Source organism: Bos indicus, chromosome 5 (assembly GCF_029378745.1).
Source record: "Bos indicus isolate NIAB-ARS_2022 breed Sahiwal x Tharparkar chromosome 5, NIAB-ARS_B.indTharparkar_mat_pri_1.0, whole genome shotgun sequence".
NCBI classification, from domain to species: domain Eukaryota; kingdom Metazoa; phylum Chordata; class Mammalia; order Artiodactyla; family Bovidae; genus Bos; species Bos indicus.
Genome location: NC_091764.1, coordinates 20,913,059 through 20,985,147, shown reverse-complemented (window position 1 = coordinate 20,985,147; position 72,089 = coordinate 20,913,059). Strand labels below are relative to the sequence as shown.

At 38.3% G+C, this 72,089-nt stretch overlaps 2 protein-coding genes across 3 annotated transcripts in view; both read left to right on the top strand.

Moving 5' to 3' along the window:
* The first annotated feature begins 16,767 nt into the window (after positions 1-16,767).
* Positions 16,768-59,437, top strand: EPYC (epiphycan). Its single transcript, XM_019960009.2, has 7 exons — positions 16,768-16,873; positions 19,344-19,520; positions 46,058-46,229; positions 52,969-53,127; positions 54,425-54,627; positions 56,049-56,144; positions 58,804-59,437. The coding sequence occupies exons 2-7, from the start codon at positions 19,356-19,358 to the stop codon at positions 58,972-58,974; spliced, it is 966 nt and encodes a 321-aa protein (XP_019815568.2). The 5' UTR covers positions 16,768-16,873; positions 19,344-19,355; the 3' UTR covers positions 58,975-59,437.
* A 5,991-nt stretch (positions 59,438-65,428) lies between these two features.
* The window catches only part of CCER1 (coiled-coil glutamate rich protein 1), a 7,598-nt gene continuing 937 nt past the window's right edge, over positions 65,429-72,089 (top strand). Inside the window, exons 1-2 of one of the 2 annotated variants that reach the window (XR_011566527.1) lie at positions 65,429-65,768; positions 71,011-71,152. Coding sequence is in view for 1 of the 2 variants with exons in the window: in XM_019960008.2 (XP_019815567.1) it covers positions 69,179-70,426 (1,248 nt within the window). In the remaining variant the exon portion in view is untranslated. Of the gene's footprint in view, positions 65,769-68,317; positions 70,510-71,010; positions 71,153-72,089 lie in introns of those variants that run through there. The other variant, XM_019960008.2, reaches the window with a different exon arrangement.

The following is a 72,089-nucleotide window of genomic DNA, read 5'->3' as shown; positions in this document are numbered from 1 at the left end:
TGTCTCCTGCATTGGCAGGCAAATTCTTTACCACTGTGCCACTTGGGAAGCTCAGTTAAGGTTAAACGTGTACTTAATTTCTTACTTCTTGATGTTCCTTGTATGTGGAGCTCCTTTAGAAAATCTACAAGGAAGGGGAATAGTGCTAAAGGATAGTGCCAGCATTCCTCGGATATCTAATTCAATAACTCAGGGAGCAGCATTAATTATAATGACTCATTGAAAGTTAGAGAATAATGGCAATAACTATCAATGTATACAAAAATTACTATTATCAAATGCTCCCTGTGCATTGGAAATAGTTCTAGATACTTTTACATGCGATGTATCATTTTAATATACCACCTTCATGTTAATCCTATAAGGGTATTGTTTTTCCTGTTTTACAGAATGAGTCCATTCTGAAGGAGATCAGCCCTGCGATTTCTTTGGAAGGAATGATGCTAAAGCTGAAACTCCAGTACTTTGGCCATCTCATGCGAAGAGTTGACTCATTGGAAAAGACTCTGATGCTGGGAGGGACTGGGGGCAGGAGGAGAAGGGGACGACAGAGGATGAGATGGCTGGATGGCATCACTGACTCGATGGACATGAGTCTGAGTGAACTGTGGGAGTTGGTGATGGACAGGGAGGCCTGGCGTTCTGTGATTCATGGGGTCGCAAAGAGTCGGACACGACTGAGCGACTGAAATGAACTGAACTGAACTGAACTGAATCTGAAGTAAAGATAGATTAAATGAGTTTGTCAAGGTTACATAGCAAACAGTGATCTCAGGAGCCATCTGACTCCAAAGCCAAAGTTCTTCACCTTGTGTTAGGAATAAAATGCTCTAAAATCTTTAAATAAATAGCAGAAATAACATGGTGTGATAGTTAATTTTACATGTCAACTTGGCTAGGCTAATGTACCCATCATTTGGTCAAGCCCTAGTCTAGATGTTGCTGTGAAAGTATTTTATATTAACAGATGTGATGAACATGTATAGTCAGTTGACTTTAAGTCAAAGAGATCACCCTTGAGTATATGGATGGGGCTTACCCAATCAGTTTACGGCCTATAGAGAAAAAAACTAAGGTTTTGAAGGGAAGAAGAAATTCATCCTCAAGACTGTAATATAGAAATCCTGCCTCAGTATTCAACTTGCATTCTACCCTGTGCATTTCAGATTCAAGGCTACCTCAACTGTTGCCTAAATTCCCAGCTTGCTGGCCTGCCCTTAGAATTTCAGGCTTGCCAACCCCCACAATTGTTTCAGCTAATCCCTTAAAATGAATCTCTATAGAATACACACACACACACACACACACACAGATATATATATATATACATATATATAGAAGAGAATTATATATATATAATATAAATATATATAAATAAACTTGTATATAATATATATAATATAAATAAATATATAAAATAATTTACATATATATACATTCTTTGGGTTCTGTTTCTCTGGAGAATCCTGACTGATGTAGGGGGCATTCATTCACACCTACTCTAACACACTCCATGTACATCACTGACACTTAAGGAAAGATGCTGGTTAAAAACCTCCTTGCTTAAATTAGACTGCTATAACAGAACTCATAAATGGCACCATCTTATGGCACATGCTGACTCATGCTGGCCATTAAAAATCAAAGGAATTTTTTCATGCATACTTTCAGAAATCTTACGTGCTGCTTTGAAACTATACATGCCTTTAAGATTTCAGGGAACTTCAAGGATCTCACCTTAGATTTCAAAGGATGAATAAACCTGCCCTGGCCCATTCCCACTGCCCCCAGGCTCCACACACTTGCCCCCAAATTCTTTTTGCTCGTGGTAGTTTTAGTTGCCTTCAATGAAACCTCATTGAATACCCAGTGAGAGTTATGTACATATTGTACATTTTAGTTCCTAGAACACCTTTAATTCCTTGTCCTTTTAGAGATTTTTGAGGTTCTATGAGGGATCTTTGCAATGACTTTTTGGGTTTAAAAATATCCACTCTTACTTTTTCTTGTTCAAGTTCTGAACTCATTAGAGTTGACCATAAAATACAGGACACTCAGTTACTTTAAATTTCAGGTAAATAATAAATAACTTATTTAGTATAAATATGTCTCAAATATTGCACGAGACATAATTACACCTTTCAAATACTTCACTCCCTTGAAATTCAAATTTCACTGTGTTTGCTGCGTTTTTATTTCTTCGATCTGGCAACACTTACGAGTAGCTGAGATATATAATTACAAAATACCTAAACAGGAGAGTAAAACATAATATTTTCTATTGATATTATAACTGGGAATATTGGAAAAATAATTAATAATTGCTTTCACTTTAATTTTTATAAGACCTATAAGTTACTGGCATATCAGAACTGAAAAAAAAGGCTTCTTGAATGAAAGAAGGGTTCTTATGAGATGCTCAACAGAAGGAAAGTTAGGAAAACCCAACAACATTTACTTACTGAGTAGCTAGGTGGTGTGTCACTTAACCAAGTGTCAGTAAGCTATATCAGCTCAAAGACTGACACAAGATGAACTGAATAATCACCAGTACCCAGTACTGTTTCCAAAGTTGACAGAGGGTTATTTTAGTAATTACAATGTAAAACAATGCACTGTAGACAATTTAAAGAAACTCAAACCAATGCATTAAGTAGAAATAGAAATTTTATAGTCCTTCAAATGGAAAATTTCCTTAGTTGTCTTAAACAGACTGTTTATATTTCCTTTTGTAAAGAGAAGCATTTCTGATTCTTTGAGATGTTTACTTGGTATTTTAAATCATAAAAAAAGATAAAATAAAATTAAATCTCTAAGTTTGGTGCCATTCTATGTAATATACTATATAAAAGTGAAAGTCATTCAGTCATCCCATTCTCTGTGACCCCATGGACTACAGAGTTCACGGAATTCTCCAGGCCACAATACTGGAATGGGTAGCCGTTCCCTTCTCCAGGGGATCTTCCCAACCCATAGACTGAACCCAGGTCTCCCGCATTGAGGGTGGATTCTTTACCAGCTGAGCCACAAGGGAAGCCCAAGAGTACTGGAGTGGGTAGCCTATCCATTTTCCAGTGGATCTTCCCAACCCAGGAATCGAACCTAGGTCTCCTGCATTGCAGGTGGATTCTATACCAACTGAGCTATCAGGGAAGCCCTAATATACTATACAGTTGCTTTTAAAATTTTTTATCAATTATTGATAAACTTACTGAAACCCCATTCTAGCTCTTTCTTTGGTATATTTTTCTTTTTTATTATCTACTTTATTTTTGTTAATGATTTTGGCAACTAAATAATAAAATATAAAGCCTAAAAATGATTATAACTGGGAAACCTACAGGACAAGGGAGAGGGGGGTGGAAATCTTAGTAGCAACTTATAAATGCTCATTGAGTGCTATCTGAAGTGGCAAACACCAGAGTCAAATTAATGTCTGAAACACAGAAAGAGTGAAAGTTGGATGATATTTTGGAATCAGAATCAACCTTGGAGCAAAAGCCTATTCACTTACACCAACTGTGAAAGCCAAGAAGAAAAACATATCATCTTGTAAACAAGTACATGAATTAACTTATTCAATCCAGAACAAGTGATTTAACCAAGTTAGACAACATAAAGTAACTTCAGCCAAGAAAGACTAGATATTAATTGTAACAGAGCCAAAAACATCAGAGTTAGAAAATTTAGGAGTGAAGTGTTAAGACTGTTGGCATTTATATGCCTGTGTAGACCTTAAAAGTTGGACGTCAGAAAATAATCTCTAGGAAGAACATCATAAATGGACTGTGTGATCCAGTTTCCTGTTCTGATAAAAGCCTCTTTTGATTTCAAATGTTTTCCTTCAGCAAATATTTGCTAAAGGAGACAAAATTTCTGGAATTGGTATATAATGTACACAGTGTGTGGGTTTTCCCTGAAGATTAATGTAGGAACCTATCTGTAATTAAAGTAGTAACTGTGGGAGAGGTAGTACCCATAATCATATTTACCTCATTCTAAAATGTAGTTTATCTTTGAATGAGTGATATTTGCTCAGTTGTGTCTGACTCTTTGCGACCCCATGGACTATAGCCCGCCAGGCTCCTCTGTCCATGGAATTCTCCAGGCAAGAATACTGGAGTGGGTTGCCATTTCCTTCTCCAAGTTGATCTTTAATCCAGTATAATACTGAATATTTAGTCTAAGTTTTTCCTACATCAGGAGAATTCTGTAAAGTCATATACCCCAAATACAGTGCCTGATATGTAATAGGCACATAGAAAATAAGGCAAATTTGGGAGTAAAATAATATATTAATCTTTTTATTGGTGTGAAATGGAGACTGGATATCTAATTTTTTAGAACAGTTTTAGATTTACAAAAACATTTAACAGATGGTGCAGAGATTTTCATGTAACACTCTCCCATCCCCCATGCACATTTCCTATTTTATTAATATCTTGCATTAGCATGGTACATTTGTTACGATAAATGAAGCAATATTAATACCTTATTATTAACTATAGTCCATCATTTATATTAAAGTTCACCACTAGTGATGTACGGTGCTATAGATTTTGGCAAATGCATAATGTCATATAGGGCTTCCTTGTTGGCTCAGATAGTAAAGAATCTGCCTGCAATGCAAGAGACCCAGGTTCAATCTCTGGGTCAGGAAGGTCCCCTGGAGAAGGGAATGGCAACTCCAGTATTCCTGCCTGGAAGATTCTGTGGACAGAGGAGCCTGGTGGGCTACAGTCTATGGGGTAGCAAAGAGTCAGACATGACTGAGTGACTTAACATTAACACATAATGCCATATATTTACCATCACAATATTACACAGATGAGTTTACTTGCCTTAATAATCCCCCCTGCCTCACCTCTTAACCCCTACTCACTCCCTCTATAACCCTAACCATCACAGATCTTTTCACTGTCTCCACAGTTTTCCCTTTTGCAGACTGCCATATGGTTGGAATCATACAATATGTAGATTGAGAGTCCCCAGTCTCTGGGATCAAATGCCTGACAATCTGAGGTGGAGGTGATGTAATAACAGAAATAACATGCACAATACAGGTAGTGCACTTGAATCATCTCAAAACCACCCCCTCACCTGGTCCATGAAAAAGCCATCTTCCATGAAACCAGTCCCTTATGCCAAAAAAAGTTGGGGACCACTGTTGTAAACTTCTAAGGTTGTCGTCTTTCCTTTAGCAATGTGTATTCAAATTTTTACAAGTTACTTTATTGTTTGATCTCTCATTTAAAAAATTATTTTAAAAATGCTTCATTGTATGGATATAGCACTGTATATTTATTCACCTTTGAAAGACATCTTGATTCCTTCCAGTTTGGGGTGATTATAAATAAAACTGCTGTAAACAGATATTCCCAACTCCTTCCTTCCATCCTTTACAATATTGTTGTCATTTATTTTATTTGTCCATATGCTATAATCACCTAAAACATTATTGCTATGATTATTTAAACAATTATGTATTAAATTAAGAATAAGATAAATAAAGTATTTAATTTCATCTTTATTTATCCCTCCCCTTATGCTCTTCCTTTATTTATTTAGGTCCAAGTTTCTGACCTATATCATTCTTCTCTTTAGACTTCTTTTAATATTTCTTGCAAGGCAGATCTACTGGTAACAGATTTCTTCAGTATATGTTTGTCTAAGAGTCTTTATTTCTCTTTCACTTTTGAAAGATAGGTTGCATGTGTGTGTGCTAAGTTGTTTCAGTTATGTCTGACTTGTTGTGACCCTATGGACTGCAGCCCACCAGGCTCCTCTATCTATGGGATTCTCCAGGCAAGAATACTGGAGTGGGTTGCTATGTCCTCCTTTAGGGAATCTTCCCAATTCAGGGATCAAACCCGCATCTCTTATGTCTCCTGCATTGGCAGGTGGGTTCTTTACTACCAGGGGCTTCCCTGGTAGCTCTGAGGGTAAAGCATCTGCCTGCAATGCAGGAGACCTGGGTTTGATCCCTGGGTCAGGAAGATCCCCTGGAGAAGGAAATGGCAACCCACTCCAGTACTCTTGCCTGGAAAATCCCATGGAGAGAAAAGCCTGGTAGACTACAAGCCATGGGATCACAAAGAGTCGGACACGACTGAGCAACTTCACTTCACTTTCACTTTCTTTACCACTAGTGTCATCTGGGAAACCTGAAAGATAGGTTAAACAAATACATAACTCAAGAATTTAGGGTTTTTTTTTTTTCCCCTCAACACTTTGAATATTTCACTTCATTCTCTTCTTGCTTGCATCCAATGTAATTCTTATTCTTACTCCTCTAGAGATGGTTTCTTCTACTGTTTAATACTTTTTTCTAGATTTCCTCTTTGTCTTTGTTTTTTTTTTTTTTGGTATTTAACTATAATATGCTTAGGTGTAGATTTCTTGGTATTTATTTTCTGCTTGTTGAATCTGTAGTCTGGTTCTGTAAATAACTTTAGAAAATTCTATTATTAGTATTTCAAATATTTCTGCTGCTCCTTCCTGTCATTTTTGTCCTTCTCATGTTTTTTATTATACATATTTTATACCTTTTAAAATTCTCCCACATGCCTTGGTTATTCTGTTTTTTTTATTTATTTTTTTTATTCTTTGTGTTTCACTTTTGGCATTTGTATTAGCATATCTTGAGAGTCACCAATTCTTTCCTTTGCCATGTTTAGTCTACTTATGAGACCATCAAAAGAATTCTTCATGTCTATTATAGTATCTGTGACTTTTATACTTTCCTTTTGGGAATTCCCTGGTAGTTCAGTGCTTTAACTGCTGGGGCCCTAAAGTTTGATCCCTGGTTAGGATCTAAGATCCCCTAAGCCATGCAGTGTGGTGGGAAAAAAAAAAAAATTGTCTGATACTCTTTCTTGGGAGTTTCTGTCCCTCCATTTATATCACCCATTTGTTCTTGAAAGTTGTGTATGCTTTCCAACGAAGTCTTTAAAATACTAAACATAATAGTTTTAAATTCTCTGATAATTTCAATATTCATGTCATATCTGAGTTGGGTTGTTTTGTCTCTTTATCTCAAAACTTGTTTTGTTTTGTCTCTTCAGATTGTTTCTTTGTTTTTTATCTTTTAGAATACCTTGTAATTTTTTGCTGAAAGCTGGACATGATGTATTGAGTAATAGTCATCAGAGTAATTAAGCTTTTACTGTGACGTTTTATGTTAATCTGACTAGGAGTTGGGTTGTGTTCAGTGTTTGCCATAATTGTAATTGCCAGAAGCCTAGATTTTCTCTAGTTTCCTTGTCAGACTTTTTTTATTCCTGTTGCTTTTGGGTTTCCCTAGGGACTCCTTCTTAAATAGAATCTGTGATTCTCATTTATAGTCTGTGACTCACTTATGATCTGTTTTAATATTGAAGCCCTGTTGAGGTGGCAATAAGATGTTGGGAAGGGTAAGAAGTCTATATTCTTATAATAAATCTCAGATTTTTAATAGACCATAGTCCCTGAAATGTGGTTTTCAAAACATTCCTTAGCCCCTATTTTCTCATTGTTTATGACAAACAAGTCTAGCACGGTCTGGAATTGTCCGATTGTTTTTGCTTAAGTAAGATAGGGTAGAGTAGTTCCCCATGGAGGACACTGTTAAGTTTCCTTTGGGCATACTTTAAAATATTTACTAAAATCTGTGGAAGAGTGGCAGAGTTAAGAAAATATACAGAAAATATTGAGATAATAAAAAAATGATTAGAGCAAAAACTGATGGTGATGGAACAAAGCAAAATGAGTTTCAATATAACACAATTATTATTCCAGAAAATGATTACAAGGAATTAAACAGAAACAAAATTTCAAAGGTATATTAGATGAGATTTGTCCTGAAATTAAGAATACTAATTAACCTGCAAGTGAAAAATGAACCTTCTTCTTTTGTAAAGATTGACAAAACTGTAAAGGTCAAGCCATCTTTTGTGATGTTACCAATATTCAAAGTCTAGAAAACATCTTGAGTGTGCACAGAGGAAAAGTAAGTAACCTAAACAGTGGAAAATAACTAGGTTGGCTTCAGACTTTTCCACTGCAACTTTTAGTGCCAGAAGACAATGAAGCAATGTCTCAATATTCTAAGAAAGATGTGACCTAAGAATATTCTACCAATTTGTCCTTAGAGTAAAATATTCACAGATATAAAAAAAAAGAAAGAAAAAAAAAAGCAAGTACTCAGGGAACATAGCACATATGAGAAAGAAGTGAATATACTTTCAAAAGAGTTCTATCAAAATCGTACATTCAACACTGAAGCAGATGTGAATAAAAAAGAATGAGTCATTCATATTAAATACTATTGTGCATATATCTAAAGTCAAACACAAGACATACAATTTATAATGTGACAAATAAATGGTCTGGATCTACATTCTTATAGTTTCAACTCTGACAAGTCTTAGGTCTATAACCTTGGGCAAATTAATAATACAAACTATTTCATGAGGTCATTTTGAAGATTTGAAGATTAAATGTGCTATAATCTGCAAATAAAAATGCAGGAGACATTAGATGATGTTGGCTAAAGTAAGCAAACATGTATTCAGACAATAAGAAAAATTGCCAGTCTTTGATAAGTAAAATATAACAAAATTGGAAAGTGAAAAGAAGTGCAAATATAAATGAGTACATAAAATTAGAAATATTTTTAAAAGGTTTAACTCAATAATTTCATAATTTTTAATATTTAAATGAATAATTTTGAATTTTTTGGATAAAATGTCTATTAAACTTTTAACAATTCCTTATATAAGTAATATATCATTATTATATCTTATTATCTATACTTATATTTTTCATCCTTTTTTATCTCTAAATATGCAGAGATAATAAGATTTTGTGTGGTAAGCATGTGGATGATTATTGGGTCTTTTTCTCAAAACTTATAGTCCTTGAATTTTCATAATGATGAGTATGTATAAATTCTACCAAAATAATAAGCTTTTTAAAAAATGCAACATAAAAATGACAAGTAAAATGTAATAATTCAGAGTCTAAATTATGATAAAATAAGCATTAACAGTATCTAAAATTGTTATTTTACTGATTAAGCATGAGTAATGCCAGAATGACAAGGAAAATAGAATATATACATATGCTATACATGAAGCAGAGATTTAATGATACTACCATAACATTTTGGTTTTCAATGATTTATGTATATCTTATATCCAATTCGTTAGAAGACAGATAAGAATCAGAAATTGAGCAAAAGAAACAGCCAAAATAGTTTTTACAAAGTCCATGCATAAAAGTTCAAAGACTTTGTGATGCATGACAAATTCACTCTTCTTTCACTCGTTTTTGCTGGGAACTACCATTCACTCTCTTTTCAGTCTGTTACAAGCTCAAGGAGAAAGCATTTGGTCAAAGGTCTAAGTCAACAAATATTTACTGAATGCCTAACCTGTGTAATGGACTAGAAGTACAGCAATAAACAAAACTGATAAGCCATGTTTTGTGGAGATAACATTCTGGTGGAGAAAATAAATAAATAATAATCTATGCATTTATGTCATATAGTTATGAGTGTTATGAAGAAGTTCATTCACTTTTAGATGGAGTGCTCAGGGAAGGAGTAACCGAGGAGGTAACATTAAGCAGAGCCTCAAATGAGGTAGGGATTCAACCAAATAGACACTGTATTCTCCCAACCCCATTGTTTTCTTTTTGCTAGTTTGATTTTTGAGTGGTGAGCCTATGATTTGATCAGAATCAATAGTAGAAAAGAAAATATTTTCTTGGGTTATGAGAACAAAGAATTCTCATCTTCTTCTCTGATATTAACCTAAAATGATACAAGGTATGAAGCAGATGTAGCTACCACCTCTATGTGGAAGATCACTAATTACGGCATCAACAAAAAGAAAGCTCTCTGGAAAGAGAGAAATGTAGTTAAAAAAAAAACTACATTATTTATTATTTATTACTTTGAATTACTATGCATTTGATTTCATACAATCATTAATTGACTGATTCACATAAGAAACACTGGGCACACATTGTGGGCCAGGAACTGTTTTAGACATTAAGGATACAACTGTGACTATGACTAGTAAAGCTGATGCCTCATGAAGCTAGTATTCACCTAAGAGAGATGTATATAAGAAAAGAAAAAATATAATAGCAGGTTGTAACAGGTACGATGAAAATCAACACTTGGAGGAAACAATGATTGGGTGTGACTTGACAACAGAAAGGTCATTCATATGACTGCAGTAGACAGACTGAGGGAGAGGTGCTTGATCTAGGCATGGAGAAGGAGGTGGGCTCCAGCTGATGGGGAACTTTCTGGGACATGGATCAGGAGTTTAGATTTTGTTCAAAGAGAAATATAAAGCTACTGAATGCTTCCAGTGAAAAAGATGTGGAGTTTTATGTATTTATGTTTTAAATGACTCTTGCTGGTGTTTGGCAGAGAAGGCAATGGCACCCCACTCCAGTACTCTTGCCTGGAAAATCCCATGGATGGAGGAGCCTGGTGGGCTGCAGTCCATGGGGTCGCTAAGAGTCGGACAAGACTCAGCGACTTCACGTTCCCTTTTCACTTTCCTGCATTGGAGAAGGCAATGGCAACCCACTCCAGTGTTCTTGCCTGGAGAATCCCAGGGACGGGGGAGCCTCGTGGGCTGCCGTCTATGGGGTCGCACAGAGTCGGACACAACTGAAGTGACTTAGCAGCAGCAGCAGCTGGTGTTTGGAGAATAAACAATAGAAACACAAAACAGGAAGCAAGGAGACCCAGTAGCATGCTTTTTTGGTAGTTCAGATGAGAGAAGATAGTGGAATGAACTATATTTTAAGTAGAACTGAGCTCTTTGATGGATTGGATGGGACACAGTAAAGAATTGGAAGGATTCTACAATAATTGTAAGGCTTTGAGCTGGAGCCAACTAGAGAGATGTATTATCATTTAATAAAGTGTAGAGTAAAGGGACAGAGTTTAGGGTGAGTCCTAAGGCCATTATTTCGGGTATATTATGATTAGACACCCAAGTGGAGACGTCAAGTTCTAAGTAGTCAATGGCATAAAAGAAAAGAAATGGCAGCTCAGACTGAGCTGTGCAGATTGGAGAGGCAGCAGTGGGAGATTTATACATAAGGTGGTGGTTCAAAGTTGTGGTTAAAAACTTGGACTTTGCTGCCAGATGACTTCAGCTTTGATTCTGGCTCTGCCTCTTACTAGCTGAAGTCATTTAATCTTCCTGGACCTTAGATACTTCTCCAGTAAGTGAGGATAATAATGCCAGGCCCATAGTGAGCATTCACAATGGTAGTTATTCTTAAAATTTTGTTTTTGTTGTAATTTTAGAGTGGAAAGAGATGAGGTCACCCAAAGACTAAAAGCTAAGGTACTCCAACATTTATAGGCCGGATAGGGAAAGAGAAAGTTGAGAAAGGAATTGAGAAGGCATAGCCAATGAGATATGGAAAGCACGGTGGGTTGCTAGGACAGCAGTTGGGACGAAGCCAGAGAATTATCCATACAGAACCCCGAACTGCTGTAGAATGAAGAGCGGATGAGAAAAGAGCAAGAAGAAACAGTAAATGCAAACCATTAGTTTGAGAATTCTTTTTTCTGTAAAGGGGACAAAGAAATGGAATATAAGTAGGAGGAAAATGTGGAATCTAAGAGCCATTACTTTTAACGATGAGACATACCATCTGAAGTCATAATTGTAGAATTTATAGGATGACTCAAGTCTGTAGATATACAGTTTTGGACCCTGGAGTGTTTTAAAATAATTTGATTTTGAATTTTATTTTAGAAGTGGCATATGCTCTGATAGTTACTACTGTACCCATGGTATTTTGTACTTTCACTCAGCATAGAATATCTGCCTGACTATGCACAGGCTGTGTGTGTTTCTACATCCAATAATAGAGAGGCGAGCTAGTGGAGCAAGAGGAGACAATTAAAGAAGCACAGACCCACTCCAGTACTCTTGCCTGGAAAATCCCATGGACGGAGGAGCCTGGTAGGCTGCAGTCCATGGGGTCGCTAGGAGTCAGACACGACTGAGCGACTTCACTTTCATTTTTCACTTTCATGCACTGGAGAAGGAAATGGCAACCCACTCCAGTGTTCTTGCCTGGAGAATCCCAGGGATGGGGGAGCCTGGTCAGCTGCCGTCTATGGGGTCACACAGAGTCAGACGCGACTGAAGTGACACAGCAACAGCAGCAGCAGCAGATCTTGAGAAGAGAAACAGGGAATTAGATCCTGTTTGGGGAATTTACTTTACTTCTTTCACTGTCACAGAAAGCAAAACAAAAACACACATACATGCAGGTGGGTTTTATAATGAGTTAATTGAACATTTCTCTAATGACTTTCACTGTTACTCTGCTGATATTTGTCAGGAGAAACAGAATACAGGATGCGTTTAAGGACAATGGAAATGTAATGTAGTCATCTTAGAGTACTGGGAAGGGAATAAACATCAGAAAAATGGTAGATCTGCTGGCTAGGGTTGAAGCTTATTTTTAAGAATTTAAAGTGACATCAATTGCTGTAGGTGATTTTCATTAGTAATATACAGCTGCTCAGATGCAAGAGAGAAGAGGGTTGGGAGTTGTGTTTAACCAAAATTTAAGTTTTCATAAATGAGTTTGATGAAAGAAAAAGAAGAAAGAGAGCAGAAAGTGCTTGAAAGGGAGTAATTATGATAATGGTCCATCAAATCTAAAAGCTAAGGAGGAATCTGAAGATAGGAAATTTAATAAATAGTGAAAAAGAGACAGAGTCTGTGGAATGACATTTTCCTGAGGCCAAGGGAAAAATAACAATACCTCAGTAATAGGATTATGTCATGCCTGGTGATGACAAGCTGGGGTTATGACAATAATAGTGGGTAACTTCACATGAGAAGATAAGGCAACTCCAAGTTATGACCAACCTAGATAGCATATTCAAAAGCAGAGACATTACTTTGCCAACAAAGGTCCGTCTAGTCAAGGCTATGGTTTTTCCAGTGGTCATGTATGGATGTGAGAGTTGGACTGTGAAGAAAGCTGAGCGCCGAAGAATTGATGCTTCTGAACTGTGGTGTTGTAGAAGACTCTTGAGAGTCCCTTGGACTGCAAGGAGATCCAACCAGTCCATTCTGAAGGAGATCAGCCCTGGATGTTCTTTGGAAGGAATGATGCTAAAGCTGAAACTCCAGTACTTTGGCCACCTCATGTGAAGAGTTGACTCATTGGAAAAGACCGTGATGCTGGGAGGGATTGGGGGCAGGAGGAAAAGGGGACGACAGAGGATGAGATGGCTGGGTGCCATCACCGACTCAATGGACATGAGTCTGGGTGAACTCCAGGAGTTGGTGATGGACAGGGAGGCGTGGCTTGCTGCGATTCATGGGGTCGCAAAGAGTCGGACACGACTGAGCGACTGAACTGAACTGAACTGAAGGCCACGGTGGTACATGGATTATGCACATAGAAGCATGTCATTGGACATGATCACGGGGTATCAGTAGAGAGTATGAGGGACCCAGGAGTCAAAGTCATAGACAAGGAGAGGCTTGACTAGGAGGTCCCGCAGTTGATGACAGGAAGAGGTTGCAGATAATTAAACCAAGTGTCATGAGTTTCAGAATGGATAAAGTTATTTTTTTAAGAGTAAAGAGAAGAAATCATTTGGAAGAGACGATGTAGAGCAGGGAACGTCCCTGCATCTTTGCGTCATGTGAGTAAAGAAGAAGCACAGCTTTTACTTTAAGGACTACAGTGGGAAACGTTTCTTGGGAGACAGCCAGATTTTTAAGATTAAGAAAAGCAGAGGGGGATTTTTCAAAAGAAACTGAGGACAAAGGAGAATTTTTGGATCAGAGATCAGGCTTGAAAGAATACTGGAAGAGGAGACTGGCTAGGACTAGGGAACACAGGCAGCCCATTGTTTTAATACATAAGTGTATGGTGATGCTAGAAGACTTACAAGAGCTTTGAGTGTCTGATGATGACTAGGTATTTGAGGCAACAAGGGGATTCTTCAGAGCTAATCATACAGGCAATGGTTTTACTTCTTATACTCAATGGAGTGGGACATCTATACCCTCCTGCTGAGTCTTACTAATGTGGTCTTTGGGAACTGATAACAAGGGCAGAGAGTTGTGGGCTGCCCTCGGAGTGACTGCTCCTGTCCGCTCACCACTGCTACAGAACAGAGAGAAGGGAATCATTAGTACAAGACCATTCTGTTTAAAAATTAATTCTGTCTCAGCAAGAAGGATGGTATTTAATTAACTGTGTAGAGAGTTATAGCCAAAAGGATTTGTATTGATAAAATGTTTGGGGACTTAAAAGGGATAAAGCCTCAGTTACTAGATAATACAAGTGGCCATAATAACTGATCTCCTGAGCATATCTGATGACCAAGTTCAGGCTCTATTAAGAAAATTATCATGAAACTAGAAGATACTTACCAGGGATATGAAAGGCTAGAACTGGTAATTAATCCTCCCTCATTGTTCAGTGCAGATTAGATCCTCAGGAGGCTGTTACAAATTTGAGCTCCCAGAGTTCAAAACAGTTTTGAAATACTGGAGAGGGTCCAGGTAAGAATAAGAGAAAGTTCTTTAAGAATTGTCCCTTAAAAAAAAAATATTGGAGTACAGTTGATTTACAAAGTTGTTTTAGCTTCAGGGGCACAGCAAAATGGCTGAGTTATACATATACATATATTCACCCTGTTTTAGATTATTTTTCCCAGATAGGTTATCACAGAGTGTAGAGTTCCCTGTGTTACACAGTAGGTTCCTATTAGTTATCTATTTTACTTATAGCAGTGTGTATATGGCAATCCCAGTCTATCAATGTATCCCTCTTCCCATTACCCCCAATAACCATAAGCTTGTTTTCTGCATCCGTGACTCTACTTCTGTTTTATAAATAAGTTCACATGTACCCTTTTTTTAGATTCCACATCTAAGTGATATCACATGATATTCGTCTGTGTCTGACTTCACTCAGTATGACAATTTCCATTTTTATAAAGAAAGAGAACTTGGAAGAAGACTCACAAATGATCATTTTTGCTGTCAATTCTATATTAAGACTAGTAATTGTCAACATAATATTAATTCTATATATAATTCTATATATAACACAAGTAATTTGGCTGTGAAATCATCATGAAAAAACTGCATTCGTGGAGAGTGTTCTGGGGCCTATGGAAGACATCACTGAAACATCAGTAACTTAAAGCAGCAGTTCCCAACCTTTTTGACATCAAGGATTGGTTTTTGTGGAAGACAATTTTACAATTTTTCCATGGGAAGAGTCGGGGACAGTTCAGGCAGTAATGCCAGTGATGGGGAGAAGATGAAGCTTGCCTGCGGCTCGCCTCCTACTGTGTAAGTTTCTAACAGGTAAGTTTCTAACAGGTGTGGCCCTGGGGTTGGGGATGCCTGGTTTAAAGGACAGAAATGCCTCTTTCCAGAAATGCTCTGAAAATAGCCTCTAGATGATGTGGTGAAACTGAAAGCGTGCATGGCTGCCAGGAGGAAACCACTGCCTCCAAGATGGCTTCACTACTGTTCCAGAGGTCTGTGTAGATTTCATACTTTACATTTTATCACTGCTTCCATTATCAATAAAGCTGACCCTGAGAACAATAATTCACACTGAGAACAAATTATCTGTAACCAGGTACAGATGATGGGGATAATGACTGAGAGTGCCCTGAAGAGATGGGCAAAGCAGTTTGAAGGACGAAATATCGGAGGGAACCAGAAAGGGGAATGAGTATTCTGAAGACAGACCATCTCCTCCGTCGGTTTGTCCAGGATCAAACCTGCTTTCAAAATCCAGGGAAGCTATTCACCTCTGGTCATGAAGGAAAGATTCCTGGTGTACAGGTGAGAGCCGGATGCCTAGATTTACGTAAGACATACCAGAATACCAGATGGAAGTTTCAGTTTTCTCTAGAACTTTTGCAGTGTGAGTGAAAGCAAAGAAGAGAAATTTAATACAAATATATTTTCTATATATACCTGTAATAAAACTCAGCTTCACAAAACACGTCAGGTACCAAAAGCCTAAAATAAATCTTGTATTCTGGGGCGAAAAAGTTTTTAATGTAATTTGATTTTTGGGGCTCTGATTGATAGATAAAAGAGAAGAAATGGAGCCTTCTTTTCAAAATACTCAGATCAAAAAAAAAAAAAAACACTCAGATCATATTTATGCATTATTTCTGGGCATAATTTTTTAAAAAGATAATAATGCAAGAGGTTATTGTTTGTTCTCAAAGCATTCCAAGCAATCAAAATAATTTGTTTTCTTTTGATTCTTCTCCTTACCCAACATTATATAGGTAAGGTTTTTGCAACATTTACTAAATTTCAGTTAATGTCAATGAAAATTGGAAAAAAAAAAGACAATTCAAGATATGCAAGGTTTGATAAAATTCTTTCTTCTTAGAACATTTCTGAAATATCCATTTACAGCATCACTGTGTACATTAATGTCTTCCCTTAACTGGTGAATGTGTTGTAGAAGAGATATGTTAAAACAAACTTTTTTTTTTAATTTAAATTTATTTATGTTGATGTATGGTAAAACAAACTTTTTCCATTAAATATTTTTAAGGTGACACATGTGCAATCAGAATTCCTTTAACATAATTTCAGGAGCTTTTTGTACTATGTAATTGGCTTCTGCTGCTTAATTTGAGTGATTATAAAATAATTTGGGTTTTTTTAAAGACTGAGAAGCATTTCCCAAGGTGAGCTTTTCCAAACAAAAAACTGAGTGTTATAAATTCCACCTCCAACAGACCAGAATTCACAACCATTGGTCAGGGGCAAATACCACTGGGACGGCATCCTCAGTCCCTGCGTGCCATTTCAACAAGTCGGAGCCAAAGGTAAGTTTTTACACTTGCCTTCTTCTTGGGTTATAGACTTTTTTCCTACTATAACAACCTTTGAAAAAAAATAATTCACCTTGCTTTAGTGTTTCATGGTGAACTTCAATGGATTGGGTTTAGTTTGCTCCTTTTATATTTATATTATTCTTGGAAAATCCAAAATTCTGAATTAGCTTAGGAATTCAAAAATACAGCAAAAGAGTTTATCTTAATAGCCATGACAGATGCCAATAAAATTATAGTTGTTTCCAATATAGTCCTTAAATCAGGTGCCCTGATACAGAACACATTCTTTGCTAGTATTGACAGGTACTATTGGTTGTTACTGATTGAAATATTATGCAAAAGAAGAAAATTATAAGAATCAGGTGTTTAAAATGTACTGATGATCATATTAGGATTGTGCAATTAGAATGCCTTTTTAAGCTATATATTTTAAAGCTTTATATAAGTATATGCTATTAAAATATCATTAGATGGCATAAAGTAGACATTAAGTTCAAAGTTTCAACAAGCCACTACATTAAACACTAATGTAAGTATTTGAAGGAAGAGATATGCTTTTTATCTACACATGGATATGTGTTCTTCATATTTCTAAGGTTCACAGACTGCCTTATTGGTGATAGCTTTAGGGGATATGTCAAATGCAAGTAAATTCTAATATGCAGATCTTTATAGTATGAAGTGAGAAAAAATAAGCAAGTGCATAATTTTTTTGAACAATGAAACTTGCCAGAAATGTACAAGGAAAATGTATACTTCTTAGACTAGTGTTGACCGTTGTTACTGCTTCCCCCCTGAATATGGAGATTGGTTCTTGAGAGATTTGCAAATCACACTGTTTTATTAAGCAGGACTTTGTTGGTGACTGCATAATACAGTTTCAAATCTGAGATTGTGCAAAACCTTCTGCAAAGGCAAGTAAAACAGAGGTTTAGTTTATCCTGCGTGAATAAAATTTATTTGAAAAAAGCATAGGAGGGGATAAAAAAGAGCTCCTTGTACTACTTCTTATTCTCAGAGGAATTCCATATGCTTCTGCCTAAACCTGCTTCATAAAGACTTTCTTTCAAGTAACTGAAGGTCAGTTGGTCTGCCAGTGCATTCAAGTTTAAAGGTAATATTTACCATGAATTCCTTTTTATATGTCTGTGTAGGTACAAAACCACACGTACTGTTCATAAGTAAATCCAAGAAATGTATCTGAAATACAAAACCTTTAAAATTAGACATGCTTGATAAAAAGTTTTACAAATATTTTGTTCCTCAACAAATGATCACAAGGTAACACTTTTGATAGGCTTAATTTAAACATTTAAAATTATGCTAAGAGATTTTTTTCTAAACTACGCTGTATTCAAAGGAGTATACACAGAATTAAAATAATTAAAATTATAAGATATTGACTGATTCTCCCAAATGCGTGATGCTACCATGGAAAATAAAAATTACATTAATTAAAGAATTACAAAACATTGCTCTAATCTTATGTGTGTGCAAATGCTCCTCTAAGGAAATCTTGCTAAACGGTGACTTTTAAACATGTGTTCCCATTGATTCTGAATCTAAACTTTAAATAGCCATTAATAATTGAAATAAAACACCAAGGACTAAAGGAAAAATGGTTTTTCTTATCGCCTCCATTTAGTTAAGAACAAATTTTGAAAATATTGCCATGAAATATTAATTTTATGTATGTACATATTAAATTATGTGTGTATTAATGACACCCAGAGGCAACAAAGAAGGAAAAAAAAAGTCTTCATTATTTTGTCTGGAAAAAGCCTTGGGCTTAAATGAACAAGAAACAGACTTAGTTGTATTACTGGCCAGCTCTGTCTTGGTTTCCTCATTTTTAAAATGGTATGACAGTTATAGTAATTATCATCATTATCAGCTCTGCATCCCAGAGCTGATGAAATAACTTCATGCTTACTAAGTGGTGAAACTTAGATAATGTGAAGGCTTTTGTGAATAAAGTGAAAGTCGCTCAGTCGTGTCCAACAGTTTGTGAATCCCATGGACCGTATAGTCCATGCATTCTCCAGGCCAGAATGCTGGAATGTGTAGCTGTTCCCTTCTCCAGGTGATCTTCCCAAACCAGGGATCGAAGCCAGGTCTCCTGCATTGCGGGTGGATTCTTTACCATCTGATAAACCTAAGTTTATCACAGTCTTTCTGCATCTCTTTTTCTCCATGTTTCTTTGTAAAATAAAATCAGTTTATTGTAATTACAGTATCTACTGCAAAAATGTGGGTAGGTTTGTGAATTAATTTGAATACCTGGCAGCAGTAGTCCTCAGAGTCCACACAGTTACACGTTTTGTTATAAATTATCCATTGAAAGAAAACTACCGGCTTGAGTTTCTCAGTATTGACAGTGATGTATCATTCTTGTTTAGTGCAAACTATTCATAAGTTGTTAGCAATTAAATATTTACGTGTTCCAATGTTTTATGATTAGGAAATTTGAAAAATGAAAGCATTAGCAAGACTCATTGTGGGACTTCTCATCTTGGATGCTGCTGTGACTGCCCCAACTCTAGAATCCATCAACTACAACTCAGAGACATACGATGCCACCTTAGAAGACCTGGATCATCTGTACAACTATGAGAACATTCCAATGGGGCGAGCTGAGGTAACGGATTCCTCCAACTCTTGAGATTTTTTAAGCATCATATAAGGGATTATTGGGGTTTCTTCTCTTCAAATAGATTTTTGTTTACTTAGAAGTAGAGATGGTCCTGGCTTCCCAGGTGACTCAGTGGTAAAGAACGGCCTGCCAATGCAGGAGATGCAGGAGACACAGATTTGGTGCCTAGTTCCAGAAGATCCCCTGGAGGAGGAAATGGCAACCCACTCCAGTATCCTTGCCTGGAAAATCCCACGGACAGAGGAGCCTGGTGGGCTGCAGTTCATGGGGTCACAAAGAGTTAGACACAACTGAGCGACTTAGAACATACACTGAAATGTTCCGACTTAATAATTTCATATTAACATTTTCTCCAGAACATGTTCAGTGTGATGGAGGTTAACATTGGAAGACTCTTTTCTTTTTTATTCTTCATTTCATTTTCTTTACATCTCCTCATAAAGTTGAAAAATAAGAGTTTCTATCAAGTTAGAACAGAGAAAGAGGCAATCAGTGAGAGAAAGGTGAATTCAAATAGTACATCTATAATGATAAAGAAGTTTGGGAAGTTTGAAGTGAAGAAAAAAGATGTGAGAGATTAAAATGTAATAGAAGAAAACTAAAAGAATGCAAAAAAGGGACAATGGTTTGAAACTTTACTGTTTTCCAAGTGAAAATATGCTTCCCTAAATGATCACTCACAGCAGTAATGTAGGCATTGGCAAGGTTACAGACCATTACCTAAATCTAATATGACATGTTCCTAATTAAATGGTAGGCTTTTTATATAACTAAAGGATACAGACTAATTTTTCTGAATCAGAAAACAAGCAGACCTTGAAATGTTGGAGTGTAATGAACACACAACATTGACAAAAACTAATTAAGTACAAATAAACCGAAAGGGAAATTACATCACCTTTACAGAATCAGAACATATTTGGGGCAGTCATTCAAGTGCAAATCTCCTTAGAATAACTTTTGATAAATAGGGACATGAAATATGTAAATAAAAGCATGTATTTAAATTGTATGAGACTTAGATACATCTTTTTTAAGATACTAAATGTTCTCATCTTTCTTTTTATTGCCTTATTAAATAGTTAGATTTTCACTGTACAATATTTTTATATCTTCTCCCCCTACCCTATTCTTTTACTGTCTTTCTCTCATTTGCCCTCTGTCTCTTTATCTTTCTCTTCTTTTTTTTAGTGAAATTTCAGGCTTGATAGCAGGAGACTTCTTCTGAACATTTGGTTATGATTTTTTAAATCTTTATTAATATTCACTGTTGATTCATTTCACTGTGTGCCTTCTATTACATGAAGGGGGCCTTCTGTGGAGAGTTTATAGTTATTAATATCTATCTTGCTATAAATGTGATGTCTATATCTCTATTGCATCAATGCAGAGCATTAGAAGAAAGTTTGCAGCACTTAACTCATCTGCCCGTCTCCTTTTTCCATATTGCATAAAATTTTTTTAAAACCACAGTGCGTGTTTGTGTTGTTATCTACTAAAATAAAGATTTTAAACTTATTTGTCATTCTTCCAAAAGATATTTCATAGGATTGGTGAGTACCATAAGTGAATTCTCTATTTTAAGTAGAGCTGAGGAATTTGGATTCAAGGGGCTATTATTCACTTCAGAAGAACAGATGCACAGTACAGAAAACACCTTTTGAGACTAAGCCTTCCTCGTGGCTCAGAAGATAAAAAAATCTGCCTGCAATGCAGGATACCTGGGTTCGATCTCTGGGTTGAGATGATCCCCTGGAGAAAGAAATGGTTACCCACTTTAGTATTCTTGCTTGGAGAATTCCGTGGACAGAGAAACCTGGTGGGCTACAGTCCATGGGGTCGCGGAAGTGAGTAACACTTTCACGTTTTTCAATGCCCTGGGAAAACTGTGAAGGAAGTGAACTTTATCTGCAGACTGCTTTTAAGTTATTCCTCACTGTCAGGATTTTTTGTTGTTGTTGCCCAAGAGGCCCTACACATTCTCATGAAAGTCTAAAATTCTTCCTGCCATCAAGAAAATTAAGCTAATCAATATATCCATATAGAGATGATTTAGTAGACAACTTTTCCTCAGTGTTTGTTTATTCTAGAATAAGAACCTTTCTGTAAGGTACTGAATAGGTGGCATTATATCCTTACATTCTCTAGCCCTTACTTCAGGCAAACATTTCTAATTTTCATAATGGCCTACGCAAGCTCAGAAACCTAAACAGCAGCGGGTTCCAGAGAGTCACGGACAACACCTTGTAGTTAAATAAAATATACCAATCATCACTGATTTAATAACCCTTTGTGGCAAAGTCATCATCAGAAAACTGGTTTTAGGTAGGTGATAGATATAGACACAGGTATAGATAGAAATATAGATATAAATGTGCTATCAGTTCAGTTCAGTTGCTCAGTCATGTCTGACTCTTTGCAAACCCATGGACTATAGCACACCAGGCTTCCCTGTCCATCACCAACTCCCAGAGCTTACTCAAATTCATGTCCATCACGTTGGTGATGCCATCCAACCATCTCTTCCTTTGTTGTCCCCTTCTCTTCCCGCCTTCAATCTTTCCCAGCATGAGGGTCTTTTCCAGTGGGTCAGTTCTTCGCGTCAGGTGGCCAAAGCTTGGAGTTTCAGCTTCAGCATCAGTCGTTCCAATGAATATTCAGGACTGATCTCCTTTAGGATGGACTGGTTGGATCTCCTTGCCGTCCAAGAGACTCTCAAGAGTCTTCTCCAACATCACAGTTCAAAAGCATCAGTTCCTTGGCGCTCAGTTTTCTTTATAGTCCAACTCTCACATCCATACATGACTTCTGGAAAAACCATAGCTATGATTAGACAGACCTTTGTTGGCAACGTAATGTCTCTGCTTTTTAATATGTTGTCTAGGTTGGTCATAGCTTTTCTTCCAAGGAGCAAGTGTCTTTTAATTTCATGGCTGCAGTCACCATCTGAAGTGATTTTAGAGCCCCCCAAAATAAAGTCTGTCACTGTTTCCATTGTTTCCCAATCTATTTGCCATGAAGTGATGGGACTGGATGCCATGATCTTAGTTTTCTGAATGTTGAGTTTTAAGCCAATTTTTTCACTCTCCTCTTTCACTTTCATCAGGAGGCTCTTTAGTTCTTCTTTGCTTTCTGCCATAAGGGTGGCAATCTTGATTCAAGCTTGTGCTTCATCCAGGCTGGCATTTCGCATGATGTACTCTGCATATAAGTTAAATAAGCAGGATGACAATATACAGCTTTGACATACTCCTTTCCCTATTTGGAATCAGTCTGTTCTTCCATGTCCAGTTCTAACTGTTGCTTCTTGACCTGTATAACAGATTTCTCAGGAGGCAGGTAAGGTGGTCTGGTATTCCCATCTCTTTCAAAATTTTCCACAGTATGTTATGATCCACACAGTCAAAGGCTTTGGCATAGTCAATAAAGCAGAAGTAGATGTTTTTTTGGAACTCTCTTGCTTTTTCAATGATCCAGCAGATGTTGGCAATTTGATCTCTGGTTCCTCTGCCTTTTCTAAATCCAGCTTGAACACATGGAAGTTCATGGTTCATGTACTGTTGAAACCTGGCTTGGAGAATTTTGAGCGTTACTTTGCTAGTGTATGAGATGAGTGCAATTGTGTGGTGGTTTGAGCATTCTTTGGCATTGCCTTTCTTTTGGATTGGAATGAAAACTGATCTTTTCCAGTCCTGTAGTAACTGCTGAGTTTTCCAAATTTGCTGGCATATTGAGTGCAGCACTTTCACAACATCATGTTTTAGTTTTTGAAATAGTTCAACTGGAATTCCATCCCCTCCATTAGCTTTGTTCATAGATATGCTTCCTAAGGCCCACTTGACTTTGCATTCCAGAATTTCTGGCTCTAGGTGAGTGATCACACCATAGTGGTTATCTGGGTCATGAAGATCTTTTTTGTATAGTTCTTCTGTGTACTCTTGCCACCTCTTCTTAATATCTTCTGCTATGAAAGTATAACACACTTGAAAACATAAACTATATATAATTTTAAAAAGATATTCATGAAATTGGTCCAGTGGCAAAAATCAATCAACCAATCCACTCACCCACCACCTATGGCAAAAATCCAAAAACAAACAAATCAATATGATAAGGTAAGGTGACATGAGGAACCAAATTCAGAACTTTAGTTCAGATCTTCACAAATTATTACTATAAATTTCGTTATAAACAACTACCATATAATTCCCTAAAGAAAATACAAAATACAGCCAGTAGCTCCAGTCATGTGAATGGATTCTAGAATCTGATTAACATGGCATGAATTTCTTGGATGCAGTCTTGGAAGTTTAGATTTTGGAAGGTCAAATAAACTTATATATCTCATCTCTATAAATTAAAGGCAATGTTTCCACATGTTCTTGATCTTATGGGATACTTTTTGAGTGAACACTGATAACACACCCATACGGGGTCTCGTTGATGAAAAAGTTCAGAGCAAATGATGCACATTGAGAATGAGGGGATCAGATTCTTCCGTTGTTGTTGTTTTTTTTTTTTTCCCTTTGTTCTTGACGCCAAGAGTGTGGTTCTGCATAATGTAGCCTAGAATTTGTTTCATCCGCACAAAAGACAACTTGATATTCTAAAATTGACATTGTAAAATTGTCATTTTACAATGACAGATATCCTGTCATTGTAAAATGACAAGATAACTGCTTTTAAATGCCAATTTTCTTTCTTATAAAATCTAAGACTTGGCAACTTATGCTAATATAGTTTATCCTTTGGTCTAAACTTGGTATGATTATTACTTAAGGCCTTTGATATATGTGGTAGGCAGAATTCTAAGATGTGCTCTAAGTGGCCCATTCCTGGAGGCATCCAAGCTCTTTACAATTCTTAACACCATGAATATATTGGGATATCACTCCTGTAATAGGTTATGTTCTATGGCATACTTGAAATTTAAAAAGGGAGATTATCTTAGCCTGATGTAAACTCATGAGCCCTTTTAAGTCAGTGTCTTGAGGTTAGGGACAAAATTGGAGTCACAAGAGTAATTCAGTGCAAGGGAAATGATCTGTTTCTGGCTTTAAAGATAGATGGGTATATGGAGCAGGAATGTAGGAAGTCTCTAAATGCTGAGGAGAAGTTGATAGCCAGCAAGTATATGGGGGTAGAAGAAACCCATTTCTAAATATACAGGAAACTTCAAGCTCCACATGAGGTTACAGCCCTGGTCATCACTTTATTTTGGCCTTGTGAGACCTTAAGCAGAGAACCCAGTCAGGCCATTCTTGAACTTCTGATCCACAGAAACTATGAATTTAAAAATGAGTATAGTTTCAAATTACTACGTGTGTGTGTGTGCTAAGTCGCTTCAGCCGTGTCCAACTCTTTGCAACCCCATGGACTGTAGCCTGCCAGGCTCCTCTGTCCATGGGGATTCTCCAGGCAAGAACATTGGAGTGGGTTGCCATCCCCTCCTCCAGGGGATCTTCCTGACCCAGATAGCAATTTTCAATGCAGCAACGGAAAACTAATAAAATATGTAGTGATTTAAACTGCTTTTCTGAAAGCCACATTTGAATTACTGTAAGGCTGCAAGGCTTGCATTTATGAGTCCAGTGATTTATTTAGTCAGTGAGCCAAACCACCCTTGATTCCCAGGGTTAGAATCTCAGTAGAGCTTTATTAATTTCTACTGGTAGTAGTATATTCATTACTTCCTCAGTGGTTGGAAAGTATTTCTTCCAATGGTTTGAAAATTATATGCAGTTAATATTTCAGACTGATGACTTACATGATTTCTGAAGCTCTAGAATATCTGGGATCCACTGGACATATATTAGAAAAATATTTTAGACCCAGCAATTCCATCATCTGGGCTTCCCTGGTGGCTCAGCAGTAAGAATCCACCTGCCAATGCAGGAGATGCAAGTTCTATCCCTGGGTTGGGAAGATCCCCTGGAGAAGGAAAGAGCGACCCACTCCAGTATTTTTGCCTGTGATACCCTATGGACAGAGGAGCCTGGTAGGTTACAGTTCATGGCGTCACAAATGAGTCAGACACAACTTAGTAAATAAACAACAATGACAAATTCCATCACAATGTTTTAAATTATCCTGTGGATAAATTTGCTGATATAAAGTTGCTGCACTTTTTACCTCTAGCTTTCATTTTACCATAATGATATGAGTAGGAACTGGTTATAAGCCATAAGACTGAAATGCAGATGTTTTCCTTCTTGATGGATAATAGCTTAATTCTGAGCGCTTATTGCATGTCAGTACCATTCTAGGAATATCACACGTATTATCTCATTTATTTCTCCCAACCAAAGAATGAAGTCCATTATTATTCCCATTGAATAGATAAGAATATTGAGACAAAGAGCAGTTAGGTAGCTTGACTAAGATTACAGTTATTCATAATATATAATCATAGTGATGTTCTCTTAGTGAAAGTGAAGTCACTCAATCATGCCCGACTCTTTGTGACCCATGGACTGCAGCCAGCCAGGCTCCTCTGTCCATGGGATTTTCCAGGCAACAATACTGGAGTGGGCTGCCATTTCCTTCTCCAGGGGGTTTTCCCAACCCAGGGATCAAACCCAGGTCTCCCGCACTGTAGGAAGATGCTTTTACCGTCTGAGCCACCAGGGAAGTCCCTGATGTTCTCTTACCAGAATATAATTTCCAACAAACTAATAAAGATTATATTATCCTCCCTTCATTTTCTACCATTTTCTAATCGTCCTTTTAACTTGCACCAGTTTTAGCTGAACTTAATGCCACGTGCATTTTATACTGCACTCTTAGAAAGAAAAACATTCTTCTGTGGGTGAAAGTGCTGCACTCAATATGCCAGCACATTTGGAAAACTCAGCAGTGGCCACAGGACTGGAAAAGGTCAGTTTTCATTCCATTCCCAAAGAAAGGCAATGCCAAAGAATGCTCAAACTACCGCACAATTGCACTCATCTCACATACTAGTAAAGTAATGCTCAAAATTCTCCAAGCCAGGCTTCAACAGTAGGTGAACCATGAACTTCCTGATGTTCAAGCTGGTTTTAGAAAAGGCAGAGGAACCAGAGATCAAATTGCCAACATCCGCTGGATCATGGAAAAAGCAAGAGAGTTCCAGAAAAACATCTATTTCTGCTTTATTGGCTATGCCAAAGCCTTTGACTGTGTGGATCACAACAAACTGTGGAAAATTCTGAAAGAGATGGGAATACCAGACCACCTGATCTGCCTCTTGAGAAATTTGTATGCAGGTCAGGAAACAACAGTTAGAACTGGACATGGAACAGAGACTGGTTCCAAATAGAAAATGAGTACGTCAAGGCTGTATATTGTCACCCTGTTTATTTAACTTATATGCAGAGTACATCATGAGAAACGCTGGACTGGAAGAAACACAAGCTGGAATCAAGATTGCCGGGAGAAATATCAATAACCTCAGATATGCAGATGACACCACCCTTATGGCAGAAAGTGAAGAGGAACTAAAAAGCCTCTTGATGAAAGTGAAAGTGGAGAGTGAAAAAGTTGGCTTAAAGCTCAACATTCAGAAAACGAAGATCATGGCATCTGGTCCCATCACTTCATGGGAAATAGATGGGGAAACAGTGGAAACAGTGTCAGACTTTATTCTTCTGGGCTCCAAAATCACTGCAGATGGTGACTGCAGCCATGAAATTAAAAGACACTTACTCCTTGGAAGGAAAGTTATGACCAACCTAGATAGCATATTCAAAAGCAGAGACATTACTTTGCCAACAAAGGTTCGTCTAGTCAAGGCTATGGTTTTTCGGATGTGAGAGTTGGACTGTGAAGAAGGCTGATCGCTGAAGAATTGATGCTTTTGAACTGTGGTGTTGGCGAAGACTCTTGAGAGTCCCTTGGAGTGCAAGGAGATCCAACCAGTCCATTCTCAAGGAGATCAGCCCTGGGATTTCTTTGGAAGGAATGATGCTAAAGCTGAAACTCCAGTACTTTGGCCACCTCATGCGAAGAGTTGACTCATTGGAAAAGACTCTGATGCTGGGAGGGATTGGGGGCAAGAGGAGAAGGGGATGACAGAGGATGAGATGGCTGGATGGCGTCACTGACTCGATGGACGTGAGTCTGAGTGATCTCCAGGAGTTGCTGATGGACAGGGAAGCCTGGTGTGCTGCGATTCATGGGGTCGCAAAGAGTCAGACATGACTGAGCAACTGATCTGATCTGATCTGATGGGTGAATATGGTAAACTAGAAGTGAACTTTATAGACAACTGACAGTTACCTAATTTTTTAGGAAAAAATGGCTTAAGATTACTTAAGAATAATTGCGAATAGGTGTATGTATCTAAATTATAAGGAATAACCTGAGTGTGTAGAGTCCAAGGAAACATTTCACTAATTTTTTAAAAGGTTAACGAAAAAATCTAAATAGTTCAAAATTCTGTATTCTTTGAATGGCTTAAGTTGAGATTGCGCTTTTGACCGAGCAGGTATTTGGTGTTCACATTTTCAGGATCAGTTTTTGCATTATTGATTGTCCATTTCTCTTAGGTCTAAAAAATCATTGGTCTTGCCCATGAGTAAATGATTTTGCTCAGAAACATACTCAGTGGCTATATTAATATTTATTGATGTTCTGCTGAAAGGTATGAACTTCCAATCCTCCAGGAAATTTTCTTGGCTCCTTCCAGGTAATTAGACTTCTCCATACCTCTATCACATTATTTAGTCTTGCATAATTACTTCTACTTAACTGAGCCTGCACTGTTCCCATGTCTTCAATAAATAGCAGAGATATATACCCTGTGGTCCCATGAAGCACTTGACTGTATTTGTTGTAGGATGGTGTTGGGGACATTTAGGACAACATCACACAATGCTTTTTCATGAGGACATGAAGGAAAAATTTCTCTCAGGCCTCAGTGTCAGAACAGGTTGCAATTTTTAAGAAATTTGTTTATGTTCTAGGCCATCCATCTTGTAAATGTGTTTGTCATTTTTTTTTTTCCAGAAAACTAGATCTTAATTTTTGCCTCATTCTTCCCTGGCTTTGTATTATTTCCCACACCTCTATCTTCCCGTCACCCTAATCTCTTCAAGGAGGTTATTTTCTGAAATATTACCATATGTGCTTTAAAAATTGCCTTATATACCTACTGGAATGAGAGAAAGTATGCATTCATAAGGAAATAGCATTAATAACTAACAAAAAACATCAGTAATAATTGGCCAAGAGTAAGTTTCTTGAATGAGGAACGCTTTTCTTGCTGTTACTCTCCATTGATCTTAAAATTAAGGCCTTTTTTTTTTTTTAATTTCACAAAAAGAACAGGTGGCCAGATTGTTTAAAATTATCCTTAAAAAACTGCCATTGAAATAAATATATTCAGCTTCAAAAATAGCATTTATCAATAACCTTTGTCAAGGGAATGAAAATTAAATTTAGTGAAGTTATAGGAATGGGAGAGAACTCAGTGAAGGCAGTTGTATCAATTAACAATAGAGCAGTGATTTTTCTCTTGTCATAACAGGATGTCATGCAAAAAAAAAAATTTAGAATATATGTTGATGGCCTGTAATACCTGAAACTGCTGAAGTAGAAGCAAACTAATATGGGTAAGCAAACTACTTACAGAATTCAATGTCCATTTTAGATAATGACATATAAAAAGATCTTAAAATTAGGTTATACAAGTATAATGAATTGGTGTACAACTTCATTAATACTAGAGGATAGTTTGTCTCAAAACTCATCTCTATATATTCTGAACAAAAAACAATTAAATTAGAAATATTTCTACTATTTATTTCTTCTGGTGAAAAAGGCATGCAATACTTTATATTGTATCTGGAATTATGTCTTACTTTGGCCAATTTATATAATATATTTTAAAGTTTCAAATATATGGTTGGCATATAAAATACCTCTTATTGGAAGAAGTAACTTGTTAAAGTGTCAGTCAGCCTGAAGTAAATATTCTTTTCAGACTATGGCAAAAATTAAAAGCTAATCTTTCTTTTTACCCTCCCTTTTCATCAAAGATACTCTGAGGATGAGAGGAAAGAATTTTGCTGATGATCCTTTAATATGGTTGTCTGATTGAGTTTCCATATGCTTCTTTCCAAAGCAGCATTAAACCATTTGATTTTTATTTTAAGCTATTGGAAAACCTTAAAAAAGTGAAGCAACAAAAATGTACAATCATTCAGGCTCATCAGGAGAAAAAGATCACTGATATTATTTGCCAGTGGTCGGTTTGTGTTTGTAACTGTACTATACATTATTTATGAGACCACAAATATAAGTTAATTATCAAAACTAGCCCTTGAAATAAGGCTTATTTTTAAGAACAACTGAGGAGCAGAGTTCTTATTCAACTAGGAAGTTTCAGAGTAAAATTTAAACCAGATTCTTCTGATGCCAAAGCAGAGAGACCCAGGCACTAAAACCTCAATTATTTTCCAATTCCTTCTCTTTCCTCTTTGCTTCTTTTAGCTGTGCCCTATATTGAGGCTTACTTTCTCTGAAATTAAGTTATTTGAGTATTAGGAACCAGAAAAAGTTTTCTAGTGATTACAATTAACACACTATCTACGTATCTCTCTTAGCTGTCAAAGTATTTAAGGAAGAGACAGGAAAGATGATCCTTCTGAACTCAAAGCAGCTTTGTAAAACACATGCGATTGAGCAATCTTTGCCAAACACATTTCTTCCTCATACATTTTCAAGATAAAGTAGAAAATAAGATACAGCTTTCATTGCCTGTGCTCATGGTCACATTCTTTTAGATAATTAATATAAATCACTTAAATTAATTTGAGCACCAGACTTATGCTTAGCGCAGAATTTCATCACACTTAGCCAATTTCATCACCTACATGCCAGCATGTGGAACCCACAAGAATACTCTTAGTAACTCAGGCTGAATGAATGGCCCAGGGCCTATTTGGGAACCAAATTTTGATATAATGATGACAACAAAGAACACTTTCAACACTTTCAAGATTTGACTGGTGGGGTAATTTGGGAGAAAGATAAATTTAAAATTCTGTTCTGTTTTACTTGGTGCTGAATAAAAATCCAAATAGTATTCAGGATTTTGAAGACTTTAACAAAACAGGGAGATTGGCCTATAATTTAAATATTATGTGCTGGAGGAACGGAGTTCACTGGTTAGGTATAGACTGGCAGAGTGCAGACTCTAAGCAAATAAACAAGTAGGACATTTGCTTCTCAATCTGGCTTTGCCTGGGCACTTAAATCATTACCACGCACACTACAAAGAATGAGGGTAGAAACCACCAGCTTTGGGTGTTGCTCATGTGTACATCTGATTCATCCTTGAGAGGCAGTTTTTCACAGAGTTGAGTGACATGGGCTATGGAGTCAGACTCCTCATGTGTGAGTCTCAAGTCTGTCACACCAACTGCGTGGCCTTGGACTGTCTTAAAAACCCTCTGAGTTGCAGCTTCCGAGTCCCAAGATATCTTGGGAGAAGACTTGAGAGTCCCTTGGACTACAAGGTGATCAAACCAGTCAGTCCTGAAGGAAATCAGTCCTTAATATTCACTGGAAGGACTGATGGTGAAGCTGAAGCTTCAATACTTTAGCCACCTGATGTGAAGAGCAGACTCACTGGAAAACACCCTGATGGGAAAGATTATCTTCAGAACATGTGATTTAATTCAACATAATTTTTAAGGGAATTTTTGAAAGAGTTAACTTTTGAAGGTAGCAGCTTTAAAAATGCAAAGAGCCAACTCACTGGAAAGACCCTGATGCTGGGAAAGATTGAGGGCACGAGAAGAAGTGGGTGACAGAGGATAAGATGGTTGGAGAGCATCATCGACTCAATAAACATGAGCGACACAAACTCTGGGAGATCGTGAAGGACAGGGAAGCCTGGCATACTCCAGTACATGAGGTCACAAAGATTTGGACACGACTTAAGAGACTAAATAACAATGATTTAACTTAGTTCAGTGAATATTATCTTTACCATGGAATCAGTTATTAGTCAACAGCCACAGAGGGTTATGCACTGGTGATCAGAGAAGCCTTCATGGAAGGGAGAGGATTTGTGCTATAATGAAGATTAACTGTACCGGCATGGGCTCACTTTGGATCCACTTACAAATCTTTTGCTGAAAGTCAGGAATAGAAGCAGGTAAATCAGACCAAGTCCCTCCCTGTCCCTCAGTAGCTCTCAGTCTAGTCATCTTAGAAACACACAGCTTCAACACAATAAAGGAAGTGAAAAAATTTAGTATAAACAAGATCTATAGTTTGGGGACATAAGGTTTCTATGAGTTCAGCCGCAAAATATACAGATGTGCTGAGAAATTATGTCTCCAAATCTGTCATGAGTCACAGACCTGACAGAAAATCTTAGATATAAGTTATTTTACTCTTGTGTTTATCTACTATTGTTTTTGAATAGTATGTAAGTCTAGTTACATGCATAAATGCTATAATGAATACAGAAATAGATGTATAAATATATAGATAAATATAATTGTAGATAAAATCAGATTAATATAAGCTATATACAATGGGTTTCCCTGGTGGCTCAGATGGTAAAGAATACACCTGCAGTGTGGAAGACCTGGGTTTGATCCCTGGGTTGGGAAGATCCCCTGGAAGAGGGCATGGCAACCCACTCCAGTATTCTTGCCTGGAGAATCCTCATGGACTGAGGGGCCTGGTGGGCTACAGTTAATGGCATCATAAAGAGTAAGACACACCTAAGCGACTAAGCATAGCATGAGCTATATACAATAATATTATCTCATAAAATAGTTTACAAAAATATATAAAGTATATTGTATTATATTATGCACATCACATCTTATATATTATTAATTATGTATTATATTATGATATAAAATATAAATTAAGACAGTGAGGCAAAGAGAAAAGTTGTTAACATAATATGAAGCCAGGGGTTGAGTACATTATTTGAAAATGCATACTATTCTATATATGACACATAGAGATACATATAGAAATTTTCTGGGCAATAGTGTTAGGTTTTAAGGGACCTTATACATGTTCCTGCTATGGCCTACCTAAATTTAGGATCAACTGAGAGACAGAAATGAGACTAAGACAAATAGAGTTCAAAAAATCCCCCTTATTACTGATAAAGGCTAAGTTGCAATATATGACTTAGGTGTGAAGCAACTGTGGGGGTTTTAACATAAAACTTCAGAAATAGACCAGGTCATCAGTCACAGGCAAGGCTAGTCAACCACAGGCCTCAGCATACAGTAAACCTTATTGTCTGCATGAAGGGGCAAAACAGAACGCATGCTCCTGGCAAGCAGGCAACTTCTTCTAAAAAAGAAGATAGCCACTCATGCTGAGCTCCTTTTCCTACTCACTAATCACCCTGGCCATTCTTCTTCCCTTAGGAGGAGTGGATGGACCTAATCCCCAACCCGGTGGCCTCACAAGCCATTAGGCGTGGCCACTGAATTCAATATAGCTCTCCACATCAAGAGAGGAAGTCAGCCCATTTTTTAGGACAGTGGCTCCTACATTCCTGAGGCCTGCCCTTGAGGCCTGCATGAGGCCAACCAGCACTCTCAGATATCCTCTGTAGCTTTTGATTGCACAAAATCCTGAAGTAGGTCCAAGCACATCAATGAATTTATCTCAAAGATTGAAATTTCACTCTCAGTTCTATGTTCTAACCTCAAATTATATCAAGCCCCATTATTTAATATCAGAGCTTCTGCAATGAAGTGAAATGCTGAGTAATTATACCAATAAGACAATTTCAGAAACATAGAGGATACAGATTTGCCTATAGCTCCCCTACCTCTATTAAGTTTTGGAGGAAAAGTTAACAAGTACACATTAATGTCCCTTGCATATTAAAGCATGTTGTTGTTTAGTCGCTAAGATATGTCTGACTGTTTTGAAACCCCATGGACTATAGCCTGCCAGGATCCTTTATCCATGGAATTTTCCAGGCAAGAATACTGAAGTGGGTTGCCATTTCTTTCTCCAGGGGATCTTCCTGACCCAGAGATGGAACGAGCATTTCCTGCATTGGAGGCAGATTTTTCACACTCAGCCACCTGGGAAGTCCATATGAAAGTATGAGTGAAAGTCACTCAGTCATGTCTGACTCTTTGCAACCCATGGACTATATAGTCCATGGAATTCTCCAGGCCAGAATACTGGAGTGGGTAGCCTTTTCCTTCTCCAGGGGATCTTTCCAACCCAGGGATAGAACCCAGGTCTCCCACATTGCAGGCAGATTCTTTACTAGGTGAGCCACAAGGGAAGCCCATATTAAAGTAGAAAGTTGTTTACATCCAAAGAGATTATAGTACAAAGTCAGAATTACTTGCCTCATGATTTAAAAGATCGAAGAATATGGACTCCAAAACTCCCCTTTTTCACAACCTAAGTGGACTCTACCAAGTACAGATGTCGTTCTTCAAAGACACATAAATTGCTGTTTGTTCATTACCAAGTCTCCCATGACCCTGATATTTAAAGAGAATGAAGCACTGATTGCACATACAATATTATCACAATATTGACCCCAACCTCCATCAAATTTTAAGAAACATGTTAATCCTAAGTCCCTAAACAGCTATTCTAGGCAAAAGCGTATTCCTCATGCCTGTACATACTATTGCCAGAGACCAAGAAGAGAGTTGATGGTATCTGAGAATTCAGAAGATGGAAGAACTTTTGGTTTAACCTCATCCAGATATTGGTCAGCTTATGTTCATTGTCTCTAGCCTACAGAATTTGAGGTTAAGTACAATTTGGAGAAATCTCCCACTAGAAGTTAAATTATGGCACTGTTTAACTTTGAGAGCAGCTGTTCTCAAAGTGTAATTCTTGAGCTGGCAGCATCAGCATTTACCTGAAAACTGGTCAGGTATGCAAACTTTCACGTTCCACTCCAGATCTAACAAATCAGAAACCCACCCTCCAGGTCATTCTGATGTACCTATGAGCTGCACTGAACTAGAAAACATCCCCAAACACCATGTCTCTTCTCTCACAGTATCATTGGAGATATTACTCTTTCTTGGCCCAGTTTTAAACATCCGGTTTTTTAGCAGAGGTGACTGATGGCTTCGCTGGTGGTTCAGTTGTTAAAGAATCTGCTTGCATTGCAGGAGACTGCCTGCAATATAGGAGACCTGGGTTCGATCCCTGAGCCAGGAAGTTCCCCCTGGGGAAGGAAATGGCAATCCACTCTAGTATTCTTGCCTGGAAAATCCCACAGACACAGGAGTCTGGTAGGTTATAGTCCTTAGCATTGCAAAGAGTTGGACATGACTGAGCAACTAAACCACCACCCCACCAATCATCAGATCCATCTGAAGCTTATCTTTCTGCACATTCAAAGCTTTGAACTCCATTTTCCTGCTAAGTCCTGGTTTTCTGGCTGCTGGTGTTGCATTGAGTATGTGTTCTTTCAAGTGACAGATGGTTGTATGCAAGGGTTTTCAGCCAGGGGTTTCTCCAGTCTGGAACCTCTGTGTCCCAGGGGCTTTTAGCCTTGCTTCAGGTTGTGAAATTCAAGAAATCTACCTCCCAGAGAGTTTCCACTGCTTCCCCACAGTTTTTTTTGTTTGTTTGTTTTGTTTCAAGCTGGAGAATGAACCTCCGCAGATTCCTGAACTGAAACTGCCAGCTGATATCTCTCATGACTGTGGCCCTTGGGAGGCCAGTAAAAATCAATCCCTCTACTGTGTGTTTTAAGGCTATACTCAACATTTCAGAGTTCAGGACTTAATTGGCACTTGCGTCTCCTATGTTCTAGTCTGTGGAATTAACATTGACCTTGGCCATATATTTGAATCACCTCTAGAGTTTGAAAGTGAAAGTCGCTCAGTCGTGTCCGGCTCTTTGCGACCCCATGGACTGTATTACAGCCCACCAGGCTGCTCTGTTCATGGAATTCTCCAGGTAAGAATACTGAAGTGGGTTCCCATTCCTTTCTCTATGGGATCTTCCCAACCTAGGGAGGCAGATTCTTTACCGTCTGAGCCAAGAAAGAACATTTTAATGCCTGGAGCACACTCTAGATTATTAAAATCAGAATATCTAGGGGTAGGACTCAGACTGGGTATTTGACGGCCCTCAGCTATTCTTTTAGTGTTCATCTGTTACTATCGTGTTTAACCAGTTTACTATGCTTTTTAGTTGGGTCCCTTTACTTCTTTAGTACTGTGTGTCTTCTAGTAATGAGAGCCTTCTCTCTTCTTTCCGGTCCAGACTTGTTTTTCTGACAAAAGTGAAAGCGTTAGTTTCTCAGTCATATCTGATTCTTTGCAACCTTATGGACTGTAACCCGCTAGGTTCCTCTGTCTGTGGAATTTTTCAAGCAAGAATACTGGAGTGGGTTGCCATTCCCTTCTCCAGGGGATCTTCCTGACCCAGTGTTTGAACCCGGGTCTCCTGCATTGTAGGTGAATTATTTACCATCTGAACCACTATTTTCTGACAAAGTTCTCCAGATATTGTTTTGTGGCATCTTCTACAGAGACATTAAAAAATCAGTAAATGATAAATCTGCCAAAAGTAACATTGTTCAAAAGAAATTTTGGACATCTTCACATTTCTGAGTTGGATAATCCTATACTAGACATGTTCTTCCATTACACTAATTTCTAACCCAGGATTGGACCTGACCTCTTATTGTCCTGCATAGCCTTTTTAAAAAATGCAGTGTAAGCCTCTCTGTTCCTAGCAAACTCAAGACAAAGTTTACCATAACACTCCCTAGGAGTGTTAGAATGAGAAATGTGTGGAATTAGGAAAGATCCAATGAAAATAGGGCATTTAAAAAAAAAAAGGCTAGGCAGGACAATAAGAGGTCAAACAATGTTGTCATCCATTAGGCTGTACAATTATTGGCTTATGATGTCAATGTACTCCATATAAGATGCAGATAGGTGGGCGTCAAAGGATAATCACAGTGATATCATGTCAATATCTTTGCTAACTTTCAATGTGGGCTTTAAAGAGGAAAAGTATATGTGTAAATATATAAAACACTCCATTTCTTAAAGCATATAAGGAGAAGAACAAATGAAATGTATCTAGAAGGTATTGAGGATGGATCAAATATTTTTTCAATGTGTTCTCTCTGGAGTTATGATATTGAAACTGTGATCAAAGACATAAATATGAAATCAAATTCAGAACGTTTAAAAGTCCTTCACCATATCTATATTGAATCTATAACACATATATAGAATGGAGATTAAAGCAGATCCATACATTTTGATACTGAGATTAATAAGGAAGATCATAGAGCCAAATATTACCAGAGTCAATTAACTACTACTCAGCAGCCTTCTGTTGACTGAATGACTTCTATCAGGCTAATGACTGCAAAAACATATGATAGTCAACAAATTCAAGGATTTCAAACCCTTGAAAAACATTCATCTGTTACTTTATGTTATTATAGAGCTGATATACACAGGGTCTGGAGAAGGCAATGGCACCCCACTCCAGTACTCTTGCCTGGAAAATCCCATGGACGGAGGAGCCTGGTAGGCTGCAGTCCATGGGGTTGCTAAGAGTCGGACACGACTGAGTGACTTCACTTTCACTTTTCACTTTCATGCATTGGAGAAGGAAATGGCAACCCACTCCAGTACTCTTGCCTGGAGAATCCCAGGGATGGGGGAGCCTGGTTGGCTTCCATCTATGGGATCGCACAGAGTCAGACACAACTGAAGCGACTTAGCAGCAGCAGCAGTATACACAGGATCCTCGATTCTGCTTTTGTTTCTACAAAGTTTTAACTATAATTAAGCCCCCAAGTGAAGCTACAGAGACTACAGAGAACATACTGGTGGCAATAACAGGGTTCAGGTTAGTATACTAGGTTAGAATGGTCTTTTGAATTTGTTTAAAGTCATTCTGCCACTGAGAGATTAAGTCAGATTTATAAACTTGGAAAATTTTGCAAGGCTTTACCACCAATCCTGTACAATAGGAAAAAATATAATGTAATAACTATTTTGAAGACAACTGAATCTTAGCTGCTTCTCCCTAGAAACATCCTCTGAAATGCAAGTTTTCCTGTTTAAAATGTCTATAATCACCTCTGATAATATGTAAATCGTCATCATGAATGAACAGCAGTTGTGTTCAGAGACGCCCTGCATATTAAAAGGCACAGTTTGTTATACTTTGTGCCTCAAGAAAGTCTGTGTTAGAAGGAACAATTTGCTTTGTGTTAGGATGGGAAAGATTGAAACTTAAAAAAAAAAAAACGAAATTACTCCATCATAAAATAAAGAGCCAGTGTTTGAAAGGTTCCAAATATCTTGGTTTTCAGTCCAGCTTCTTTGTTTTCAATTACTGTGATTGACTCTCTCCCCCTACTCCCATCCTCAAGAGATTACTGATTTCAGCCTGCGCTAAATTGTCCTTCTGGCAACCTTACTTGGGGAACAAGGGCAGTAAGGGGAAAGGGAAAATGAACTGACTTTGCTATTAGATAATGTTTCTACAGCCTTTGCCAAAATCCCCTACCAATATCATTTGGAGACATTCAATTAGAACTAGATGATACATTTTGTGAGAACTAAGATATTGGAAACCTACTAAGTTTCTGGAGCCTAAGGGGGTGATGGTGAACAGAGTCCTGAATAAATCGGGATAAAACTGAAGTAAAAAACAGTCTATCTGGCAAGTAAAAATGAAATATCTCCATTTTCTGACAACAAGAAAAGGAAATGAGAAAATAAACATGTGAACAAAGGAAGAAACACTGAGGTCCCAGAAGAGACACCGGCTAGAGAGGATATGATTAAATGCAACCTTCAAATCATCAGCTGTTGTTTCTTTTGTGTTACAGTTTTCACTTAAACTTGGCATTGAACACAAATCTACGAAGAATAGCTGTACATTAGGATAGATTTAAAAAAAGAAAGCATTTACAGGTTTTCTTCAATACATACATATCTTAGCAAGTTAATATCAAATATTATGACTGTATGCTATTTTGATTAAAAAAGCCATTAACTAGTCTTGATTTAGACTTTCAGACATTAATTCACTATATAGATTTATTAATTTTGAAATAAGTTAATAAAATACTGAGATTTAAAAATATATAAATTGAAATAATGGTCAACTGAGTAAAATTCGGTGATATATTTCAAAGTACTACATAAGTGACCTAGATCAAAGAACAGTAGTCTGTTAAAGAGAAATTAGAGAGGATAAAGAGACAAAAAAAATGCACATATGTATATTTTTCCAATGTCAAAGAAATGTGCTAGGTAAATAAATTCCAAAAATGTTAAAAATTGTTTCATTAATTTAATTAGGAAATGGATAATAAAACAACAATTGGAAAGGTCTATTTTAGGGCAAGTTACATCAGCAGCAGTAACAAATAATTCAAAATCCCAATGGCTTAATGCAATAAGAAATTTATATCTTGCTGACATGGCTACCTAATGCAGGTCAAGGGGTTTACTGCCTTCCAAGTAGTTATTCAGGGATTCAAACATCTTTCATGTTAGAACGTCACCATCTTCACCTTTGGACTTCAAAGTCACAGTGGATCTTCTGTTGACAGATTAAGGGAAGAGAGAAAACCTGAAGAAAGAATGCTTGCTCTTCTGATTTGAACCAGACGTTGCACATGACCTTCTCTCTCCCTATCAGTTGGCCAGAACTAGCCACATGGCCCAATCTAGAGTCTAAGAAAGTGGAAAACTGATTTCAGCTGAATGCCCAAGAGGAAAATGAATATATGAAACTATCATAGCTTAAGCAGACTAGAGCTTCATTCTACATAAAAGCTTATTTCTTACAAAATTGAGAAAATTACAATCAATGCTGCTTGAATTTTACATTCTACCTACATCAGTGTTATGTGATATATTTTATACTTGTCAATTTCAGGAGAAAGACTGATTGGCTGCCAAGTGCTCTCATAGGGGAGCATGGCCTTGGTAGGGTGTTCAGCCTTCATGTGTAGCAACAGACTAACGTCATCAGTCATGGTCAGATATGACGGTAGGCTGATAAATGACACTAAGAAAAAAAAATCACATGAGGCTTAAAATATGTACAAGAAAGTCCATTTATGAATTTATAATGTGAGGTCATTTCCACTGATGACAATGCTCACTTCTCCTATCCAGAGCTCCTCTTTCTCAGAATGAAGATATGTAAGAAGTTAGATTATTCAGCATAAATTTTTTTGGCTGAGTACAGAATCAGTAAGTATTAAGGAAGTTGTGTAGTTTTATGACAATCATAATCAGATTTAAAACCTGGGCTGACTACCTAGGAGCTGTGCGACCTCGGACAGCTTACTCAGCCCTGCCTCCTTCCATTCTCAGTTTATAAATCTATTAAATGTGCACAGTCATCGCACCTTCCACAGAGGGCTATTTTGAGAAATACATGCAAATCAATGGAAAGAGTATAACAGTTGTTCATATACAATGAGTATTCAATCCATGCCCAATATTTTCATCTAGCCCATAGTGAGATCCAGTGAATCCTCTCTTCTCCATTTTAGAGATGATATCTTTAGGTTCAATGAATTTAGTGTTTCTCTCTTCCAAACAATGATGGCTACAATAACAAACTATCATATATTTCCCCGGGCTCAATTTTTCTAGACTACCCTCTTCTTCAGTTTACTTGTGGGATACCCGAATTCTATCCCTAGGTCAGGAAGATCCCCTGGAGAAGGAAATGGCAACTCCTTCCAGTTTTCTTGTCTGGAAAATCCCATGGATGGAGGAGCTTGGCAGGCTACAGTCCATGGGGTCTTAAAGAGTCAGACATGACTGAGCGACTTCACTTTCCTTTCTTTGACTATATCATCATCACAAATGAGTCAAGAGTCATGAGTCAAGAAACCGCTCCCAAGGGTTTGAAACAGTCTCTTCTCACTGATCAGATCTACATCATAAGAACAATCTAAAGTAACTTCAGTTTCTTGGGCTGGGAATCTCACTGTGACTCTTTCTTGGACTCTATTTTATCTACTAAAATCTGCATTATTTTTTTTCCAATAGGGTTGATTATATTTTCATTCTTGGATCAATGTTTAGAAAATATTAATGACAGGGAAAATGGAGAGTTGACCATAGCTTAACTGTAATGCTTGGCACAGGCATTCAGTCTGGTTGATTAGATAATGATAAACACTGCCAAACTTTCTATCATTTATAAATTCATTCATTCATTTAGTGATCCTTTCATTCATTCATAAAGATAGGAATCGAACCCAAGTAATGATTTCCATCTCACATGTATTATATTTTCTTTTCATCCTTTCCATCTCACAGGTATAACATTTTCATTGAGTTTTTCACTGGAAATTTAGTGCAGATTAAGCACTGCTACTGCTGCTGCTAAGTTGTTTCAGTTGTGTCCAACTCTGTGCGATCCCATGGACTGCAGCCTACCAGGTTCCTCCGTCCATGGGATTTTCCAGGCAAGAGTACTGGAGTGGGTTGCCATTGCCTTCTCCTAAGCACAGATTAAGCACAGAGATGAAAAATATTAAAATATCAAAAAACAAAATATACTAGTTTTAATTAATTCAAACAATGCTTAAGAGCACCAAAATGGTTTGTGACTACCCTGAACAGGTGTGAGTAGCATGCTCAACAACAGGTCTCTACTGAAAGAATCAGTGGAAAATAAGACAATCAGAAGAGGTGTGGCTGTTTCTGAACATATTAATTATTTATAGTTTTACTCTGAAATTAGGACAAATAAATTTAGGCTTAATGGTAGTAATTCAGTTGCGTAGATCGTTTAGATATACTTTTTGCTAGAGGGCAAATTGATTTGATTAAAAGGATTTTTTTGTGTTTTTTTGTTTGTTTGTTTAATATTATGTTTCTTATTATTGGAGTACAGTTGATGACAGTGTTGTCTTAGTTTCAGGAGTATAGCAGAGTGAGTCAGTTATATTATATCTGCTCTTTATTAGATTATTTCCCCATGTAGCTCATTACAGAGTATTGAGTAGAGTTCCCTGTGCTATACAATAGATCCTTATTAGTTATACATTTTTATATATAGTAGTGTATATATGTCAATCCCAATCTCCCAATTTATCCCCACTTCTTTATGTTACTGTCACTTAAAATGGTGCTGGGTGCTTTCAGAGAAAGTTTCTTCTGTGAGCAACTCTGCAGACTATGTTTTAAAAATAAATTTTATTGGAGTATAATTTCTTTACAGTACTCTTAGTCTCTGCTATCCAACTAAATAAATCAGCTATATGTAAATACATATCCCTTTCTTCTTGAACCTCCCTGCTACCCACCTCATTCCACCCATCTAGGTCATCACAGAACACTGAGCTAAGCTCCCTGCCTGCTGACTATTTGAGAATGAAGGTCTCAAATCTTTCAGTGTTATTAATAACAATATAAACACAGCCAGTAAAAGTCTGAGTACACATAATCTGGTTAAAAAAAAAAAATGTAACTGACTTTCTTTCCACTTAGAGTCCTTATTTCTCCAGGAGCAGAAACTTCATCTAAGCCACCTCAGGGTCATTTCAGCCCTGTTTTCTCAGAGATTGCATTGAGGTTTGAGGTTATCTCCATGGAATCAGGGCTGTGCTGCGTGTGGAGGTCAAGGGATGGTGGAGGACACTTCTTGGTACTATTATCTCTTCAGTGTGACATTTGCAGAGACCTCACTGTGACTTCCCAAGTGGCTCAGTGGTAAAGAACCTGCCTGACAATGCAGAAGATGCAAGAGACATGGGTTCGAGCCCTGGGTCAGGAAGATCCCCTGGAGAAGGAAATGGCAACCCACTCCAGTATTCTTGCCTGGAAAAGTTCACGGAGAGAGGAGCCTGGCAGGCAACAGCTTACTGGGTCTCAAAGAGTCAGACATGACTGAGCAACTAAGTTCAGCACTCTACCCAGCCTGTGGGCTATGCATCTGTAATCTCTGATAGAAATATACCTCTTTCATGGATATGGAAGGTACTTCTAAACACTGTCTGCCGTGACATCAACTATCTAAAGTTCCAAGGCCAGTAAACAAGAAAATAGAACGAGACAACTGATTAACTCAAAGATATACCCTACTGGTCAAGAAGATAAGCACAAGAAGTAATGATACGTGGGAATGACCTTATGTTGTGTCTTTAAATTTAGGGAAATACAATGATCAGATCAAAAGTCAACTCAGTAGGGAGCAAGTTTGAATAAAATAAGGAGGCGAAATGAAAAAGAGGGGAGAAAAACTCCAAAAGAATAAATATTTATATCAGAGGCTCAGTTATGTGTGCATTTGAGAAAGGGGGCAGGGGTATTTTCTGGCCATTTATGTTTCTTCCCAAATTTAGGTTTCTGCAGCATTAAGCATAAAAGTCTGTTACTCGGACAGCCAGGTGGTTACGTTTCCCTGGCCTCATTTCCCTGCATGCATTGCCTCACCGCTTCATATCACAGTATGAAAATTGTTAAAGAGGAAAAGACAGAACCCTAAATCACTTCTATCCAATGGTGAGAATAAATGCGTCTGCAGTGCAAAAGGCTCTCCGGGCACAGTACTTTGAGGCTATAGTTCTGTAACTTTGCTGAACTGAAAATACATTCCTTTTCCTCGGTTTTAAAAGCTGCTCAACATTCACGTTTTATTAGCAAGGAAGCATGAACAAAACAGTTTTTGATAAACATAAAAGCTGTTTTGCCTCATTATATTGAATGACAACTGAGATCTTACAGCTTCACGTCAAATCAGTGGAAAAACAATTATCTGTAAAAAAAAGTATGCACAAACATTTTTCTACAAAGCTAAAGATTCAAGGCAACGTGTCTGGAATGTGTTTCTCCCTTTAGGCTGCCTCCATTCCATGAAACATCTGTCTCAATTTCCGTTCTTCCCAGAACCTCCTTTTGGTCTCTCTGCAAATCCATTCCTTCTGAAACTGCCTCCTTCTGACCCTGCAGATGGAAACCGTATGTTTCTCTGTTTAAGGAAGTGTGCTTCTCAAGCAGAGATTTCTGGACACGTTTTATAATATTTTCATGTATGGCTTCCTAATGCACCCAATATACTGTAATTTGCTTTAGGTTTGCCTTCATGCTTTAAATGCAGTAAAATAAGCTTTAATACCTTCGTTGATTTTTCTTAGCAAAATGTCTAAAACTAAGCGTGGAGCTGTGAATTAGATATATTTTGGACAAGCAAAATTTTTTATTATAATCAATTAGCACTTGTTGATCACCTACTATGCTACAGCCTTGAGGGGCGAAGATAGAAGACCTAACACAAAGTGTACTGTAAAGTAGCCTTGGGTTGGCAGAAACCTGATGGAATCAATACCATACAATGCAGGAAGGGCTGAAATGGAGAAACTACAGCTGCACAGAAGGAGACACAATCCAGAAAAATAAATTGACCAAAAAATAGTTTAGTTTCCTTTAAAGGGATAATTTTCATTTGTGAAGCAATGTATTCAAGTGTATAAAAGTGACATTAAATCATAAGTCTATCATAAAATTTTAAAATAATCTGAAACATCTACCTAAAATACTCAGAAAGTATCTAGTGTAATTATTTATTTTACATATTTCATATTTCAAACATGAAAGTAATAGCTTGCATATCATGTTGACATTCAGTAAGTTAGAAAGTAATTTGTGTGTGTGTGTTTAATGAAAACAAAGAGGGATTAAAAAAATCAAGGTGATAAAGGGAGACTTTGGAAATTCTAGGGTGTCATGTGAAGAAGGCAATGGCACCCCCACTCCAGTACTTTTGCCTAGAAAATCCCATGGACGAGGAGCCTGGTAGGCTGAAGTCCATGGGGTTGCTAGAGTCGGACAGAACTAAGCGACTTCACTTTCACTTTTCACTTTCATGCATTGGAGAAGAAAATGGCAACCCACTCCAGTGTTCTTGCCTGGAGAATCCCAGGGACGGTGAAGCCTGGTGGGCTGCCGTCTATGGGGTCGCACAGAGTCGGACACGACTGAAGTGACTTAGCAGTAGCAGGGTGCCATGAAAAAACTAGTCCTCTAAGGATGATTCCTACATAAGCCTGTGAGCGGGTGTAGTCACTCAGTTGTATTTGACTGTTTGCAACCCCATGGACTGTAGCCCACAGGATCCTCTGTCCACGGGATTTTCCAGGCATGAATACTGGAGTGGGTTGCCATGCCCTCCTCTAGGGGATCTTCCCCACCCAGGGATGGAACTCATGTCTCCTGTGTCTCCTGCTTGGCAGGTGGATTCTTTACCTCTGAGCCAGTTCCTACATGTTGACAACCAATTGTCTTGAGCAAATTTCTCACCCAAAGTTTCAAGGTCAGCAGGAAATTAGGGTAGGGAGGTAGGGATTTACAATACAAAGAAACTGGGGCTTCCCCGGTGGCTCAGTGGTAAAGAATCCGCCTGTCAATGCAGGAGGCCCTGGTTCAATCTCTGGATCAGGAAGATCCCTTGAAGAAGGAAATGGCAACCCACTCCAGGTTTTTGCCTGGAAAATCCAATGGACAAAGGAGCTTGGTGGGCTACAGTAAATGGGGTTGCAAAAGAGTCCGACACAATGTAGCAACTAAATAACAACAACCAAGAAACAGACACTGAGATAAGGGAAGAAAGTTGGGAGTAAGGGGTTCTTCTAAGTGCCAAACAGTGTTCTTAGAATCAAAAGCTCACTACATAAAACATGCAAGGAAGAAGGGAAAATCAAGAATAATCTAAAATAGAAGCCATCTTTGACCAGGTTCTCAAATTTTATAAAAGTGCCTTGTATTGTCAAAGCTCTCAAGAAGGTCAATTTTAATATCCCAATATTATTGGTAATATTTGTCATTCAAATAATAGTGAAAATATGTGAGAAATGGTATTCCATGGTCAAGTCATGTAGTTTTCATACATTTACATATTTTAGTTTAGCATAAAGGATAAAGGAAAGGAAAGGAAAGCCGCTCAGTCGTGTCCGACTCTTTGCGACCCCTGGACTATAGCCTACCAGGTTGCTCCATCCAAAGAATTTTCCAAGCAAGAGTACTGGAGTGGGTTGCCATTTATTTTCACTAAAAATGCAACCGAAGGAAGTGTAAGCCACTGTAAAGGAACAGAATATTTTAATCTAGAAAATCAAAGATGAAAAGGACTCGAAAATACACATCAGTTTCTTATTGGGAGTAGAATTGGAGCTGCAGGAGGAAGGGGAATTTTGGATTTTACTCTCAGAATCTTTCACAATAAGGCATTCTTGCAACACTATGTATTTAGAAAACAATAAACAAGGTTATTTTTAAACCTATGAAATAAACATACGCGGGTGTTTTAAAGAGCAATAAGACCATAATTAAAAAGGCACTGGAAACTATTACTAAGATTTGAGAAACAAAAATAATTAAAAAGAAAATGGGAACCGCATGTGCCTTCCCAGGCAAGCAGGCGTCACACAGCGTTCAACTTCAGGACACCAGCGACCTCTTGTGGCAAAGATGGATACATTTTTTAATTTGTGTCACGGCCACAAAGGGTGATTGAGAAGGCTGCCTGATGAAATTCTGCTTCTTTTTTAGATTGAAATAGCGACAGTGATGCCTTCCGGAAACAGAGAGCTCCTCACCCCACCCCCACAGCCAGAGGAGGCTGAAGAGGAAGAGGAAGAGGAGTCTACCCCCAGGCTGATCGATGGTTCTTCCCCACAAGAGCCTGAATTCACCGGGGTTCTGGGTCCACAGACCAATGAAGGTCAGGTCCATCAGGGCTGGATTGTAATTGTTCACGTGTCTCTTTCTCAAAACTGCCAAGTTCCAACTCTGCAGGGACCCACATGACCCAAGGAGAGAGCTTTGCTAGAGGCTAGGTTTGAAGCAGGAGATACACATGTATTTTGTGTTAAACTATAAAGCAGTTTTAATAATTCAGCTTTGGCATGATGGAAACGATCAAATAACCAAAGATCTGGGGTGAAAATATTTGTCTGGCATCATTACTCAAAAAGCTTTGTGGTGGAATGAATGCATTTCTAGACTAAAGGATACACTATTAGCAAGATCCGAATCCATGGCCGAGAGACCAAGTCCCAGCATTTCAAGGAGATAAGTGATGATGGTGAGGATGATGGTGGTGATAGTAATAATGTTTTCCATTGATTGAGCACACACTTTCTGGGGGCCATAATGCTCAGCAGGTCACATTATCTCATGTGACTACTACAACCTCCCTGTGAAGGTATTGGTATTCATTTTTTTACATTATTACCTAGGAAACTAGCTCAGAAAGGGTTGGAACTCTCCAGAGATCACTGAACATGAGTTTCACACATTGAGTGTTAAGCAAAGTTGTTCTGATTCCTGAGTGTGTTCTTAGTGGAAACCAAGCTGCCTTTCCACTCAGTCCCAGGGGCAGAGAAAGGACAAGAGAAGACAGGGTTCCATAATATTGGACTCCACTTTGTAGGACCTGAAAGTTATGTAAACCAGGGCCTTTTGGGTGATAAAAGGAATTCCTGGTGCTAAATGTGAGTCTACAGTTTGTCTATATTTCATGTTAGAATTTGTCAGTGTCAACCTTGGGAGGTATTCAAGTGGACTCACACTAGAATACTTTTACACACATGTGTGCTCTGATGAAGGGGGTGCAGAAAAAAATGAATAGTTTTCATTGTGAAGGTTTACTTACATTGAATGTCTCTGTACTGTAAGTTCTGGATATACAAAACAGTTTTAAATGACTACTATTTTCACAGATATTTCTGTTTAGTACAGAGACAGGCATGTAAAGCAACTTAGAGACAATAGATGTTATAGGTAATATAAGAAAAAGTCAGTACATAACACAATGAGAGAACAAAAGAGAGGAAAGAGCATTCAGATCCCCACTTTCAGATTTGCTGGATATTCAGTCTTGAGCAAAGCATTCAATATTTTTTTGCCTTTGTTTCCTCATCTAGAAAATGGGGTAATCAGTAACAGATGTCACCTCATAGAGTTGTTGCAAGGATTAACTGAATAAATTTAGTGCCTGGCCCACAGTTAACATCATCAATGGTAGCGATTCTCATTATTATTGATAGAATTTTTTTTACTTACTGTCAACAAATTGTTCAGTGTATGATACATAAACTGTAGGCACCATGTTGTAAGATGTCCAGGACATAATTCATTTTACACACCTGAAACTAGTCCCCCCTCCCCCCAGTCCCTGGTAATCACCAATGTACTCTCTGATTCTATGAGTGTCTCACTATTCACTAAGAAGTCATATGAAAAGTTGTCTTTTGTGAAATGCTGCCAATACACCAGTCACTGAAGTGTTTTATATTGTGTCTTTGAAGAGACACAGTAGTACTAAGTACGTGTTAGTTATTACTATTTTCACTTTATGAATAGGCAAACTAAAATTCAAAATACCACAAAAGTGGTCCAAGATCATGGAGGTGGTACGTAATGGTGCTGGAATGAAGACAGAAACCACTAAATCCTGTCTTTAATGAATACATTGTATTCTTCCCACACAGTCAACTTTCTGTGGGGTGGTAGAACATGCTAAAAACAGAACCAGGGAGAGACACATACAATGAGAAGGAAATGTGCACACCCGGCAGAAAGTCCTCAAAACAGGGAAATTAAATATCTCTAGAACATTACTTACTTTTAAGTAATTTCAGAGCTTTCACAAGTTGACTGATTTGGAATTATCTGATGTGCCAAGATTAAGAGGAGTAGAATGCCCAATCTTTTGAAAAGCTCTAGTAAAATGTATGGCTCAATAATGTAAATTTTGAAACAATGTAAGAAAAATTATGACTTAAAATATTTGTTTCTTAAAGGAGTCTAAGTAACGAAATTAAAAAGTTAATTCATATTTTACTTTGCACAAAAGTAAATTCTAAACTTTAAAACTTAAATGTAAATCATAAATTTATTTAAGTCAAATAGTTTGGAAATATTTAAAACATTAAAAACTGAAACATTATTTGTTATTATAACTATCAATTTCTAGAACGAATACTTAGAAGCTACATTGAGTAGGCTTGAGTTATAAGTGGAAAAAAAACTAGAATTAAAAACAACTGTTGTGACTATATATAATTACTCTAAGCAATTACCGCTAAATTAGCATGGTCATATATATAGAAGAATGAAATGCTTTTCTTCTTGAAACATTGTGATGAGTAGCAAATATTTATTTATAATAATTGGAGAAATTAGCAAGTATTAAGGAGAAGGAAATGGCAGCCCAGGCAGTACTCTTGCCTGGAAAATCCCATGGACAGAGGAGCCTGGTGGGCTACAGTCCATGGGGTCGTGAAGAGTTAGATACGACTGAAGTGACTTAGCAGCAGCAGCAAGTATTAAATATTTTATAGCTCTCCCTTAAATTTTTTCCCCAAACTTCCATTCCTAAAATAGCTTTCATTCCTGAAGTTGTTATAAGTGATTTTTTTCTATTTAATGACCTTGTTTTCTTGGGAATCCTAACTTTATAATTAAAATCACTAAAATCTGCCTGCAACACAGGAGACTTGGGTTCAATCCCTGGGTCAGGAAGAAGGAAATGGCAGCCCACTCCAGTATACTTGCCTAGAAAGTTCCATGGACATTGGAGCCTAGTGGGCTACAGTCCATGGAGTTGCAAAGAGTCGGACACCACTTAACAACTAAACAACAACAACAATAAGACCTTAGTAGGTGCATTACTAATTCTTGATCTCAAACCATTGTGGATCCTTCAACAAGGGCAACCAAAGGTCCTGACTTGCCTAGGAGTGAGGGATCCCAAGACACGAGGCTTCCAATGCTAAAATCAACAAACTCTCAGCCAAATGAGGATCACCAAGCAATTCAAAGAAAGTCTTTCATCACTTCTATCTCTCATGGCTATTTTACTTTCTCCATCCATCTCATGTCTCATAACCATTCTCTCCTTCTCCCTAAACTCCTCAAACTCGTCAGAGAGCTTGGCTTCCTCCTACACAAAGAAAATACAGTCTTCAGGTTAACGGCTCCTTGGTCTTTCTATTTTCAGACACATAATTTACCTACATCTATATCCATACCATTGGAGAAGGCAATGGCACCCCACTCCAGTACTGTTGCCTGGAAAATCCCATGGACGGAGGAGCCTGGTAGGCTGCAGTCCATGGGGTCGCTAGAGTCGGACATGACTGAGCGACTTTACTTTCACTTTTCACTTTCATGCACTGGAGAAGGAAATGGCAACCCACTCCAGTGTTCTTGCTTGGAGAATCCCAGGGACAGGGGAGCCTGGTGGGCTGCCATCTCTGGGGTCGCACAAAGTCAGACACGACTGAAGTGACTTAGCAGCAGCAGCAGCATATCCACGCCATACATGTTTTACCTACATTTCCATCTACATCCAGCAAATTTGGAAAACTCAGCAGTGGCCACAGGACTGGAAAAGGTCAGTTTTCATTCCACTCCCAAAGATAGGCAATGCCAAAGAGTGCTCCAACTACCACACAATTGCACTCATCTCACACATGAGCAAAGTAATGCTCAAAATTCTCCAAGCCAGGCTTCAACAGTAGGTGAACTGAGAACTTCCAGATGTTCAAGCCGGATTTAGAAAAGGCAGAGGAACCAGAGATCAAATTGCCAACATCCATTGGATCATTGAAAAAACAAGAGAGTTCCAGAAAAATATCTACTTCTGCTTTATTGACTATGCCAAAGGCTTTGACTGTGTGGACACCACAAACTGTGGAAAATTCCTAAAGAGATGGGAATACCAGACCACCTTACCTGCCTCCTTAGAAATCTGCATGCAGGTCAAGAAGCAACAGTTAGAACTGGACATGGAACAATAGACTGGTTCCAAGTAGGGAAGAAGTACGTCAAGGCTGTATAGTGTCACCCTGTTTATTTAACTTAAATGTAGAGTACATCATGAGAAATGCTGGGCTGGATGAAGCACAAGCTGGAATCAAGATTACTTGGAGAAATATCAATAACATCAGATATGCAGATGACACCACCCTTATGGCAGAAAGTGAAGAAGAACTAAAAAGCCTCTTAATGAAAGTGAAAGAGGTGTGTGAAAAAGCTGGCTTGACACTCAGCATTCAAATAACTAAGATCATGGCCTGGTCCCATCAATTCATGGCAAATAGATGGGGAAACAATGGAAACAGTGACCGACTTTATTTTCTTGGACTCCAAAATCACTGCAGATGGTGACTGCAGCCATGAAGTTGAAAGACGTTTGCTTCTTGGAAGGAAAGTTATGACAAACCTAGATAGCATATTAAAAAGGAGACATTACTTAGCTGACAAAGGTCTGTATAGTCAAAGCTATGGTTTTTCCAGTAGTCATGTAAGAATGTGAGAGCTGGACCATAAAGAAAGCTGAGCACTGAAGAATTGATGCTTTTGAACTGTGGTGCTGGAGAAGACTGTTGAGAGTCCCTTGGACTGCAAGGAGATCAAACCAGTTCATCCTAAAGGAAATCAGTCCTGAATATTCACTGGAAGGACTGATGCTGAAGTTGAAGTTCCAATACTTTGGCCACCTCATGGGAAGAACTGACCCATTGGAAAAGAGCCTGATCCTGGGAAAGATTGAAGGCAGGAGAAGGGGACAACAGAGGATGAGATGGTTGGATGGCATCACCAACTTGATGGATAAGAGTTTGAGCATGCTCCAGGAATTGGTAATGGACAGGGAAGCTTGGAGTGCTGCAATCCATGGAGTTGCAAAGAGTCGGACATGACTGAGCAACTGAATTGACTTACAGACATCCTCGCCTCTTCCCCTTCCTCCTGTTACAACAGAAGAACTGTCTGTGCTCCCTCACGTGGATATAAATGCTTCCCATCGTGTTCTTAGTTCCATTTCCTGCTGCCCTCTCAGGATCCTTTTCATCTTCAATCTCTCTCCCCTTGGATTTTTTTTTCAAATCTCTCCCACTTTAGTCCATTTCCTCATCATACACACTACAAATAGGTCTTATAGTTATCACTATCTCTCTTTCCTTTTTCTTTACAGTCAAACATCTCAGAAACATTGTCTGCACGTTGTATAACTGTTTCCTCACCTCCTACATCCTCCTTCAGGGACTGTGATCTGGCTTCCAGCCTTATCACTCCACAGCTCTTACTGAAGTCTCCTTTAACCTCCACAATAACTACTTCAAGAGAGATTTTACAGTCCTTAACTAACATCTCAGCTGATTTAGATTATTTTCTATTCCCTGTTCCTTCAAACTATCTCTCCACTTGGCCTCCATAATACTGATCATCTATTATCCTTCTTTTCTTCTGACCATTGCTTCTCTATCTCCCTTAGAAGCCCTCTGTCCTCTATAAGATCAATAAGACCAATAAGTAGAGAGTGAAGGAGGGAGCTCTGTGTATGTGTGTGAAAGAGAGAGAGAGAATAGATTAATAAATGGAGATATAATATAACTTGAATTTTTTAGTGGGGGGGGTCTGTTGCCTTTTCTATCACATTGTCATAGCCAAGCAAGCACCATCTTTTATCTTGATAACTCATTACCCCTATGCCCATCCCACTCCGCCCCCTACCCCATCAATCAGTCTTCCAGTTCACCTTCAAGCAGGGTATATCTTAACACGCAAATCTGATCATGTGATACTCCTGCCCATCCTTAGGACAAGAGACCAAGCCTGTAACACAGCCCGTAGGCCTGTGTGTTTTGTGTCCTACACATTCCAGAGCTTCTGTGCTGTCGCTACAGGGACCGTCTTTCAGTCCCCTCAGAGTGAAGGGACCTGGTGTGCTCTGCGTTCTCGGCCTGCAAACTCTTTCGGCTCACCTGAACAGTCAGGTCCTGCTCTTCCTGCAGATCTCAACTCAGTCATCACCTCCTCAAAGAACCACGACTCTCAGACTGGATCAAATTCTCCTATTTTATGCTTCTATGATATTCCATGACATTGACCGCAATCATCATTTTATGTGATTAACATCCGTCTTACACAGCAGATCATGAAACAGAACTGTGTCTTTGTGGTTACCACTGTTCCAACAGCTACCACAGCGCAATTTACACAGAATAGATTCAATAAATGCATATTGAGTGAATTAATATTAATGATAATTGCCCTACCCTTTCCCTTGATTTTATTTCAGTGGGGTGTATAAATACTGAATGAAAGATAAAAATATTATATGTGATGTTTTAAATTTATAAAAACTGCAATCTTAATATTTACTTCTGAAAATAGAATTTTCAATAAATATAAAAGCAACAATCATGCAATATTCAGTAGATAATTTAAAATAAAATTTTAAAACATTACAAAGACTATATTAATTATTAGGGCAGCCTGGGTTGTTATATTTAACTTTAGTATTTTATTTATAGAAAACTACATAAGAAGATATTAAATATGCCAGCATAGTCTATATGAGACTGTAATCTTGCTTAATAAACATTTGTAATCCCGTTATTTGTTAGAAATTGCTTGTTGCTTACATATATTATTTGCCTCTCTTTTAGACTTTCCAACCTGCCTTCTGTGTACTTGTATAAGTACCACCGTATACTGTGATGACCATGAACTTGATGCTATTCCTCCGCTGCCCAAGAACACAGCTTATTTCTATTCCCGTTTTAACAGAATTAAAAAGATCAACAAAAATGATTTTGCAAGCCTAAGTATGGATGCTGGCACTAATATCCTTCCCTTTTATTTCCTAAATGTTTGCATTATAAAATGTTGGTACCAAAAATGAAACTTGAATATTAAAATGTCTTGTAAATCAATTTTTACTTATTTGTATGCTTGAAGGTTTGTTTTAATTACAATAAGAAAGAATGATGAATCATTAAAGGTCGTTATGAAACTATATGGATTTCCCAAGTGGCATTAGTGGTAAAGAACCTGCCTGCGAATGCAGGAGACATAAGAAATGCGGGTTTGATCCCTAAGTAGGGAAGGTCCCCTGGAGGAAGCCATGGCAACCCACTCCAGTATTCTTGCCTGGAGAATCCCAATGACAATCCCCAGTCCATGAGGCCTCAAAGCGTCAGACACAATTGAAGTGACATGACTTATGCACATGAAACTATATAGTTGTTGATATTCTCACTATTTTCAAGTAAACAAAAATCACAAATAATTCTATTTTATAGGCTAAAACTCTTTATCATGTTATCACAATAAGAGCAGAAAGTCATGACCATATATTTAGTAGGATCTGGGTTGTTCGAATAGACTTCCATTGAAGCACAATTAAAAAAAAAAAGCACAATTGCTTTATAATTGATGAATGCAAATCTAAATTCTGGCCAAAGTTGTTGCCAACTTTGAAAAAAGTTGGTATTTGTCTTCCATTAAGTGTTTTAATCATTTAAAAATTTCTTTTTAATGCCTGTGTATTTTAATGCTAATGTATCTATTACTGTTAGAAAATATAATAATCTGCCAGCACGGAGAAAAAATAAAAAATATTTTAAATAGTAAGATCCAGACAAAATTTATGAGGAATATAGGAAAAAGATCAATTATTTTAAATATAATGAAATATAATGGGTCAATTTCTTTGCTAAGGCTACACTTTCTTTGGAGTGCATAAATATGAATAGTATTTGGAGGAAATCCAGGTGGTTCAGTGGTAAGGAATCCGCCTGCCAATGCAGGAGACATAAGGTTCAGGGGTTCAGTCCCTGGGTCAGGAAGATCCCCTGCAGGAGGGAATGGCAACCCACTTCAGTATTCCTGCCTGGAGAACCCCATGAACAGAGGAGCCTAGAGGGCTATAGTCCATAGGGTCGCAGAGAGTCAGACATGACTGAGCAGCAGCAGTAGTCTATTAAATTTTTATAAAGTTGTTAGAAATAATTGTTTCATTAACTATCTCTAATTCATGTTTATATTTGTTTATATGTGGGAAATTTATATTTTTATGTGAGTGAAACATATTCAACTACTCTCGTGTTTTTTTTTTTCCAGATGATCTAAGAAGGATTGATCTGACATCAAACTTAATATCTGAGATTGATGAAGATGCATTCAGAAAGCTGCCTCAACTCCGAGAGCTTGTTCTGCGTGACAACAAAATTAGGCAGCTCCCAGAATTGCCAACCACTTTGAGATTTATTGATATCAGCAACAATAGACTTGGAAGGAAAGGAATAAAGCAAGAAGCATTTAAAGTGAGTTTTAAGTTTGAATATGAAATACTTTAATCTTCCTGTTCCCTTTGCAATCAGTGTCTAGTCTTTTTATTTCCACAAAGGGATTCAATTTGATGAGACTTTTAATGCCTAAAATAAACTTTAGAACACTATGTGTCATGCCTTTGGGAAATACTGTGTCCTGGTACATTCTGAGGCTGCTCAAGAACTAAGAAGAGAAAGCAGAGCTGGAATAAGAAGTGGGTGGAGCACCAGTCTGTTAAGTTGCACCTAAGAATGCTATGAGCCAAATGATGCATATTTACCAAGGCTCCACTCAAGGAGAGTACTTTGTGTGGTTGGAAGGACAGTTATTTGCACAGAGTGTGGAGGGTGGTTTGAGGGTAGAAGCCTTCTAAATTATCTATAAGGGGGATGGATTCAGTTAATCTTATGAATTTTATTTTCTAAGTGAAGGAAACAAGTTTGGGGTTAGAATGGCTTTGCTTGGCATAACTGCAGAGAGTCTGAGAACAGTAACCAGTTTGGCTTTCTTATCCAGTCTTAACTCCCTTCGAGCTGCTTCTCTAAATATCTGTTGAACAAATACATTTAAGCTATTGTTTGAAGGGACATCTCACAACTTCCATGGAGGCTACAAGGGGTTGTGTGGATTCGCTAGCCCTGGGCAATGGTAGAAAGGCTGTATCTCCCCCTGTGCTCCTGTGACACCACTGTGGCGGGCAAGGGAGTTAGGACACCTCACCAGAGCCTGGCAAAGATCAAATCTAGTCCCCTCACTCAGGGTCTATTGGCATGGGTGACAGTGAGTCACACTTTGTCCTGTGACATTTGGTTGGAGTAGACCTGGTTGTATCTAAAGGTATATTCTGTCTTGTTAGGCTGCCCTCTTGCTACTTGCATGGGAGGCGGTAGGATTTTCTCGGGGAGAATTTCTCATTTCCCCATTCCTGTAATGTGAAGGAAATTCTTGTTATTTCTCACCATAATCCTCAAAATTTTACTGCAGAATCTCTGTGTGGGAAATCAATGCCTTGCTTAAACTGAGAAAGTTAGAGCGGACAAAGTAGGTTCTTCCAGAGACTAAGAAAGATGTTTCATTTACATCGAGAGATATTTGCTTGCTATCAATTCTTGCAGAACTCAATTGAATAGTCCAGGAACACAGGAAACTAATTTGCCTCAACTTTAGAAAACATGGCACCCCATACCAGTACTCTTGCCTGGGAAATCCCATGGACGGAGGAGCCTGGTAGGCTACAGTCAACGGGGTCACAAAGAGTCAGACACAACTGAGCAACTTCACTCACTCACTCACTTAGAAAACGAGACCTGAACAGGCATGTGTTATTTTACAAATAGTTTCATGGGCAGGGGATGAACCGTGTGACTGTGGCCCACTAATTTCTATTAAGGCCCTACATTTGGAATGTTTACAGGATATGTATGATCTCCATCATCTCTACCTCACGGATAACAACTTGGACCACATCCCTCTACCACTCCCAGAAAATCTGCGAGCCCTTCACCTCCAGGTAGGCTTCTCCTAGTAAGTTATGTCCAACACATCCATGGAAAACAGATGCAGACGGGAGGAAGCCACGATACAAAAGCTGTGTATAATGGCATGTTAATACACTGTGACAGGTTTTTTTTTTTCTTCTCTCATTTATTCTCTCTCTCACTCTGAGTACAAGGTGTTTGCATATTCATGACTCTATCTATACTGATTTATTTCTGATAACTTTAGTCTTTATTTTCATTTTTTGCCAAGTCATAATGCATCTTTTTGGCACACAAATCTTCTTTTTTTAGAAAATAAGAGCTTCATCTGCTGAAGAAATGTGTGAAGACTAGAAATGAAAGAGAGTAAGAGAGAAAGAAAAATTTAATTTGATTTCCAGCTTTCAGAGGAAAAAAATGTCAGTTTTAGCTCTTGATTTTAGGTTCCATGAACTGAGTTAAATTCAATCCTAGGACATTCCTATCTGCTGAGAGATGATGGACTTTCATCTCTCTGGATTAAGAAAATGCAGTTTTTTCTAAACCAACATATTTGAAAGCTTGCGTTATTTTAAATTCCTTTAAGCTACATTTTATCTTTGAAGTAATGAGTGAAAACACATTTTCAAAATGTTACGATCTGATATTTTCTAAATACTGGGTTGGCCAGTAAGTTTGTTCATTTTTTTTTTTTTTTTTCCTATAAGATGTTATAGAAAAACCCGAACAAACTTTGGCCAACCAAATATATTCCATTGAAGTATATTACAATATGATCAATAAAAAAACACTTTTGGCTGTTGAAACAAAGAAAGATAAGTTATTTCTTATTTCAGACGTAACTTTTGGTATACAGTTGTAATCAACTTTCTGTAATAATTTCATCTGTTCTATGGAATAAATCTGTAGAGAACACAAGCATTATGTGCTCAAAGACACAATATCATAGTGCAATATTAGTCTTTTAGGAGGAAAAGTATAAACCATCACAAGAAGTGATTCTGCTCTGTGACAGCAAGTCTGATTCTTTTTTTTTTTTTTTTTGCTCTGTGGATTCTGTAATTATTTACCTCTGTGTCCTTTCTTCCATTCCTGTTTACATCTTTCCATACTTCTTTTTGGTGTCTTTGTGTGTGTATCTGTCTATGGCTCTTGGATACCTATCTCTTGAGAGTTTTTCTGACTATTTAACTTCCTTAATGTGATATCCTTTCTAGTCCTTATCTGGTTTCTGGATGGCTCTCTATTGGTCTTCTCTTTTTCTGGGGGTGAATGTCTATGTCAATGAGAATTTCTTGCCTGGTTTAGGATTGGAAAGAGGATTTTCAAGGAAACCATAAAAGGAACTGGAAATTTTTTTTCCAATTCTGAATTAAATTTCATTACTATGTCTGATGATATTGACTCCACAGAGTAGCCAGGTCTCTGATGTTATATTTAAACATAATGTGATTGCATATATAATCTAAGATTTTTTTTTGGATTGGCTTTACATTTCCTATTCTAAGGATTAAGAAAGTATCAAGTGAACATTTAAAAATATTTCTCTTTCACAATCACCTTACCAATATCCAGTATAAGGCTGTTTTTAATTTACATTGTCTTCATTTTATATTTATTTTTAATGCTCATATAAAAAATCTCTTTTTGTGATTCATTTGAAAAATATTTTCCAACATACTATGAGAATGACAGATCTGGCAAAAGCAGATTCCCTGGGCTGAAATTCTACTTGACACTATTTACTGATTGAACAAGTATCTAAACCTCTCTGCATCTCAGTTTTAGTTTATAAACTGGGTGCTGCATTCACTGATACATGATAATGACTTAAAGATAAGGCATGATAATTATTAACTGTGTATGTATTACCTATCAAAGAAAATAGAATAGTGCATAGGCACTAAATCTGTATTATCCCTCAGGGACACTTTGTAAAATAGAGAGTCAATCTATCAGAAAGACATAAGGCTTATAAATACATATGTACCTAACAACAAAGCCTCAAAATTTATAAGGACTTCACTATTAGAATTGAAGGGAGAAAAAGACAATTCAACAATAATAGTTAGAGTCCTCAATATTCCACTTTTAATAATGGATAGAGCAACTAGCCATAAGATCAACTAAGAAACAGAAGACTTGGGCAACACTATATACCAACTAGCCCTAACAGTCATGTACAAAACTTTCAACCCAATAGCCATTTTGACATTTTTTTTTCTCATTCTTGAACTTGCCATGCATATTTTTCAGAATTTGAACTTGGTGTTCTGTCTGGGATATTCTTACCTCAGCTCTCTCCCATGCCCATGCCTCCTTGTCATTCCATTCTCAGCTCCACTGCTGTCTCTTAAGATAATTTTTCACAGACACTTTCCTTTCTTCTTAGGTTAGATTATTTTTGGAAATAATTTGTTTTCCTTAAATTTGTTTTTTCATCTAATTATCTTATATTCCCATTACTGAAGTATAAGCTTCATAAAGGCAAGCATATGTCTATTATGTTTATTGGTTTATCCTCACTGCTTTAGAAAGTGTTGATGTATATAACAGTTGCATAATGTGCATTTCTGGATGAGAGAAGGAATGAAGGCGTAAAAGCAGGGGTGAAGCAAAATTGACTATATTATTCATCAATACTAGGAATATGTGATAACTCATCTAATAACTTATCTTAATCTTTTTTAGAATAACAACATTATGGAGATGCATGAAGATACCTTCTGCAATGTTAAAAATTTGACTTATATTCGTAAGGCACTAGAGGATATTCGACTGGATGGAAACCCTATCAATCTCAGCAAAACTCCCCAAGCCTATATGTGCCTACCTCGTTTGCCTATTGGGAGTCTCGTCTGATTTCAGATAATGGTTAGCATTATGATGCCTCCTATAACAAAATGATTCTTCCTGCTCTCTTCAAAAAGAAAACTCGGCATGATACTTTCAAAATACGTTCTGGAAGATGATATAAGCACATAAAATACAGCTAAAATTTTTAATATATGATAGCAATGTAGTAGCCTAAGAAAACACCAGATTAATCAGAAATAAACCAAAAAATGTACAGAAATAGAAGACTAAGAGAAAATATTTCATAGATATTCTTATAAATCACATGTAATTTTCAAGTTTTAGGAATTCATATCCTATATAACTTTAAATTAATCATATACTAAAAATTAAAAATTAATAGTGTAGGTATATTGCCAAGATTTTAATGTTTTAATTAAACTTTTCCTTTTTTTAACTAAAGCATGTTTTTATTTTCAAATTCATTAAAGAAAATGAAGAAAAGAATAAAAATATTTGAAAATGATAAGGGCCTTGTGGAAAATATTCATTATAATCACAACATACATATAACTTCAGTATTTTAACAATAATATTTTATCATCTTAAAGCCCTGCCAACTCATTTTTAGACCTTTCCTAAATTATTAGTTAATTGGTAATATTTCTGTGCCTGTGGAAAAAATAAAATGTAGAAAATGGAAAATATAAACAATAATATGAAAATGATAGTAGGGAAGAAGTTAAGGAGTACCTTCTAGAGAGAAAGTTGAACTTTCTGAAATGTGTGATAATAGTACAAAAAACTGAAAGATAACAAAAGAGTATACACTGAAAGGTGAGTTTGTTTCCTGCAGCAAACCCTAAGTTCCACTCCTTGGAAATAGTCAATGGTTTCTTTCATTATTTTATCAAGTTTTCCATAAGAAGCAAAAACTTGCACATAAAATAACTGCTCCTCTTTTACAAAAATACATATGGATATATGACTTATATATAAATATATAAATATATCTCTCTATATAAATATATCACTATTATGTATGTGTCGGTACATGTAAACATGGATTTTTAAACACAATAGATAATCACTATTTTGCTTGTTTCACTTAAAACTACTCCTTGATCACTCTTACCACATCTACCATATTAGCACACACAGCTCTACTGATTTTGAAAAACAGATATCAGCTTACTACAAGGATGTATATTGTTACAACAGGAACCAATTCTTGAACACAAAAGATGTACTAGGCATCTACTAAAGTTTTCTGCATGTATTAATTCACAACATCCTAGGAGTTGAAGATAGTAATGACTATTCCAGTCACAGATCGGAGAGCTTAAACAACTTGCCCCTGGTTAAGGGCTGATCCCAAACGCCTATTCTACACTTCACCTCACTGTCCTGTCTCATATACCATGGATGTGTCTTTTCCCTGTATTGTAATACAAGAAAATGGTGTATGGACTGGACAGAGAAGTTGTTATGAGCTGAATGTTTACCCCCAAAATTTGTGTATTGAAGTTCTAAATAACCCCCTCCTCATTGTGATGGTGTTTGGAAATGGGGCCTTTGGGAGTTTAATAACGGTTAGATGAGTCATGACGTAGGGGCCTCATGATGGGATTAGTGGCCTTATGAGAAAAGGAAAAAAAGGAGACTACTCTGTGTGTGTGTGTGTGTGTACCTATACTAAAGAAAAGCCATAAAGAAATCAAAGATGACACACATAGATAGAGAAATATGCAGTGTTCATGGGTCGGAAGAATCAATATAGTGAAAATGAGTATACTACCCAAAGCAATCTATAGATTCAATGTAATCCCTATCAAGCTACCAACGGTATTTTTCAGAGAACTAATACAAGTAATTTCACTATTTGTATGGAAATACGAAAAACCTCGAATAGCCAAAGCAGTCTTGAGAAAGAAGAAAGGAACTGGAGGAATCAACCTGCTTGACTTCAGACTATACTACAAAGCTACAGTCATCAAGACAGTATGGGCACAAAGACAGAAATATAAATCAACGGAACAAAATAGAAAGCCCAGAGATAAATCCACACACCTATGGACACTTTATCTTTGACAAAGGAGGCAAGAATATACAATGGAGAAAAGACAGTCTCTTTAACCAGTGGTGCTGGGAAAACTGGTCAACCACTTGTAAAAGAATGAAACTAGAACACTTTCTAACACCATACACAAAAATAAACTCAAAATGGATTAAAGATCTAAATGTAAGACCAGAAACTATAAAACTCCTAGAGGGACACATAAGCAAAACACTCTTTGACATAAATCACAGCAGGATCCTCTATGACCCACCTCCCAGAGTAATGGAAATAAAAGCAAGAATAAACATGTGGGACCCAATTAAAAGATTTTGCACAACGAATGAAACTATAGGCAAGGTGAAAAGACAGCCTTCAGAATGGGAGAAACAATAGCAAACGAAGCAACTGACAAAGAATTAATCTCAAAACTATACAAGCAGCTCCTGCAGCTCAACTCCAGAAAAATAAACCCAATCAAAAAATGGGCCAAGAACTAAACAGACATTTCTCCAAAGAAGACATACAGATGGCTAACAAACACATGAAAAGATGCTCAACATCGCTCATTATCAGAAAAATGCAAATCAAAACCACAATGAGGTACCATCTCACGCCAGTCAGAATGGCTGCTATCAAAATGTCTACAAACAATAAATGCTGGAGAGGGTGTGGAGAAAAAGGAAGCCTTTTACAGTGTTGGTGGGAATACAAACTAGTACAGCCACTATGAAGAACAGTGTGGAGATTCCTTTAAAAACTGGAAATAGAACTGCCATATGACCCAGAAATTCCTCTGCTGGGCATACACACCGAGGAAACCAGAATTGAAAGAGACATGTGTACCGCAATGTTCATCGCAGCACTGTTTACAATAGCCAGGACATGGAAGCAACCTAGATGTCCATCAGCAGATGAATGAATGAGAAAGCTGTGATACGTATACACAATAGAATACTACTCAGCCATTAAAAAGAATGCATTTGAATCAGTTCTAATGAGGTGGATGAAACTGGAGCCTATTATACGAGTGAAGTAAGAAAGAAAAATACCAATACAGTATACTAACGCATGAATATGGAATTTAGAAAGAGGGTAACAATGACCCTATATATGAGACAGCAAAAAAGACACAGATGTAAAGAACAGTTTTTTTGGACTCTGTGGGAGAAGGCAAGGGTGGGATGATTTGAGAGGGTAGCGTTGAAACATGTATATTATCATATGTGGAGTGGATCACAGGTCCAGGTTCGATGCATGAGACAGGGTGCTCACGGCTGGTGCACTGGGATGAACCTGGGGGATGGGATGGGGAGGGAGGTGGGAGGGGGGTTCTGGATGGGGAACACGTACACCCGTGGCAGATCCATATCGATGTTTGGCAGAAACCACAATATTGTAATTAGCCTACAATTAAAATAAATTAATTAATTAAAAAAAAGAAAAGAAAAGCCATGTGATGACATAACGAAAAGTCGTCCATCTACAATCCAGGAAGTAAGCTCTCACTAGGAATAAAATCAGCTGACACCTTGATCTTGGATATGCTATCCTCCAAAACTAGGAGAAATAAAATTGTTTTATTTAAGCCACTCAGTCTATGGTATTATGGTAGCCCAAACAGACTAACATAGGTGTCAAGCTCAGTGTTATCTTTTTGTATGCCACAGTGACTTCCAAATGGTCAAAGGCCTTTGAGTAACATTTGAGTAAACTTCTACTACTTCTAGGGTCTAGAGTAGGCTTCCAGATACCCAGCCTCCAGAAGTTCAGCAGAAAGATGGACTGAGATGCTTTGGACCAGGAAGGTAAAGAAAGACTCCCAGCAGGCAGGGCTGACTTACTCATTTTAGGAACTTAGCATGTGCTTTTCAATAAAAAGAAAACACATGATTATAATAATAATAGTAAACAGGCAATAAAGAATCCAGCCTGGAACATATTAGTGTTTATAGCAACATGGTATAAACTATAACGTTCACTTTTTAATGGAGGAAATGGTCCATAAATTCATAATGCCCTGCACACACAAGCTACTGATGATCTCAGATCTCCCCACAAATGACACAGAAAACCCCTCTGTTCTCACAGTCTTCTCAACACACCATGACTACAAAATCATGAGTGGGGTGTAGGAAGTTGTAGTTAAAGGAAAGAAAGAGGGAAGAGAGATAGAGAGAGAAAGAAAGAATGAAAAGAAAAGGAAAGAATGAAAAGGAAAGAAAGAAAAAGAAAGACTGGAAAGAAGGAAGAAAGAAAGAAAAGGAAATATTGGGATAAAAAGAGTATCATTATGCAAAAGCTATGGGGTCAGTTGACATTCTCATGGGCATTATGACTGCCTACTCACAAGGCTGCTTTACAGATGTAATTCATCATCAACTCTATAAGGACAAAGTAAGAACTATAACCCTGAAAACATGCAATTTTCGCACCACCTGATGTGAAGAGCTGACTCATTGGAAAAGACCCTGATGCTGGGAAAGATTGAGGGCAGGAGGAGAAGGGGATGACAGAGGATCAGATGGTTGGATGCCATCACAGACTCGATGGACATGGGTTTGGGTGGACTCCAGAAGTTGGTGATGGACAGGGAAGCCTGGTGTGCTGCGGTTCATGGGGTCGCAAAGAGTCGGACACGACTGAGCAACTGAAGTGAACTGAACTGATGATGGCATTCCTTTAAAATGTATCCTATTTAAATGACCACCTTAAACACCTCACATTCTTAATTGAAAGCTCTGATCTAAAATTGATCCCTGATTAAACACAATCTTTTTTATAGCAAAAGTTTTTCTTTATGAATATGCTATACACATTTCTTTTTCTCTAAATATTACAGGTTCTTTTCCAAGGGGGAGGACATTGCATTTTATTGCCCCATATTATAGTGTACTTTAAAACTATTTATAAGCAAACATCTCCATATTGAAATTCCTAAGTAATTCTCACTGAATACACATATTTCTCAGATAATAGGACTACAATATATTTTGCTAATCCTCTGAAAACCTTGAGTTGTTGTAGGGTTAGTAATATCTTCAAAAGGCAATAGCAAATAATACCTACACAGACTACTATTATAAATGTAAAATTCATATCCCTACTTCTCTTTAAATCTGTAACACTGTCTTTGTAGTTATTACAAACTTTCCCTTCATAATTTACTTAAATGAGAATCGTAAATGGAAAATATCAAGTGGTATTCCCTGATGCACAAGGTGCCTTATTTACTTGCAAACATCACAACTTTCCAAATTGAGAGAAAGCAATGAGTAATTTTGAATCTCTTTTTTCTCACTTTCAAAGTCAGAAAGGCTTAATACTTTGCATTTAGTCTCTGTAACCACTAGATGGCGACTACATTTTAAATTACATGAATATCTTCAGGGTGGAAAAAGGCAAATTTTTGAGAGTGCATAAAAGGAGTTATGTTTACATTATTTTATGTATATCATAGCAACACTGGGACTTCCCTGGTGGCTCAGAGGTTAAAGCGTCTGCCTGGAATTCAGGAGACCCGGGTTCAATCCCTGGGTCAGGAAGATCCCCTGGAAAAGGAAATGGCAACCCACTCCAGTACTCTTGCCTGGAGAATCTCATAGACAGAGGAGCCTGGTAGGCTACAGTCCACGGGGTCGCAAAGAGTCGGACACGACTGAGCGACTTCACTTTCACTTTCATAGCAACACATTGATTACAAAGATAAATCTGAAATATGCTTTGTATTTCATTTCTCTGACCAAATATATCAGGTATATACCACTTTTCTCTGAAGAATTTTATTTACCAGTTTAACTAGCAGAGCTGAGCTTTTCAAACTCCAGTCAAAAAAAAAAATGCTAATCTAATAAATATACCCGATTCTACCACTCCAGGAAAACAAAAAGGATAATTAATATTGGCAACCTGGAGTAACTTGATATATGTGATAAAATATTTTTTATAAAGTGTCTAATTTCAGTTTCTTTGGTATAAGGACTTTTACTGACTGAATCTTGAGTTACTACTGCCATCCAGTGTTAGAATTCATTCTTTTCAAGTTACCCAAATGCACAATCAAGACTGCAGTGTTTTAAACTTAACATAACGCTCTGAATAACATAAAACATAGCAAAACTAATGCTGTTACATGGCACTCATCAGAATTTCAAAATGCAGCAATATCATGAAAATCTCCCAAGTTGTAACTAGTTACTACAAAGGACCTATTTGACTGCCTTTGCTTGAAACATGTGCAGGCAGACTAAGGTGATCCCCAGTGATTTCCTGCCTGTTGGAATTCGTGCCTTTGTGTCAACCTCTCTTCTTGAGCGCTGGTAGGACCTGGGCCTTGCTTCTAGCCAAGAGGAAATGACAAAGGTCAGGGATGTCACAAAAGTCAAGCCCCATGATTATGACACACACAGATATGTGTCTCTGTGTGTTCACCGTGCTAGGAAGCACGGACGAGAGGCTCTTGGCTAGCAGGAGGGGGTGAGTGGCCACGTTGAGGAAGCCCATGACCGGGATCTGCAGGCTGCCTCTAACCACTGGTGTCCTCGCCAACCTGCAGTTAGCCTTCAAATTTGAGGACTTCCTCAGCCAACATGAAAGCTAAAGTTTAGGGCCCTCAGTTAAACAGCCACAAGGAAATAAATTCTGCCAATAACATGAATGATCTTGAGAGCAGATTTTCCCAAATTGAGCTCCAGGATGAGAGCACAGCCAAATGCTTCTATCATAGCCCCAGGGAGATCCTGAGCAGAAAACACAGCTAAGTTGTTCCTGGATCCCAACATTTGGAAATGCTGAGAAAACAAATGTATGTACACGTTGTTTTAAGTATGGATGACTAAGTTTGTGGGAATTTTTAATGTAGCAATCTAGATGGATACAATGTATAAAAATATGGTGCGTTGGATTTTAATGTTGAATCAAAGTATGTCCTTTTGCAGTATTTGAAGAATATGGGTCAATTTTAAAAGTCTTTAAAATTTCTTAATTGCATATCTGATGGTGGTGCTTAACAATCTCTGGTGCCAATTCTCTTGGGTAATTTACCAGTATGAACCCCAGTCAGTATTATAATGTAAATCTACTGAAAAAAATAAAAATCATAAAAGGTAATTTGCTGTTTTTCTTAAAAAAAGTAAGACAATTCTGCATTAATGTTTTTAAGTAGGGAGGATAGGTCTGAAAGATATATATTTCACCATGAAAAAAGTGTATTAAAGTCAGTATTACTTATATAAATTTCACATCAACTGAATAAAAAAATGCCCTTAATTATCCTTGAGGTAATCTTTTTTTAAAAAAAAAATGGATAGGAATATCACTAATCAACATGCTCAATTTCTAGAGATCTCAATTAAAACTCAATATCATATATCATATATGTTCTTAGAAAAATAAATCTGGAATGGCACAGTTCCAAGTTCAGCAGATCAGGGGGTGAGTCACCACCCAGTGTGTGAGTCTCTGTTCAAAAATGGACACTGGAGGCTTAAAATGTCAGCATTCTGCCCTGGGACTCAAGCAGACTTGTCTCCTCAGCAAACCACAGAGCAAATGAACTTGAATGATGTCTGTGGAGTCTATAAGTCCCATGTCAAAGGGTGGAGTGCTGATCCAAGAACCCCTGTACTATTCTCAATTTTCAACCAGGAAAGTATAATGACCTTTGCAAGCATCAAGGCTTCGCTACATTTTGCTTCTCTGTCATTTAATGGAAGCCTGTATGGACTCAGTTCCCACTGGGCAGTGTTCCATTTTGCACAATTCCACTGAGCACAGGAAGGTAATAAAAGAATATACTCGATAGTTTTCTATAGGGTCAAAGCTGGTGGCACTTTCCTGCTATTTCTCAAAAGTGGGACAAGAAAAAGGACATGAGGATGGGGATATCTAGTCTATTTTTGCTTCCGGCATAAGGTTAGTTATCTCTATATGTACTGTATCAATTTCTTGACAAGTTCTAAAACATGTAAGTATGATAATGATGCTAGTTCCTAGTTACTAAGTGCCCACAGAGTACCTGTGTTATGTGCTTTAATCGATACTTAATCCTTAACATAACTCTATGCAACAGGCACTATAACTATACTCAACGGTATGGGTAAGGAACTGGAGGCTTCCAGAAGTTAATAATTGCTGAGCTGAAGTTGAAGTACCTCTATTTTTTATTTTTGTTGTTTAGTTGCTAAGTCATATCTGACTCTTTGTGACCCCATGGACTGTAGCCCGCCAGGCTTCTCTGTCCGTGTGATTTCCCAGGCAAGACTACTGGAATGGGTTGCCATTTTCTTCTCCAGGAGATCTTCCCAACACAGGGATCCAGCCCCAGTCTTCCTCATTGGCAGGCAGATTCTTCACTGAGCCTCCAGGGAAGCCACTATTTTTTTTTTTAGCCCTTATTTTTTAGAGAAATGTTAGATTCACAGCAAAATGAGAAGAAGGTACAGAGATTCCTCATATACTCTCCCCCCATTATAAACATCCTCCACCAGAGTGGTTTATTTATTAATAATGAACCTACAGTGACACATCATTACCAACAAAAGTCCATAGTTTTTATTAGAGGTCATTAGGGCTCCTCTTGACATTACACCTTCTACAGATTTGGATAAACCTAGACTTCCCAGATGGCCCTAGTGGTAAAGAGTCCACCTGCCAACACAGAGGACGCAGGAGACACAGGTTCTATCCCTCGGCTGGGAAGATACTCTGGAGGACAGCATAGCAACCTACTCCAGTATTCTTGCCTGGAGAACTCCATGGACAGAGGAGACTGGCAGGCTATGGTCCATAGGGTCACAAAGAGTCTAACAGGACTGAAGGGAATCATTCAGGGTAGGCTCTTGTCTATTTAAACTGAAGCCCATATTCTTAACTGTAATATTACAGAGGCTCCCAAGGTACCATGGTGCCTGGTTAACAAAAGGACAAAAGGAAAAACAATTGGCACTGTAGCATTCTTACAAACAAACCCATGGTAAACATCCTGGTAATGTTTAATCAAAGCACATTTACATGATATACTACAATTAGTGCAGTGCTTGACCATACAGATTCCCTGTACTCTTCATCACAGTCCTGTTTAAGGTGTTTGGGCACTGCAGTAACCTCACTAAGAATTTGGGCTCTGAGGTCAAACACGTTTAAACACTAGCCCTTAAATTCACTGACCTCACAAGCTCGGGTAAATTAACGTCTTAGCTTCCTAACCTAGGAAATGTGGTAACCATGCCTACTTCACAGAGCAGGTGTGGGACTTGTGTGCCACGAGCCCACCTGCACAGAAAGCACAAGCAATAAACGTTTGCCATCTTGTTTTATGCATGATGAAACAGAGCTCCAGGAGTTAGAGCAGTGGCCACAAAGTAAGGCGTGGCACCCTGTTTCCGACTCCAGGGGCTTTCTCTTTACCCCTTCCATCACCCCAAAGGCATAGGATATTGTTTTTCAACAGACAAGTTTCTCCCCAACCCCTGCCTCTGGGTTCGGCTGAAGGTGCATCTTCTCTAACTCAGCACCTCAAGATGGTAGGAGGGGGCAAAGGAAAAACCGCCTCAGGCGGTTCCTAACGTGGGCTGCACAAACCCAGCCTCCGCCCTCCCTCCCGCAAAAACTACGTCACAAGCCCCCTGCGAATGTTCACTCGGCACCTGTTCCGGCTGGAACCCCACCTCCACGCCCGGGGAGAACGACCTCAACCCCAATTGGCTGTCTCCCGGGGCGACCAAGGATGCGGTGGGCACGCGGGGCCCCTGGCCGGTATTTAAAGGCTGCCGCGGCCCACGCCACCCCAGTCCGGCCCGGACGGCGACGGTGAAGCACCTGGGTTGAGAGGGAGCAGGAAGGTAACGGCGCGACCCCTGCCTCCCCCCGGCCCCAGCCTGCGCATCCACTGAGGCGGGTGTGAGTGGGACCCGGGAGCGGGTCTCACCGCGCGTTGCCCACCCACACCTTCCTCACCCACCATCCTTACCCAGCCCCAGTCCCACCCAACCCGCCTTGGCGAGACAACTCGGGTGCGAAGGATCAGAGATAACGCGGAGAGCGACTGAGCGAGCAGAGAGGCGGGGATCCTTCTGGAGACAAAGGCGTGATCCCAGCGGCGGGCACGTGGTGCTGGGCAGAGAGAAACGAGGCCCTTGAGACCGTCAGATCTGTCCAAACGCGACGACAGCTCCTAGGGCGCTACCGTGTCGACCTCTCGGAGCACCCTGAATCATGACCCAGACCCTCGACACAAAAGAGGATCCTCTTAACCTGGGCGGCGGCTGGGCATCCTCTGCCCCGTTACGCACCTGGTCGTTTGGCCCCCGAAGGCGCAGGGGCGCTCCCGTTTACAGGCGGCGGCCTCGCTACGGCCCCAAGGCCGAATACGAGCCCCCGAGGAAACAGGCGAAGCAGCAATACGGTCCAGGCCCTTGGTTCCAACCACCCTGGCGTCCCTACTGGGCCGTGTATTCTAACTGGGGGCGCTGGAGAGGGCCCTGGTGCCCACCTCCGGCGGGATTCAGGAAGCCCCCGGGCCGGGTGCAAGTGATCCGGGTGTACGGCCTGCATCCGCTCTGCCTTTGCTGCTGCTCCTGCTGCCATGGGCCCTGGAACCCCGGCTGGGCGAGGCCCCCGGGCAGAAAGAAGCGCTGGGGTCGCCGGGGCCGCGGCCTGCGCCGTCACCCTCGCCGCTCCGCCCAGAGGAGCCCTCCGGTGGATCTGAGCACATTGCTGCGGCCGGTCAACCTGTACGGGTGGCGCGCCCCTGGCATGCGGGCGCCGCGCAACACCACGCAGTTCATCATGAACCAGATCTACGAGGACATGCGGCAGCAGGAGAAGCTAGAGCGCCAGCAGGAGGCGCTGCGGGCGCAGCAGGCCCAGGCAGCGAGCACAGCCTCCCCGGAGGGCGCCTTCGGAAACGACGTCCCACCTAGCGGTGGCCAGGAAGACGAGGAGCTGCAAGATACTCTGTACAGCTTTGTGCGGAATCCCTCTCTCGTCTTCAGCCCTGACCCAGATGAGGAAAAGCAGACGGCCACCTCACAGCTGGTGGAGGAGGAAGAGGAAGGGGAGAGAGAAGAGGAGGAGGAGGAGTGGTGTGACGAGGAGGAGTGTGATGGCAAGGAGCTGGAGAGCCAGGAGGAGGACGAAGAGTCAGAGGCCAAAGATGAGGAGGACGAAGAGTCAGAGGCCAAAGATGAGGAGGAGGGCGAAGAGGCTGATTACATGGAGGAGCGGGAGGAGGAAGATGAGGAGGACGAAGCGGAGGAGATAGCAGAGGAAGAAGAGGGGCTGGCGGAGGATGAGCAGACTGAGGAAGAGAATCATTTGCCTCTGGAAATGCCTTTATCATTCCTAGTGGGGGCCGAAGAAGAGAGAGAGAACTTTATGAACTGTACCTATTTAAGCCCCAAACAGGGAATTCCCAAAGTGGCACAGGAAGCTCTCTTCATGGTACAGGACATTAACTGTTAAGACATCAGGAAAGGGATTGAGGAATGCTATGGAACTGATTGAAGGCTAAAATGATTAGCCACTTGTCAAAAACTAATGAAAAAGTGAGTTCCATTAATAAACCTATCATCTTTGGCCATTATAAAACATTTAAAAATTGGTGTGTTGTGTGTATGACTATGGGTGGGGGAGGTAGAGCTTTCAAATATAATTTAACTGGAAATGATTAAAGGCCAAATATTTTATTACTACAGTTTGAATATTTTCATTTGGTGTTTTCTCCTCTAGATGCTTGAGTTTTTTGTTTTTTTTTTAAATAATTCTGGTAATGCTGAAAATGTTTCCTTTTAAACAACTTTATACATCATCTCTACTTAATGAGCTTGGATGAACAGTTATTTTGACTGTTAGATGCCTAAGAAACATGTGCCATGTTTATTAAATGTTCGTCAGTACTTTTAACATGATAGCTGAAACCATTTTAAAATGCCTATTTTAATAATTTAAGATTTTCCACCTTCAGAGTTCATTTTTGAGGGCTGTATTTTGGTAACCCAGTTTGCAGTCTCTTGTGGCATCGCTCATTTATATTCCTTGTTCCACAGTGCTATGGATCTTCCTCAGAAGAACATGAAGTTGCTTCTGTGGAACTGGTTATCTGCCATGGCCTCAGCAATCCATAAATCCATGCATGGAGAGGATTCCCCATGGTCAGAAGTCAACTTGCACACCTAGTTAAAATCTAAGGTAACTGCAAACAATGGAACATAGATTTTGAAGCCTTGTTCCTGGATATATTCCTTGTCATAAGTTCACAGGAATAATAAAAATAGACTTTGCAGAATGAATTTTTTAAAGATGATTGGCCTTTTGGGGGTGGAATATCTTTTTTAAAAATTTTCTTTCCCAATTGTCTTCCTTATAAAGGAGAGTAAAACAAATATGTTTAAGTGCAAGCTTGTGTGAACTAGTTTCTGATGTCTAAACAATTACCTATGGAGAATTCAACATTCAAAATAACAGCTTTTATTCAGACATTTTTAGGAAGTAATACTGTTCTTGGATCCTTGATTCTCATAACTCAATAAAAGTTACAGTCATAGTATATTTCCAAAACTCCCCTAGATGAAGGATTTGAGTCCAGCTTATCAAAAATTACATCTTTTGACAAACTATACTACTAAGTATAGTCTGAACCACCATTCAGTATTTAATGAAAAGAAGACTGTAGGGTCTTCTTTACCTGTAGGGTCATCTCTTACCTGAATGCTGATTTTATTGCAGCTTTTGGGGGTGATAAGCTTAAGCTGTTAAAAAAGATAATAAAATAATTAAAGTGTTGCTGTGCTGCTCAATTCTTATTTTTGAATATCAGACATCTTATTCAGTGGTCAACAGGATGAATGTAAGAAGAAAAACTAACACAAAGATTGTAGGATGATTTTTTAATGACACTAAACAGTCCAAACTACAGCAGTGACTAACCAAACATTTATTATGCTCTTAAGAAATCATTATTTTCTGCAAGATGCAATTTTATGGTGACCTATAAAATTGACCACCCATATACATTTCTAATGCACAGGGAGAAACCAAGAATCCTGCTGCTGATAATGATCAATAAATCCTTACAAGTTACAGTCCAAAATACTTTCTCCAAGATACTCAAGTAATCGCTAAGTTC

Bases quoted from the DNA above. Each gene is read 5' to 3' on its own strand.
- EPYC (XM_019960009.2), top strand. From the start codon at position 19,356: ATGAAAGCATTAGCAAGACTCATTGTGGGACTTCTCATCTTGGATGCT. The intron at 19,521-46,057 runs GTAACGGATTCC...CTTCTTTTTTAG, and splicing joins TTCCAATGGGGCGAGCTGAG to ATTGAAATAGCGACAGTGAT. The intron at 46,230-52,968 runs GTCAGGTCCATC...CCTCTCTTTTAG, and splicing joins GGGTCCACAGACCAATGAAG to ACTTTCCAACCTGCCTTCTG.